A 72,089-nucleotide genomic window follows, 5' to 3' on the forward strand; every position below is an offset into this window, starting at 1 on the left:
ATCGTGTGTCAGGCAGCTGTGTGCCGGCTGGCCCGTTCGCTACACTAACGCGCACGTACATAGCGAACAGATAGACAGCTAGCTATAGAACCCGAGTTGTAAGGGTTGTGTTTATTAAAAGTATTGCCTCCAACTACATTGTGTGAGCCTCTGTATAAAACACACTACATATATTTGCATGTGAAATGTGGTGCTATTGGTTTGCTATACGGTGTATGCGCTGGGGTAAAGTGCGGATAATCTCTTCCAAGAGGTGACGGTGGCTAGAAGATGTTAACTACCTCGCCTGGTACACAGGAGGTCGTGGGTTCGATCCCGACCCTGACGCCTGCTGCTGTATATTTGGAGTTTGCGTCTCTCTCTCTCATCATCATCACGGTGGCTAGGAGATGTTAACTACCTCGCCTGGTACATAGGTGGTCGTGGGTTCGATCCCGACCCTGACGCCTGCTGCTGTATATTTGGAGTCTGCGTCTCTCTCTTTCCCCGTGGCCGCGTGGATTTTTCTCCGGGTCCTCCGGTTTTTTCTCCCTCCGCATCTGCTGCTATAAATTCCCCACGTGGTGGTGGTGGTCATGATGATGGTAAGCCCACTTTGTTGAGCTGCAATAATTTGTGATCTAGCCTGTGTAGCTTCTGAAGAACAGCTACACAGCTTAGTAGGGCCTTACAACTGGTAAAACATACATTTAAAAATCTTAGTTTTACATCCGGGCAACGTGCAAGAGTTGGGTGAAACTTCTCTCCACAGGGCCTCTCCGGAGCTCCCCTCTTCCTTCTGACAGCAGTGGCGTGGGCCCAGCAATTGCGGGGCTGCGCCCTTACCGGTCACCCAATGAGCATGGGGACCACCACCATGTATGGGGCTTTGTTTGGATGATGTAACATTCATTGCTTACGTCAGACACCACATGAGATCATCTCTACCGTTTAGTTTGAAATCAAACCATATACGGGCAGATTACTTAATATCCTCTCGAGGAGAGGGGGGTAGAGAGAGAGAGGGGGGTAAGGAGAGCAGAGCGTGAAATGTTTTGTGAAATATTTCATTTAAAAGTGGGGGGGGGGGAGGTTACATAAAGCAAAGCATAAAAAAAACTAAATGATGAATGAAGCAAAGTGCCGACTACACCGAGCATCTTCTTGTTTCCTCTGATCGTACGGAGAGCGAGGAGGGGGTGGGGATAAAGAGAGAGGGGGGAAGATGCGAGAGAGAGATGGGAGAGAGAGGGAGGGAGAGATGGGACAGCCAGAGAGAGTGGCGAGAACGAGACGGAGGGGGAGAACAAGATGGGGAGAGAGATGAGTGAGGGATAAATAATGATTGGAGACTGATATATGGGAGAGAGAGGGAGGGGAGAGAGATGGGAGAGCGAGAGAGAGGAGATGAAGGGGAGAGGTGGGAGAGATATAGAGATGGTGGAGAGATGAGAGAGGAGAGTGGTGGGAGGGATCGTGATGGCAGACTAATAGATGATTATACTGGTAGGAACCTCCTGGTTACACCAGCCCACAGGGGATTATTGTGTCCGTCCGTCGTGAATCCAAAAATTGGAGGGGTGAGGCTGGGTGGAGAGGGGAGGGTGGGGAGGGGCTGGGTGGGGAGGGTGGGGAGGGGAGGGAAGGGTGGGGAGGGGCTGGGTGGAGTGGGTGGGGCTGGGTGGGGTGGGAGGGGTGGGGCTGGGTGGGGAGGGGCTGGTCACCCCGTGGTGCCCTTATAAAACTCAACGTTTAACCTACTCACGCCGGCTTGTGCCCGCCCTCACAGTCGGGCATATTGCGGAATACACCACGCCGCCGTTGACCCTGCCCATTGACCGAGCAACCCAACGTTCCTACCAGCTCCCTCCGCAGGAATGTGTTAGAGCTGACGATACTGATTATACAGATGACGATGAAGAAGATACAGATTATTAAATATGCTTATGCTACTACTGATTATACAGATGCTGATTATGATAATACGGATGATGCTACTGATGATCACACAGATGATACTTATAATGATGATACCGATGATTACACAGATGAAGATAGCGATGATTACACCGGCGATACTGACGATAATGATGGCACACGTGATGCTATTGTGAAGATGTACATAAACTAAACTAAGCTATTTTTTATTTTGCCAGGCAAGGCTCCACTGAGCTTTGTAATTCTTTTTCAGAAGCAACTTGGCCACATATGATAGCTCAACGAATTGGGGGCTCATCATCATCATAACGTGGAAATCTATAGCAGCCAAATATTATCAACAAGCGTTGATTCTACATGTGGATACAATAACCGGAGGAACTTGAGAACAATCCAAGCGACCATGGAGAGAGAGAGACGCAATCTCCAAATATAAGCGCGCAACTTTATCTATGATGAGAGAACGAGGCGATTCGGTGTTGATTCGCAGAACCGACAAGGCCCCCACCGACACGACTTTGCCATTTGTTTTGCGATGTTTTGCTACAACGACAATTTCCTATTATCCCCGTACACGCTATCACATAATACATAATGAAATACAATATAAATACTCTTATATAAGCGCACAACTTTATCTATCTGTGATGAACGCTGCACTTCCCGTCGTTTTCCTGCGGGGGGCGCTGCAAACCAACGCGCCCCGTGCATGAACGACGGAGGCGCAGGGACAGACGTTCGATTGGAATCGATCTGCAGACGGCGGTCTTCTCGCACGGCCAGATCTATGTCGCCTTATCTCGATCCCGCAATCCCAAACATGTGAAAGTCCGCATCGAACCGAACCCCCAGCAAGGTCATCTACTTAACGACGAGAGGAAATTCACACGAAATGTCCTTTTCAATTAAGTTTTCCCGATGTCAAATTAAATAAGCTTTTAATGAAGAAATTAAATTATCTAATTCAAAACATTCATTTTAAAAACTTCAAAACGGAGCATCGGGTGCTTGCGTGAATGCGTTGTTCGTGTGCAATCTTTTCTGTAACTTTCCTCGCCAAAGGCCTAAATGGTTGCGAGGGGCGCCGCAGGCGGCCCCGAACAAGCCCGAGTCTCCAAACACGCAGCAGCAGTAGCAGCAGCAGGAGCAGCAGTAGCAGCAGCAGCAGTAGCAGCAGGAGCAGCAGTAGCAGCAGCAGCAGTAGCAACAGTAGCAGCAGCAGCAGTAGCAGCAGTAGCAGCAGCAGTAGCAGCAGGAGCAGCAGTAGCAGTAGCAGCAGCAGCAGTAGCAGCAGCAGGAGCAGCAGTAGCAGCAGCAGCAGCAGGAGCAGCAGCAGCAGTAGCAGCAGCAGTAGCAGCAGGAGCAGCAGCAGCAGCAGGAGCAGCAGTAGCAGCAACAGTAGCAGCAGGAGCAGCAGCAGCAGCAGGAGCAGCAGTAGCAGCAGCAGTAGCAGCAGTAGAAACAGCAGTAGCAGCAGTAGCAGCAGCAGCAGGAGCAGCAGTAGCAGCAGTAGCAGCAGCAGTAGCAGCAGTAGCAGCAGCAGGAGCAGCAACAGCAGCAGCAGTAGCAGCAACAGTAGCAGCAGGAGCAACAGCTGGAGGAGCAGCAGTATCAGCAGCAGCAGGAGCAGCAGTAGTAGCAGCAGCAGGAGCAGCAGGAGCAGCAGCATCAGGAGTAGTAGCAGCAACAGCAGTAGCAGTAGTAGCAGCAGCAGCAGCAGCAGGAGCAGCAGTAGCAGCAGCAGCAGCAGCAGGAGCAGCAGTAGCAGCAGCAGAAGTAACAGCAGTAGCAGCAGCAGTAGCAGCAGCAGGAGCAGCAGCAGTAGCAGTAGCAGCAACAGTAGCAGCAGGAGCAGCAGCAGCAGCTGGAGCAGCAGTAGCAGCAGCAGTAGCAGCAGTAGCAGCAGCAGGAGCAGCAGCAGCAGCAGCAGCAGCAGGAGCAGCAGCAGTAGCAGCAGGAGCAGCAGCAGCAGTAGTAGCAGCAGCAGGAGCAGCAGTAGCAGCAGCAGCAGGAGCAGCAACAGCAGCAGCGGTAGCAGCAGCAGTAGCAGCAGCAGTAGCAGCAGCAGTAGCAGCAGCAGCAGGCGTCAGGGTCGGGGTAGAACCCACGACCTCCTGTATACCAGGCGAGGTAGTTAACATCTCCTAGCCACCGTGATGATAATGAGAGAGAGAGAGACGCAGACTCCAAATATACAGCTGCAGGCGTCAGGGTCGAGATCGAACCCACGACCTCCTGTATACCAGGCGAGGTAGTTAACATATCCTAGCCATCGTGATGATGATGATGAGAGAGAGACGCAGACTCCAAATATACAGCAGCAGGCGTCAGGGTCGGGATCGAACCCACGACCACCTATGTACCAGGCGAGGTAGTTAACATCTCCTAGCCACCGTGATGATAATGAGAGAGAGAGAGACGCATACTCCAAATATATAGCAGCAGGCGTCAGGGTCGAGATCGAACCCACGACCTCCTGTATACCAGGCGAGGTAGTTAACATCTCCTAGCCATCGTGATGATCATGACGAGAGAGAGACGCGAGGTAGTTAACATCTAGATTTGAAGTTTTGGTGACTGCAAGGATCCATACTCTTTGTTTTTGTCCGGTAAAGTCACGTAGATGAAAACAAAATAAAATAAAAATAAAACAACTAAATTAAAACTTTCGTCGTACAGTCACAATACTCACACTCACCCTCCCATACCCTGGAATCACAAAGAAAAAAGATGTTTATCTATCGGCTTAACTCAGCTAATCCCCTGCCCAACCGCCCGCGACGCCACACGGCCTGCCGCATGCCCCCCCCCCCCGACCCCTTGGCCCCTCCCCCTCCTAGCACCCTATATAAACACGTGGCTCTAAAAATCTCTCTTCATACGCTACAGTAATTTTGCTGGAGCAGTCACACCTGATGACGGATGCTTGTGTTGCTTCCGAAACGTCGTTATTGAATTTAGTTGTTTTATTTTTTTTGTTTTCACCTACGTGACTTTACTGAAAACACCAAAGAGTATGTGGTTAACATCCCCTAGACCAGGGGTCGGCAACCTGCGGCTCCGGAGCCGCATGCGGCTCTTTTGAACCTTGACCGCGGCTCCGGGGCGGATGCTAGCGAGGGGAGGAGGCGCACTGTGACACCTGCTCTGGCGTTGCCGCTGCTGACAGGTCGCCGCTCCGCTCCACACTGCCCGCCCGGTGACAGGCAATAACGTTGCCGTTGCTTTGTCACATGTTTGGAAGAAGTAAAAACCTTCCTGGGCAGCAAAGAGCTCACCTTTGCTGAGCTGGAACAGCCAGAGTGGCTGGAAAAATTACATTTTATGGTAGACATGACAGCACATCTAAACACGCTAAATACAACCCTTCAGGGGAAAGGAGGCACAGCCCTGCACATGCTGGAGGAGGTTTTGGCATTCGAGCGCAAGTTGACAGTGTTTGTCAAAGATTTACAGAGAGGTACACTGTCTCACTTTCCCTCTTTGAGAGAGTTCAAACAAAGTCATGATACGATAAATTTGGAATATTTCAAGTCTGCAATCACCACAATGCAAAGTTCGTTTGGGAAACGATTCTGTGAGTTCAGAGAGGAAAAAACGACATTATCCTTCCCTGTCACTCCCCTGGCGATCGATCCATCCCTATTGAATATGACTGCATTTGCAGGTGTAAGTCAACCTGATCTTGAGATGGAACTGGCCGATATAGCCGACAAAGATATATGGGTGTCCAAGTTCAAATGCTTGACCGCTACTCTTGAGGATGTTGCCCGTCAGAAGGCCATTCTGGCTCAGAATCATAAATGGAGTAATATTGAAAACCTTCCCAAACAGGACAAACTTGTATTCGAAACATGGAATGCCATCCCCAACACTTATATAAACATGAAAAAGTATGCATTTGGAGTCCTGTCGATCTTCGGCTCCACATATGTATGTGAGCAGGTCTTCTCCAACATGAACTATATTAAAAACAAACATCGATCACGCCTCACAGATGACAGCTTGCAAGCCTGTGTGAAAATGAAGGTGACGTCTTACAGCCCTGATGTGCAGACACTGTGCACTGAGGTTCAGGAGCAAAAATCCCATTAACCAGGTAATTTAGCTATTAATTTGCAAAAATATATTTTACATTGTTAAGTGAAAAAGTCCTTTTTTTATTCAGATTGACAGCTGACTGCACGATCCTGTATATAGCAATAAGGTAAGAAACAATATATGCAGTGTTATATTTGTTTTAAATGTTGCAATGGTTTTGCGGCTCCCAGTTTATTTTTTCCTTCGGAAACGGGTCCAAGTGGCTCTTTATGTCTTAAAGGTTGCAGACCCCTGCCCTAGACACTGTGATGATGATGAGAGAGAGACATGCAGACTCTAAACACACAGCAGGCGTCAGGATCGGTATCGAACCCACGACCTCATGCATACCAGGCGAGGTAGTCAACATCTCCTAGCCTACCGCGGCGCGCCCACAATATCTCCGATTAGCATGATTGACTACGTAGAGTGCGAAAGAAGTTCAACATACATACAAACATACAAACATACAGACGATGATACGGACGACGACGATGATGATTGATGAAGACGATGAGCATGATGATGATTGATCAAGACGATGATGATGATGATGATTGATGAAGACGATGATGATGATGATGAAGACGATGATGATGATGATGATTGATGAAGACGATGATGATGATGATGAAGACGATGATGATGGTGATGATGAAGACGATGCTGATGATGAAGACGATGTTGATGATGATGAAGACGATGATGATGAAGACGATGATAATGAAGACGATGATGATAATGAAGACGATGATGATGATGAAGATGATGATGATGAAGACGATGATGAGGAAGATGATGATTGATGAAGACGATGATGATGATGAAGACGATGATGATGATGATGAAGACGATGATGATGATGAAGACGATGATGATGAAGATGATGATTGATGAAGACGATGATGATGATGATTGATGATGAAGACGATGATGATGATGAAGACGATAATGAAGACGATGATGATTGATGAAAACGATAATGAAGACGATGAGCATGAGGATGTTGAAGACGATGATGATGATGATGATGAAGACGATGATGATGAAGAGGATGAGGAGGATGATGATTGATGATGATGATTGATGATGATGATTGATGAAGACGATGATGGTGATTGATGAAGACGATGAGGATGATGAAGACGATGATGATGAAGAGGATGAGGAGGATGATGATTGATGAAGACGATGATGGTGATTGATGAAGACGACGATGTTCCATGATGAAGTCAATGACCTCCACCACAACTCAACCTCGCGACGAACTCAACGAGGTTGGGGCGCCGTCATCGCCCGAACCAACTTTGTTGTTTGTTTTAATGAAAGACGTCACCACAGCCGATGATGATCAAGAGAGAGAGAGAGAGTAAGGAGAGGGAGACAAAGGTCCCCTGTATAGCCTTTAACAGACTGTCGGGGGCAAGTGCTGTTAGCGGGCAGCACCTAGGAAGGCCGGTACAGCGCACGAAGGGGTGGCCAGCATCCACGCCCGGCCGCCTTTGTCTCTCCCCAGTGGCGATGTTTACTACACACTGTAACAGGTACTTATTTGAGGCTGAGTCGACCTAGGGGAGACCCAGGACCTGTTCAGTAAATCGTCACTGATGTTGGCCGTGAGCGAAAATCGAACTCGGGTCGCCGGGTTCGTAGCGCAGCGTAGCGCTAACCGCTGCACCACCGCTCCCAATACACACACGCAGACATACACCTAGACACACACCTAGACACACACCTAGACACACATACAGACACACACCCAGACACACACACAGACACACACCTAGACACACACCTACACACACACACACCTAGACACACACAGACACACACCTAGACACACACCTAGACACACACAGACACACACCTAGACACACACACACAGACACACACCTAGACACACACACAGACACACACCTAAACACACACCTAGACACACACCTAGACACACACCTAGACACACACCTAGACACACACACAGACACACACCTAGACAAACACACAGACACACACCTAGACACACACCTAGACACACACCTAGACACACACACAGACACACACCTAGACACACACAGACACACACCTACACACACCTAGACACACATCTAGACACACACCTAGACACACACACAGACACACACCTAGACACACACAAACACACACCTACACACCCCTAGACACACACACATACACACACCTAGATACAGACACACACCTAGACACACACCTAGACACACACCTAGACACACACACCTAGACACACACACCTAGACACACACCTAGACACACACCTAGACACACACCTAGACACACACACCTAGACACACACACAGACACACACCTAGACACACACACAGACACACACACAGACACACACCTAGACACACACACAGACACACACCTAGACACACACACAGACACACACCTAGACACACACACAGACACACACCTAGACACACACACAGACACACACCTAGACACACACCTAAACACACACCTAGACACACACCTAGACACACACCTAGAATCACACCTAGACACACACACCTAGACACACACCTAGACACACACAGAGACACACACACAGACACACACCTAGACATACACCTAGACACACACCTAGACACACACACACAGACACATACCTAGACACACACACAGACACACACCTAGACACACACCTAGACACACACACAGACACACACCTAGACACACATCTAGACACACCCCTAGACACACACAGACACACACCCAGAAACACACCTAGACACACACACCTAGACACACACACAGACACACACCTAGACACACACCTAGACACACACCTAGACACACACCTAGACACACACACAGACACACACCTAGACACACACCTAGACACACACCTAGACACACACCTAGACACACACACAGACACACACCTAGACACACACAGAGAAACACCTAGACGCACACCTAGACACACACCTAGACACACACCTAGACACACATCTAGACACACCCCTAGACACACACAGACACACACCCAGAAACACACCTAGACACACACACCTAGACACACACACAGACACACACCTAGACACACACCTAGACACACACCTAGACACACACCTAGACACACACACAGACACACACCTAGACACACACCTAGACACACACCTAGACACACACCTAGACACACACACAGACACACACCTAGACACACACAGAGAAACACCTAGACGCACACCTAGACACACACCTAGACACACACCTAGACACACCTAAACACACACAGACACACACCTAGACACACACACAGACACACACCTAGACACACATCTAGACACACCCCTAGACACACACAGACACACACCCAGAAACACACCTAGACACACACACCTAGACACACACACAGACACACACCTAGACACACACCTAGACACACACCTAGACACACACCTAGACACACACCTAGACACACACACAGACACACACCTAGACACACACCTAGACACACACCTACACACACACACAGACACACACCTAGACACACACAGAGAAACACCTAGACGCACACCTAGACACACACCTAGACACACACCTAGACACACCTAAACACACACACAGACACACACCTAGACACACACACAAACACACACACCTAGAGACACGCATACACACACACCTAGACACACACACAGACACACACCTAGACACACACCCAGACACACACCTAGACACACACACAGACACACACCTAGACACACACAGGGAAACACCTAGACGCACACCTAGACACACACCTAGACACACACCTAGACACACCTAAACACACACACAGACACGCACCTAGACACACACACAGACACACACCTAGACACACACCTAGACACACACCTAGACACACACACAGACACACACACAGACACACACACAGACACACACAGAGACACACACACCTAGACACACACAGACACACACCTCAAAGAGATCTTCGCGTGACCTTGATCTGTATTCGCCAGATCCGGTGTCAAAGGCGGTCGTGTGGAAACAGACGGAGAAAGTCGCCACCACCTCCACCAGCGCCGGTATCTCTCTTTTTCTCTCTCTCTCTGCGTCTCTGTCCCTCTCTGTATCTCTGTCTGTCTCTCTCTCTCTTTCTCTCCCTCTGTATTTCTCTGTCTCTGTCTCTGCCTCTCTCTCTGTATCTGCCTCTCTTTTTCTATCCGTCTCCCTCTGCCTCTCTTCTCGCTGATGATTTACTCCGCCGATCTTGGACTTGAGACTCCGCCACCCCCCCCCCGCTGGGTGCCCGTCGCCGAACTCTGCCGCAGCCTCCTCGGAGCGCCGTCGCCTCTGTGACGTCTCTGTGACGTCTCTGTGACGTGTCTGTGACGTGTCTGTGATGCCTCGTGCCAAGTCCGCCTGGCGTGCAGTCAACTGGGGCGTACGTCCCAGCAGCCTCCTCGTCATCTTCCTCCTCCCTCCTCCGTTCGTCCTCCTCCTTCTCTTTTTTTTGAGGTGAAAAGCCTCGGATTTATTTAGCGCGAACGGGTGCAATTGTTTTGTATAGAATAGACAATACAAATCTCGCGTTCGCAAATGGTGGGAGAGCTCATCAATACGGAGAGAGGATGATCGAAAACCCCACGACCGGATTTAAAGGAGGTTGGTCCTATACATGAGTCACGGGCATTAACATTAAACTCACGCGAGAAAAGAAATCCATTCCTGCTCTGATAGGTGAGTAACAATCCTTCAGCAAACGTAATTGGGTTGTGAATAGCAGAGACAAATGTCTTATTGTGACACGTATACATTTGTCCAGAAAACGAATGGCTATCCAAAATATAGGGCAAAGTGTCCCTGGAATGCTCTATTTACGAACAAACCTATTCATGTTATTCTCCTCCTTCTCATCTCCATCGTCAACAAACAACATCCGCAGAGAGACACACTGGGAAGTTCCGAAAAGAGGCTTTGTATGTTGTATGTATGTTGTATGTATGTTACCATCTCGCCACGGTGGCTAGGAGATGTTCGCTCCCTTGTCTGCTGTACAGGGAGTTCATGGGTTCGATCCCGACCCTCACTACGCCTGCTGTATATTTGGAGTTTGCGTCTCTCTCTCATCATCATCACGGTGGCTAGGAGGTGTTAACTATCTCGCCCGGTATACAGGAGGTCGTGGGTTCGATCCTGACCCTCACTACGCCTGGTCTATATTTGGAGTCTGCGCGTCTCTCTCTCTCTCTCCCCGTGGTCGCGTGGATTTTTCACTGCGTCTTCCGGTTTCTCTCTCCATGTTTAGAATAAAAGTCACGCGTTTATTTGGCTGATATACATTTTCACATGATAAGCCACTTCGTTGGGCCATCATTTGTGGCCAGGTCACTTCTGAAAAAGAGTCGTATAGCTCAGTGGGGCCCTTACCTGAGTAGCGACGTACAATGGGTCACTACGGTGCGTAGCGCTGGTTGCTGACAGAGAGGGGAATTGTGGGTGTCGCAGCCGATCTGCTAGCAGAGCATGCATGCAATGCCATAATATGGCTTACTAGGGTGCGTAGCGCTGGTTGCTGGCAGAGAGAGGGCATCTGAGGACGTAGCAGCAGCCTGGCCTGCTGACAGGGCACGTGATAGGCCGGGGTAAGGGATTTAGGGCAAAGGTGACAGAGGGGAACCTTCTAGTAGGTTCCAAAAGGAGGCGTGGGTGAGGGCGGAGCCAAGCCATGTTGGGGGCATAAAAGGGAAGTCCCGAGGCTGGATCGAGGCTGTCGTTTGGAATGGACCTGTCGTGCTACCTCTACGTCTTCGTCTCCTCGTTTGTAGTTATCCTGTGTGTGAACAGAAGTGTTTAAATGTAGAATAAACAACGTATGTGCCTCCTACTATTAGTGTCTCCAAAGTGACTCACTACACCTGGTAAATTAAATTATACATTAGTTTTTTTATAGTTTAACAAACAACATCCGCGAAGACAAATATTGGGAAGTTCCTATAGGAGGATGTGTATGTTGTGCGTAAGTTGTTCACATCTCCCACGGTGGCGAGATGTGAACAACTTACGTACAACTCCCTCGCCTGGTATACAGGAGGTCATGGTGGGTTCGGTCCCGACCCTGACGCCTGCTGTATATTTGGAGTTTACGTGTTTCTCTCTCCCCGTGGTCGCGTGGATTGTGTCAGCTGAGTGGGGCCTTACACCGGGTAAAATATATTAACAAAAATAGCCATTTAGTTAATCCGAATCTTTAATTTTCCTGCAGGAGGAATCCGATGAGCTATAAAACTTTTTTGTCGCAGATGTCTAGAAAGAGCACGGGCTAAGAACGTTACAACAACAAGAAACACAGCACACGAACACGATAGGAGTGAAAAGTACAAGACAGGTAAACAAATCACCCAGACACAGACAAACACAACACTAAACCATCTCCATCCTTACCAGGCAAAGCCCACTGAGGTATTCACTTATTTTTCAGAAGCGACCTGGCCACCAAAAATAATAGCTCAACAAAGTTACCCATCAATTGAACATTTATAGCAGCACAATGATCAAAATAATCTCCATACATGTTTCCAAATGTGGAGGGGAAAAAAACCAGAGGAGCCGGAGAAAAAACCCACGGGACCATAGGGAGAGAGAGAGACACACAAACTCAAAATATACAGCAGGCGTCAGGGTTGTGATCGAACCCACGACCACCTGTATACCAGGCGTGGTAGTTAACATCTCCTAGCCACCGTGATGATGATGAGAGAGAGAGAGACGCAGACTCCAAATATACAGCAGCAGGCGTCAGGGTAGGGATCAAACCCCCGACCTCCTGTATACCAGGCGAGGGAGATAACATCTCACCATCACCATGGAGGAATGAATGAGTGAGTCAAATGAGACAGAGTGCGTGTGTGCGATTGAGTGAGATTCCAGATTGCTCAGCAAACGTCCAGCAGTGTGAAAAATTGGCGCCACATTCATGACAAATGAGCTCAACATGCAACAGCCTTCCGCGACCAATGTTATCCACAATCGAGGTTTTTTTTTAGATCGCGTAATCATAAATGTGTCGTCAAACGCGCCATTAAATCATTACCGGTGAAAATGTTGTGGTGGGTTTACTGCCCAACATACAACCGGTTAGTTTTGAACAAGTATCTACACTATACACTACACTATACACTACTATACACTACACTATACACTAAACCAGTTGTTCTTCTTAACCTGGGGTTCACGCTGCACCCCCAGGGGGTGCGAGATGCCCTTTCTGGGGGGTAACGAGACATGGGCAGATTTTTTTTAAGAAGGTAAATCATCGAAAAAACAAATGAAGCATGAGGCATGCTAAGTTACAACTTACCTTGTTTAATCATGTGACCTTGTTTGCCAATATCAAAATATTAAAAATAACGATAGCTTTTACTCTTTTTGGCAATAAAACAGGAGTTGTGTTAAGATATTCAAACACCAAATAGATATATTGTGCAAGGAATCAAGTCTGCATTAACCACATAGTACTTGTGGTGAACATGCAAACAAACATGCTCCAATAGTAATAACATATACGCATACTCTTTGGTTCTTTCGGTAAAGTCACGTAGGTATAAAATAAATTAAATCACGACGTTTCGGGCGCAACACAAGCATCCGTCATCAGGTGGTGATTTAATTTATTTTATACCTACGTGACTTTACCGAAAGAACCAAAGAGTATGGATCCCTGCAGTCACGAAAACTTTTAATCTAGATTAATATAAACGCATTGTCTTTGCAACTGATTGGCCACCAGAGATAATGGCCCAGCCTCACTACCAGTGTCAGACCAGATAACAATTGTGGACGTCGCACCCACACCTGCGAACGGTTTTCTCTTAACACACACTACAGCTAACGCTAGCGGCTGCTCAAACACGCGCACGCCCCTGCGGGCGGTTATATCCAAATCCACGTCCGCACAAAGACTAGCGGTACAGCGGCGGTGCGAACACGCGCGCTCCTGCGGGTGATCAAATTCTAACACGCGCACACACCACAGTTAACGCTACAGCAGCTGCACGAACGCGCGCGCACCTGCAGGCAATTATCTCAACAAGCTCACGTGCTGCGGCTCTGCCCTCACTCTCGCTGCGCGTCCGCCCACGCAGCCGCTCCACACCCAAATCACTCACACCACACCGAGGCTTTGTGCTAACGTTTATTCACGGCGCAATCCCTGCACTGCCCGGAGGAAATATTCTGCGAGCAGAGCCTAGCCTGCTGCTACCCAAGTCCCCAAACACGCCCTATCACGTTCCTCGCAGCCGTACTCACAGCGTCGCACGGCCGCTGTGAGAGTCGGAGGGAGGATGACGAAAGAACCTCGTCTATCACTGCCTCGCAGCAGCACTCGCAGGCATCACACGGATGCTGCGAGCGGCTCGAGGAGGCAGGACTGCAGGGGGGGTCGTGGCGACCAAGCTCTTGAAGAGAACTCGCCTAAACCGTTGTTGGCTCCCCTTTGTATGGCCCTTGATAAAAAAAAAACATCCGGGGTTATGTTATTCTGCCCTTACATGGAGCGTTATGTTGTTTTTCGCCCAATTGTTTCTGCGCCCGTACTCATGAATCCCTGACTCAGCTCAGCTGGTTTAATCTGGGAAGGCGTCTGGCTGGCGAATACACACCTGGCTAGTGTGGACTTGGTCGGTGGCGCTGAGATCCCCCCCCGCCCTCATCGTCTGCCCTGCTCGCTTAATATTTCACCACAGCCCTCACCCCGATGTCGTGCGTGAACCTTTGTGCGACCATACAATTTTAAGCCAATTTAGGGGCGCCGCAATGTGACCTGTCCTGGGACTTCCCACCGAGGGGCCCTTCGGGTGAAAACCCGCTGTGCCAGGCGATCCACCGCCAGGACACTACGTGTGTGTGTGCTGCGTGTGCTCGGGGGGGGGGGTAGGGGGGAATCGTGGCTCCGCAGTCGTGACACCACACAATGCCAAAAAGGTGAACAGTACAAAGACAATGCCACACGCTCTCCAGTGTTGCTGCTTGTTCGAAGTGGAGAGACCAAGTGCTACGAAAGCACTTTGCAAATGGCAACATCACCCCTTGCACTTTCCTGTTTTTCGCCAGCCAGCCCAGGCCTCTCGGCATACTGGAGCTGGCTTTTCATTGTTGCTGGGGGCGTCGAATTGAATCCAGGCCCGTTTTTCCCTTGTGGCGGTTGCGGCAAGAACGTCAATGCGAATTCTATCCAATGCAACGGTTGTAAAGCTTGGTACCACAAACGCTGCACTACTTTAGCCCGCATCCCCAGTTCAAATTCCGGCTGATTCTGCAAATGTTGTACATCAGCCACCCCAACAACTCCACCTTGCACAACCACACTAGCACCACCACCTCATTCATCGCAACCACCGCTTCAACCAAAACAAAACGTCCACAACAACAAATCTCTTGAACTAAGCACCTTTCTACAACAAAACTCCATTAATAAAGCCGTTATCCAAGAAACGAAATTAAAATCCACTTCTCGACCGCCCAACTTTCAATTTCACTTTCCTCCATCAACACCGACCAACAGCTGGTGGCGGTTTAGCTTTTCTCATCCATAACAGCATTCAATTTGAAGAAATTAAGATCCCAATGCCTCCTTCTGATATCACCACAGAAGTCTTAAGCGTCCGTATCAAATCCCATCTAGGCCCACTCGCTATAATCAACGTCTACATCCCTGCGACCAGTTCTTGCCCTCGCAACTATCAGTTCAATATAAATAAACTTTTACCAAACAACGACTCAATTTTTATTAGAGATTTTAACACCCACAACAAACTTTGGCACTCTTCCCTTTCAGATGCACGTGGCAACCTCATTGCCGATATCTTGAACGGCTGCCCCTATGAGGTACTCAATGAAAAGATGCAAACCAGAGTTCCGTCCCCCGGCCCTTCATCCTCACCAGATATCTCAATAGTGTCAGGAAACCTCTTTTCATCCATCGATTGCCAAGTCTTTACGGCCCTTGGATTCGACCACCTACCAATTGTGTTGACCCTCAATGCCGCCAAGCATTCACAAACTCCTAAAAACCGCTTGTATTACAACTTTAAAATAGCCAACTGGCCACTTTTTACTTCAGAATCAGAAGCATTATTCGCCGACAACATGAACCATATCCACACATCCACACATAACTCTGAAAATGTTTTCAGAAACATCATCGCAACTACCACCAAGCACACCATCCCGGCGGGAAGCTATAAACAACACCTTCTCTGCCTCCCAAGAGAAGCCTCAACGCTAATAAACCTACGAAATACTCTGAGGACTAAAAATCCTACATCACCACAAATCCCAGCCTTAAATATTGAAATCACAAAGCTAATCAATCAAGCTAAAACAGAACGCTGGCACGAATTTGTTGTATCTTTTGACCATCACCAAAATTCATCAAAACTTAGGAAGACCATCAAAGCCTTAGACGGACACTCCAAACCGCCACCCAATTGTGCAATCAATTTCAACAACAAATCCCTCATAAACAACAGTAACATCGCCAACCACTGCAACACACTTTTCTTATCAGTCGTCCTACACTCTTCCAATAAATCCGCACATCAAATAATCCGTCAAATTAAGGAACTACCTCTAAACGGCGCCCCACAATTTACCCTTGAAGAGGTGAAATTAGCTATCAATTTGCCCGAATGGCATAGCTATGCCCCATCTCAAACACCTCGGCCCCCTTGGCATCAAGTTTCTCGCCTCCACCATTAACGCCTCACTACAGTGCAACCTCATTCCGGCCATCTGGAAATCATCGACAATCATTCCATTCCCAAAATCCGGCAAAGAGTTAAATCAAGCAACGTCCTACAGGCCGATGTCCCTACTTTGCCCATCAATCAATATTTTAGAGGCTCTCATCCTTCCAATCATCACCACCAATTTACCTCCATCACCTCACCAACATGGCTTTCACCCTGCACACTCAACAATAACAGTTCTTCTCAACCTAACCACCCAAATTGCAAACGGTTTAAATGAGAAAAAGCCCCCATCTCGCACTATCGTCACCTCCCTTGACCTTACAAAGGCTTTCGACACCATTAAGCACCTCTTGCTCATCAACATCATCCAGGGTTCCACACTACCATCAGGCCTTGTTTGCTGGCTTACAAATTGCCTAAGGGGCCGCCAATCACGCACTCTCTTTCGTTATATTCAATCCTCCTCACGAAAGATTCATGCAGGAGTACCCCAATGTTCCATAATATCCCCAGTGCTGTTCAACGCCTACCTCAACGATCTACCAACTCCCCCAAAAGGAGCATAAGTAGTCAGCTATGCCGATGACATCACAGTTTACACTTCTAATCAATATATACCCAAAATGGAAAACTCCATCAACTCCTATCTAAAACGGCTCAGCACTTTCCTAGCCAATAGATCGCTTCAACTCTCAACATCCAAATCAACAGTCACCCTTTTCACACCTGATCCTCATTAAGCCAACTTACATCCCAACGTAATACTAAACAACCAACGCCTCCCACTAGCAAAAACCCCAAAAATTATAGGTGTAACCTTTGACACCATATTTAGCTTCGCTCAACAGGGCAGAAACGTCCATGCAAAAGTTAACAAACGAAATAACATCTTATGAGCTTTATCCAGCCCATCTTGTGGTCAACAAAAGGAGACTTTACTCCGAACCTACAAAGCCATTGGACGTTCCATCATCAATTATGCCAGTCCCATTTGGTGCTTAAATATCTCCTCTACAGGTTACCAAAAGCTCCAAACCTCCCAAAACCAAGCACTTCACCTAGCTACAGGATGCCACCTCATGGCGCCCATTGACCATCTCCACCAAAAAACCAAAGTTCTTCCGATTTAAAAACACAGCAAGCTTCTTACCAATCATAATCTGGCTTCATGCCACTCGACAACGCATCCTTGCACAAAGCTACTCAAAGCCCCTGCACCTGCTAGGAAATTGAAATCCACCTTGCTTTCTTTCAGCTCTGCCAACGTGCAATCTACTTTAAATGCTCTTCCACCAAGTATCACCACCAAATCAACTTTGAACCACTTTCACACCGCTGCCACCATGCACTGCCTGAACGCCTACAAGCCAAATGTCGTGCTAGGGGGTTGGCCCCCACCCATAGCAGACGACGAAAAATCCCTGACCCGGGCAAACTCGCACAAAACTGGTTCCACTCCGTGCAGGTTACTGCTTCATGCTAGCCGATTAACAAAATCGAATCGACCCAAAGGTCCCAAACTGCTGCCCTTTGTGCCAAGCAACACCAGAAGACGTCTCACATTTTCTCAGTTGCCCAAAACGCGGACCAAAAATTAAATCGATTGATCTCTGGCTAAACCCTTCCAAAGTGGCGACACAATGCCACCTATAACACAGAATGTGTGAGGAAAACAACAACAACAATGCCACACGTATCCGAGCATTTATAGCTCGGGGGAGCAGTTATATCATGGGATAGCTTTTGGCTTTCATCAAACGCATGTGTGTTTATTAAGATATATATTAAAACATTGTCACGATTGAGAATCAAAGGGGTGCCAACAACAAGGCTGCTGTAAAGGTGAGGACCACGGATCGCATGGATCCCAACTGACCCTCCCTGTCAATCGCCCTCCCGTCTCCCGCCCTTTTCAACGTGTCCCTGCCTCGAACTGAAATCCTTTCAGGCACCAATCACAGGGAGCTTTGTTTATTACTCCCTAATGTATCCGTGTCTGCCTGCACGCGGTGTCCAGCACGTCAGGTGAGTACCGTCGGTTGTGAGTATCGTCGGTGGTGAGTATCGTCGGTGGTGAGTATCGTCGGTGGTGATAATCGTTGGTGGTGATGATCATAATAATATTGACATGTGTAGAGGATGTTCGGGACATCTCCACACACAACCACGGGTTAAAGGTCAGGGGTCACGTGGGCACTGCCGTGCACGACAGCAATCTGATGTCTGAGTGGAGGACACTGATCGGATTGGTGCGGGGAAGGATTGCAAAAGAGCGAGAAATCCAGAGGTGATTGGCGGGAAAGGGGGGAGACGGAGTTGGCTTTTGGGATGACGAGTGAAGTGGGGTGTGAGTTGGTGTCCAAATAAGGACCCTTCTTCGACCAGCTCGAGTCTCCTCTTCACATTGATTTCGCGGCTTCTGATCAAGGATCTCAAAGCGATGCACAGGACACAGCAGCAGCAGACACTCAGCATAAAAATAATTGTTTCAATACATTTTAAGAATCCCATTTACGAACTGAATTAACAGTTTAACAAGCGGAAGCATGTGTAAATACGTTTTAACATGCATTTTTTTTTAATGACTCAGAGCGATTCCTCTGATGTCTCGTGGAAGAGCGTTCCATAGCCTGGGGGCTACGCAGAGAAACATCTCGGTCACGCACAGAGCGAAGACGCCTCGACCTGGGAATGCAGAAAGATCAGCACCCCCCACATCTTATTGACCTTGAGGGGGACGTATGGGTGCGGCTTGTCAATGATGTAGGCTGGGGCATCAAGATGGTCCACCGCTTTGTTGAGTTAACAAGAGGATTTTAAACTGGATTCTACGTGAGTCTGGAAGGCAATACAGGTGTTGAGTAGTTGTTGAGTAGTAGACGGAGGTACTCGGAGACGGAGGTGAGTTAGGGGCTTCCGCCAGGGTTTATTAACACATATCACTATCCCTGGTTCCCTCTTTACCCCTTCTACTATCCCCGTTCCTCCAGTGACCCCGCTTACGTCACGGGGTCTCCCTTAAATACCCTAGGAGGGGTGACGTCACGTGCACTGCCCAGCACGTGCGACCCTACGTCCCGTGATGTCACCGCACCGGACAGCGCACACGACGCCACCACTCTCCTCTACTCCTCTACACAGGGAGAGCCAACATGGGCGTAATACGATGTGAAGGTGTTCTGGTTGCAAACAACAACCGCCATTCGCCAATAATTGGCGGTGCCAGGCTAAGTGCACGCCGGCACGCCGGCAGGAGGTCACGGGGCAGACCCAGCAGGTGCCACGTATCGACTGAGATGACTGAGATGAGTGGCCGGTGCACCACCTGTGCCCCCGACTGTGCCAACTCGCTGTGTTTCGGCCGCCCGGCGCTCCGCTCGTTGTTGTGAGCGTCGCTCCTCTGGCCCTCCGCTGTTGCTGAAAAGTGACTGCCTCCAACTGCCCGCCCCTTCAGCAGGTTTCAACCTCTACGCGTGTCACGGGATAGGGAGGGCTGGGAGGGAACATCCGGGAGTGGCCTTTCTGCCAAACCCCTGTTGGCCTAAGAACCGTTCGAGACAATGTTCCTCACTCAACCAGGTGGGATATAAGTCATCATCAGCAGCCACGATCAAACCAATGCTGGATGAAGGCCTCCCCAACACAGTAAATGTGGAACGTTGGGTCACCAACGTTGGGCCGACCGATTCAACTACGGTTTGGTTCTTTCGGTAAAGTCATGTAGGTATAAAGTAAATTAAATCACGACGTTTCGATTGCAACACAATCAATCATCATCAGGTGGGAAAACCACTGCAAGAACATTGTTTGCTGAAGTGGGAGAGAGAGTTGCTCCTCCCCCTTTCTTACCTATGTAGGAGTGATTGTCACTCACCATTCAACACACCCTGCAGTTCCACTTACTGTCAATAGAGTGCAGAGGCGTTACCTCGCCAGGGCAAATGCTATGGGCCAGAGAGGGGCCAACGGCGGATCCCGGTACACGGATCCTAGGACACATTCCTTAGGTCCCCGGGTGGGGGGGGACCGGGGGGATGATGTCATCTTCCAGGATGACCCAGAATGTTCCAGAAGGAAGGCGTGGCCAGGGCGGAGCCGGCCACGAACGGGTATATAAGCCAGAGCTCTCAGAGCTCAGTTATCTACACGCCGAAGACAGAAAACCTGGCTGGAGAATAGGACCCTGGACCCCACGCTCTGCAGCCCTTCTAAGGGCTGGAGCTCAGAGAGGCCAGTGGTCAGGACCCACGGACCAGGAGGTCAGGGTCAGTTAGCCTCCCCTAGATCCCAGCCGGAGGACGAAAGGGAACGGGTCATCAGAATTAGGTCCCATATAGTTCGGAGGCCATATCGCCGAAGTATCGGGTGAAGGGACCCTTCATGCTAGGGACCCTGTAGTGAAAGACGATAAACAACGTGTGCCTCATAAAGAAGTGTATTCGTCATAATTGCAACACTACACCTATATAGCCTCTTACCATGGCAACTCTCTCTCCCACTTCAGCAAAAAATGTTCTTGCAGTGGTGTTCCCACCTGATGATGATTGATTGTGTTGCAATCGAAACGTCGTGATTTAATTTATTTTATACCTACGTGACTTTACTAAAAGAACCAAAGAGTATGGATTCCTGCAGTCACGAAAACTTCAAATCAAGATTCCAACTACGGTTATTCATCTGAAGGCGGTATATAGAAATTGTCTTCTGAAAACAGACGCTGGTCTTCTGAAATCGGAAGTTGGTCTGAAAACAGAAATTCATCTTATGAAAACGGAGATAGATCTTTTGAAAACGTAAATTTATCTTCTGAAAACGGACGCTTGGCTTCCGGAAAACGGAAGTTGGCCTTCTGAAAACAGGAAGACAATCTTCTGGAAACAGGAAGAACATCTTCTGAAATCTGGAAGAACATCTTCTGGAAATAGGAAGAACATCTTCTGGAAACGGAAGATCATCTTCTGGAAATAGGAAGAACATCTTCTGAAAAAGGAAGAACATCTTCTGGAAACAGGAAGAACATCTTCTGAAAAAGGAAGAACATCTTCTGGAAACAGGAAGAACATCTTCTGGAAACAGGAAGAACATCTTCTGGAAACAGGAAGAACATCTTCTGAAAAAGGAAGAACATCTTCTGGAAACAGGAAGAACATCTTCTGGAAACAGGAAGAACATCTTCTGAAAAAGGAAGAACATCTTCTGGAAACAGGAAGAACATCTTCTGGAAAAGGAAGATCATCTTCTGGAAATAGGAAGAACATCTTCTGAAAAAGGAAGATCATCTTCTGGAAATAGGAAGAACATCTTCTGAAAAAGGAAGAACATCTTCTGGAAACAGGAAGAACATCTTCTGGAAAAGGAAGATCATCTTCTGGAAATAGGAAGAACATCTTCTGAAAAAGGAAGAACATCTTCTGGAAAAGGAAGAACATCTTCTGGAAATAGGAAGAACATCTTCTGGAAAAGGAAGAACATCTTCTGGAAACAGAAGATCATCTTCTGGAAAAGGAAGATCATCTTCTGGAAATAGGAAGAACATCTTCTGGAAACGGAAGATCATCTTCTGGAAATAGGAAGAACATCTTCTGGAAAAGGAAGAACACCTTCTGGAAACGGAAGATCATCTTCTGGAAATAGGAAGAACATCTTCTGGAAAAGGAAGAACATCTTCTGGAAATAGGAAGAACATCTTCTGGAAATAGGAAGAACATCTTCTGGAAACGGAAGATCATCTTCTGGAAATAGGAAGAACATCTTCTGGAAAAGGAAGAACATCTTCTGGAAATAGGAAGAACATCTTCTGGAAATAGGAAGAACATCTTCTGGAAATAGGAAGAACATCTTCTGGAAACGGAAGATCATCTTCTGGAAAAGGAAGAACATCTTCTGGAAAAGGAAGAACATCTTCTGGAAAAGGAAGAACATCTTCTGGAAATAGGAAGAACATCTTCTGGAAACAGGAAGAACATCTTCTGGAAATAGGAAGAACATCTTCTGGAAAAGGAAGATCATCTTCTGGAAATAGGAAGAACATCTTCTGGAAAAGGAAGATCATCTTCTGGAAATAGGAAGAACATCTTCTGGAAACGGAAGATCATCTTCTGGAAAAGGAAGAACATCTTCTGGAAAAGGAAGAACATCTTCTGGAAATAGGAAGAACATCTTCTGGAAAAGGAAGAACATCTTCTGGAAAAGGAAGAACATCTTCTGGAAATAGGAAGAACATCTTCTGGAAAAGGAAGAACATCTTCTGGAAATAGGAAGAACATCTTCTGGAAACGGAAGATCATCTTCTGGAAAAGGAAGAACATCTTCTGGAAATAGGAAGAACATCTTCTGGAAAAGGAAGATCATCTTCTGGAAAAGGAAGAACATCTTCTGGAAATAGGAAGAACATCTTCTGAAAACAGAAGATCTCCTTCTGGATTCGGCAGCGAAACATCTTTCAGCTCGAAGTGAAACCCGCCAATGAAAACGAGGGCGCCCCGTCACGTGACGGCGCTCGGAGCCAATCGGGGATCGCGGCGATTCTGGGGCGACAGTTGGCGGTGATCCGGCGGGAAAAGTGGCGCAAACGGCCGGAGCGGAGTCGCTTGAGGGCTTCGTCATCGTCGTCGTCGTCGCCGGTGGCGGCGGCTTCCTTGCGAGACGCCACTCGCTACATTCTTAACAAGACGACGGTAGTAACGGCTTTCGTCTTTCACATTCACCTGCAAAACCACCCCATCGTGCTTTCTTTGAACCGCGCGAGATGGATATCGAGGTCGTGCTGTATCACGCTACAACCATACTGTACCACAACTATTATACTGTATCACACTACAACCATACTGTACCACAACTATTATACTGTATCACACTACAACCACACTGTATCGCACAACTATTATACTGTATCACACTACAACCACACTGTACCACAACTATTATACTGTATCACACTACAACCGCACTGTACCACAACTATTATACTGTATCACACTACAACCACACTGTATCGCACAACTATTATACTGTATCACACTACAACCATACTGTACCACAACTATTATACTGTATCACACTACAACCACACTGTACCACAACTATTATACTGTATCACACTACAACCATACTGTACCACAACTATTATACTGTATCGCACTACAACCACACTGTACCACAACTATTATACTGTATCACACTACAACCACACTGTACCACAACTATTATACTGTATCACACTACAACCACACTGTACCACAACTATTATACTGTATCACACTACAACCACACTGTACCACAACTATTATACTGTATCACACTACAACCACACTGTATCGCACAACTATTATACTGTATCACACTACAACCATACTGTACCACAACTATTATACTGTATCACACTACAACCACACTGTACCACAACTATTATACTGTATCACACTACAACCATACTGTACCACAACTATTATACTGTATCACACTACAACCACACTACCACAACTATTATACTGTATCACACTACAACCACACTGTACCACAACTAATATACTGTATCACACTACAACCACACTGTACCACAACTATTATACTGTATCACACTACAACCACACTATCGCACAACTATTATACTGTATCACAACGACTATACTGTATCACGCTACGTTCATACTGTACAACAACGATATTACTGTACCACACTGTACGATCATACTGTATCACAACGATTATACTGTCACATTACGTTTATAACGTATCAAACTATACGCTTATACTGTTGCGCATTGTACGCTTATATTGTATTACACTACGCTTATACTGTATCACTCTATGCTTATGCTGTATCGCTCACTGGGGAGACAAAGGCGACCGTGCGGGCGTGGGGGGTGGGTGGCCACCCACCCCCCTCGTGTGTAATAGGTGCTACTCGCTAACAGCACTTACCCCAACAGTCTGTTAAGGTTATTGGGGATCTTTGTCTTTGATGGTGTTTCTGGGTATTACACTGTACGCGTATACTGTATTGCTTCCTGGGGAGACAAAGGTGCCCGGGCGTGGTGCCGGTCACCCACCCCCTCATGTGCCACAGTGGCCGGCCTTCATAGGTGCTACTCGCGAACAGCACTTGCCCCAACAGTCTGTTGAAACTATTTCTGTGGGATCTTTGTCTTTGGTGTAGTTTCTGGCGGTTCCTGCCAAGCCCACCAGCTGCAGGATGATGGCTTCAGACGAGGGCAGTGCGCGACTGTGCTGCCGTCCCCGGACCAGGTCGGGCTCCGCCGTCTCGCCAGCCCCGGTCGCCCCGCTCGCCGCTCCCCACGCGGCCACGATGTCGACGGCGCGGCTCCGTGACGAGGCCGGCGAGCCGACGGGTAGAAGGCATCGCCGGCCCGACGCTGCTCTGTCACGCAAACGCCACGACAACGATGATTTCCACGCCGCCTCCGTCTCACGACGGCCGCCTGACGTCGCCATCGTCATCGGCAACGCTCGCAAGAGACGAGCGCTTGCCGGCGATGACGAGTCTGCTGACGGCTCTGGTTGGCCGCCGTCTCCGGCCGCGGCGAGAGGCGCCGCCTGCGGTGTTGACGATGACGACTCCGACGGCGAGTGTTCTCTGCTCTCTCACTTGTTGGCCAAAGGTGGCAAAACCGGCGTGGGCAAATTAAACGGCAAAAGACGCAAGGACGGTGCCATCGAAGACGTCCTTTGCTTCCTCCCTGTCGCTAAAAGCGATGCTCGCAGAGACAGAGACGGTGCGAGCGGCGGCGTTGTAAGAGAGTGCGCCCGGCGTTCCCGCCAATCAGCAGAGCGGCACAGCCCCGACACTGCAGGGACAGTCGCTTCTGGCACAGGCGGTGGTGGTGGTGCCGTTGCCGCCGCCGCTCCTGCCGCTATCCCCGCTGGGCACATCGGCGCTCGGAAATTGGACGGTGTTGATGCGCGACGTATTCGCCACAGTCGCAAGGGACTGCTAGCAAACGGCCGGCGGAGTGCCGACGACATCTGTAAGAACAGCAGCGGCGGCAGCAGCACCAACAGCATCGCCAAAATCGACAGCAGCAGTAACAGTAACAGCACCAACATCGACAGCAGCAGGAACAGCACCAACATCGACAGCAGCAGGAACAGCACCAACATCGACAGCAGCAGGAACCGCACCAACATGGACAGCAGCAGGAACAGCACCAACATGGACAGCAGCAGGAATAGCACCAATATCGACAGCAGCAGCACCAACATCGACAGCAGCAGCACCAACATCGACAGCAGCCGCACCAACATCGACAGCAGCAGCACCAACATCGACAGCAGCAGCACCAACATCGACAGCAGCCGCACCAACATCGACAGCAGTGATGATCGCGGCTCTATCGCCGACGTGCCACCGCCGCTGTGGTCCGGTGAGTGGCCGAGCGCGGCCCGTGTGGGTGCCGTCGCCGCGGAGGCAGAAGGGGACGGCGATCCCGTCCCGGGTGGCTCTCTCGGCATTTGCCATGGCGTGAGCGGCGACGGCGACGATGGCGGAGCCGACGACGACGATGGTGTCGGCGGTGTTGGGTTGATGGACGCCGCGTTTGTGGAGACCTCCGGGCGCATTTCCGACTCCAGCCCCTCCGCCGTCCCGGAAACGCCGGAGCCGGCGCGCAAGCGGCGGCGCGGTGGACTCCTCCTGCACCGCCGCCGGCGCTGTCGCCGCGTGAGTGTCACGCGTAGCCCCAACTTCGTGCCAGTCACGCCGAGGTGCGTCTGTGTGTACGTGTTTCTGTACGTCTGTGTGTGGGTGTGTGTACGTCTGGATGTATGTCTCTGTATGTAGTACTTGTAAGCAGCAGTACTTGTCGGCCGAGCGCGAGAAACGTCTTGCCGCACTCGTCACACATGCACGGCCTATCGCCCGTGTGCTAGAGTTTTTGGAGATGGGCACCGCCCTCAATGTGACATCAGAGCAAGAGATCACTGTTGGTCACAGCATTGGAGGTGGCATGCTCATTGATGGCCTTTAGCTTCTCGCTGCACTCGGGCAGCAGCTTAAGGTTTTCCAGGTCGTTGAGCGAACGCTGGAGGGCTGCTCCGTGCTTTCCGATCAGGTCGTTGCATGTGCTCATATCCTCGAGCTTAGAGGACAGCGAGCGGGGCGTGGTCTGCAGTTCCCTCGTTGTCGGCCTGTGCGCCTGATTTCTCATCGCCCCAGTCATATACTTGCAGCACGCTTGTAGAGCCAGCCCTCCTTCACCACCGTCACCTGCCGTGGCTCTCTCGGTCTGCTCAAGCACTCCGCCACAGACTCTCCGTGCACTTCACACGAGCATGAGCGACGCGTCACTCCTCACCACCACGACCACGGCGGTCCGCAGGGCCCTGGGTGCTGCTCCCTGTGACTTCGGGAGACAAAGGCGGCCGGGCCAGGTGCTACCCACACACCTCCTCCTGTGCCATGCCGGCCCCCATATATACTGCTCGGAAACAGCACTTGCCCCAAAATCACGTTAAGGCTAAATGGGGGTCTTCGTCTGAGTGTGGTTGTGTGTCAGTCGACCCGTGGCACCTTGATCGTGTGCATAGCCTGGCACAAGCGTCGTGGTGACGTCATCGCCACTCAGCGGCAAATTGCGGTTGTTGTCACCATTTGTGTGTTTGTGTGTGGGTGTTTGTGAGTGAGTTGAATATCTGTGCTTTTTTTTAACGTCCCGGGAGGCCTGCCTACGACTCGCCCTGGGTGTCACCAGGCCGTCTCGTGTGGGCAGCTCACAAACCTACGTTGAACTTCTTTCGCACTGTACACAGCCGACTGCGATAATCAGAGGTGCGGGGAAAGGACAACAAACTAAACACACACAAAAACTGTTCTAAAGAAAATAGTTTTCAATCTGCCCCAGTGGCTTCCTCATATTCATTCATAAACCGTAAAGGATAATAAATACACAATATGAAAAGCTTGAAGTCTAGGACTTTAGACGAGGCAATGGCGAACTAGGCCTTGTAAAAAAAAATTACTCTAAACAAAGATAAACCCTAGATTTGAATAAATATCCTTGTATTTGTATTATAATAAATATAGACACGTACATTTTTATTCGAAAGTGCATAAATGTACCCAATTTAACAGAAACTAAAAACAATACAAAAAGCTGAGGGCTGTAGTCAAGGTGCTGATGGACTAGGCCTTTATCACATTTAAACTCGATAAACACAGTGAATACATCTTAAATTAGAATAAATCTACGTGTATTTGTATCTTGTTGCATTATGAACCTGGTGACCCGAGTACGATGTATTGTGCATAAATTTACACAAATTAACAAACTCTTTAAAATAATATACAAAAAGCCGTGGGCTTGAGGCAAGGCGCTAACGGACTAGGCCTTAATCACATTCAAACTCATTAACATTAAATAAACGTAGTTAATAAACCTTAACATTAGAATAAATAAACATTCATTTGTGTTGTAATGAATACAGACACGTACATTTATATTGACACTCACGAGAGAGATGACGGAAAGTGATGATTACGAACAAATGGAGAAAGAACACACGATTAAACCCGAGTAAAACGATTAAACCCCCTTGCACCCGCCAATCTCAATATAAACACACACAGCTCACTCGCAGACACACAACTCACTCACACGCAGCTCACATGCAGCTCATTCTCACCCATTCTCACGTACAGCTCATACACATGCAGCACAATTCACATGCCGCCGCACACGCTGCCGCCATCTTGGGGGGGGATCCAACAGGTGAGGTGTGAGGTGAGCCGAAAAACAGGGCGTGGGTGAGTGACAACGATTGTGAGTCTCGGTGCCGGCGAGTATCACTGTTGGTCAGTGTCGGTGTGCGTGTTGGTGAGCGTCACTGTTGGTGAGCGTCAGTGTGGGTGAACGTGTTGGTGAGTGTCACTTTTGGTGCGTGTCACTGTTGGTGAGCGTCAGTGTGGGTTAGCATTTTGGTAAGTGTCAATGTTGGTGAGTGTCAGTGTGGGTGAGCGTGTTGGTGAGTGTTACATTGGTGAGTGTCAGTGTTGGTGAGTGTCGGTGAGCGTGTTGGCGAGTGTTGGCGAGCGTGTTGGTCAGTGTTGTCTCCGTGGTTACTACCCACAGCCCCATCCTTGTCAGCAGAAAGAGGCGGCAGCCACTGCCAGAGCTCAGCGCAGAGCCACCGGCGTGCTCACAGGTGAGTATGTCTCAGTGTGTGTGTGTCAGTGACCTGGTCAAGGCCTATTATACCATCAGTAGGCCTGGGCTCTGGGTAGTTCTTCGTGCTTTCAGAATCCCTGACCCTCTGCTCACGATCATTAAGGACCTTCATAATGGTGTGCGGGCCCAGGTAAAACTATGTTGCCGGGAGTCGGAGCCATTCCCTGTACACCTTGGGGTGCGACAGGGATGTCCTCTGGCTCCCACATTATTTAACATCTATTTCGACCACGTAGTTCGTGAAGCCTTTAATAGCTGTACCGGAGGAATTCCCATCTGGTACAGATACAATGGGAGGCTGATCGATGCCCGGGTGCGGTCAAGGGATGGCTCCCTATTGCTCAACCACGTTATGTATGCCGACAATCTGGTAATTGCTGCTCACTCGGTGGAGGAGTTGGAGGCGCTGCTGCTGAACCTGGAGCTTGCCACTAAGTGGTTGGGGCATTACCATCAGCCCCACCAAAACTAAGCACCTGCCTGGGTATTTTGTACCATCGGACACTCCACCCCCAAAACTCCCAATTGATGAAAGGGCAGTTGTGAAGAGAGTGGAGAGTTCCCATACTTGGGCAGTGTGCTCATGACAGGATCCGGTTTAACAGCAGAGGCCTCACTCCGAATCAGTCGAGCGACATTATCTTTTCATCAGTTGCGTAACGCTGTGTGGAAGCTACCTGGCCTGTCGCTCCGCACGAAGCTTCAGGTCTTCTCGTCCACGGTCATACCCTCCCTTCTCTACGCTTGCGCAACGTGAACCCCCCGAATGGAACATCTACGCCGGTTAAAAACATTTAGGATGGCCTGCCTACGATCCATCCTGGGTTTAACCAGACTGGATGGTGTGAGGAGCTCACAAATCCTTCAAAGGTCTGGACAAAGTCCCATCAGTGAGCTCCGGCAGGCAAGGCTGCGTTGGCTGGGCCATGTAGCCCGCATGCCCATCCACCGCATGCCTAAACAGCTTTTTTTTGCCGGATTGAGGGGGCGAAACGGGCACGGCACGGGCTAGAGAGGAGATGGAGTGATGTGGTACAGGAGGATGTGGAGCTGAGTGGACTTGCCAAATGACTGGTACCAGCGGTGTCAAGATCGGCTTCTGTGGAGGAGGCTCGTGAAGGACGCTGCTGAGAAGTTGGAGGCAGTTGCCCTCCAACAACAACGGAGGGCGGAGGAGCGTCGCTCACTACGACGAGCGGAGCACCGGGTGGATAAAGCACAGCAAGTTGGCACAGTAGGGGGCATAGGTGGTGCATCAGCCAGTCATCTCAGTAGACCCGTGGCACCTGGGTCTGCCCCGTGACCTCCTGCCAGCGGGCGTTCAACACTTCACGTGGCCTCAAGGTGCACATAGCCTGGCACAAGCGTCCATACTTCTGTCCATCCGCGTATACCCAACAAAGATGAGGGGTAGTGTAGCGGTCAGTGCTACTCCCTGCTACGAACCCGGCGGCCCGAGTTCGATTCCCGCTGTCGGCCATCACCAGTGGCGATTATTATAGCTGTTGGTGAGCGTCTGTGTGGCGGAGCGTGTTGGTGGTGAGTGTCACTATTGGTGAGCGTCAGTGGTGGTGCGTGTGCATGTTTGCGAGTGTTATAATTACCACTGGTGATGGGAGCCCCAGAACTTGTTATCTGAACTAGTTCTGGGGCTCCCCTAGGTAGACTCTGCTTCAAATGAGTTCCTGTGTGGCATTGTTGTTCTGACCGCCCCCCACCCAACCCATCCCACCCCACTCACCCCACCACACCCACTCCACCTCATCCACCCCACGTCAACCACCCCACCCCACGTCAACCACCCCACACCCACCCCTGCTACGGGTATGCGCGTGGCCACAGGCTCCCATGAGCCACCACAACCCCCCCACGACCCAGGCGAGAAGACGGCTCGGGCTGCGATGTTCTCCCAGTCGCGACGTCTGCCCGAGAGGACTCGCCGGTGAGACCCCCCCCCCCCCAACTCATCCACCCGTTCTGCCTAGCACTGGAAGCAGTAGTAATCCTACTGGCATCAGCACTAGCAGCAGCAATGATCCTACTGGCAATCAGCACTGGCAGCAGTAGTGATTCTACTGGCATCAGTACTCGCAGCAGCGGTAGTGATCTTACTGGCATCAATACTTGCAGCAGTAGTAATCTTATTGGCATCAGCACTGGTAATAGCAGTGGTAGTAATCTTACTGGCATCAATACTTGCAGCAGTAGCGGTAGTAATCTTACTGGCATCAGCACTGGTAGCAGTAGCGGTAGTAATCTTATTGGCATCAGCACTGGTAGCAGCAGCAGTGATCCTACTGGCAATCAGCACTGGCAGCAGCAGCGGTAGTGATCTTACTAGCATCAATACTTGCAGCAGTAGTAATCTTATTGGCATCAGCACTGGTAGTAGCAGTGGTAGTAATCTTACTGGCATCAATACTTGCAGCAGTAGTAATCTTATTGGCATCAGCACTGATAGTAGCAGTGGTAGTAATCTTACTGGCATCAATACTTGCAGCAGTAGCAGTAGTACTTTACTTGCATCAGCACTGGTAGCAGCAGCAGTGATCCTACTGGCAATCAGCACTGGCAGCAGCAGCGGTAGTTATCTTACTAGCATCAATACTTGCAACAGTAGTAATCTTACTGGCATCAGCAGTGGTAGCAGCAGTGGTAGTAATCTTACTGGCATCAATGCGAACTGCAGCGGTAGTAATCTTACTGGCATCAATACTTGCATCAGCAGTAGTAATCCTACTGGCAGCAGTGCTGGCAGCAGCAGTGGTAGTAATCTTACTGGCATCAATACTTGCATCAGCAGTAGTAATCTTACTGGCAGCAGCGCTGGCAGCAGCAGTGGTAGTAATCTTATTGGCATCAGCATTGGCAGCAGCGGTAAAATAGCTTCAGAGCTCATCGGATTACTCCAGTCTAACTACAGATTCTGACAGAGCCCACCGGAGATGTTGACTCCCTCGCCTGGTATACAGGAGGTCACGGATTCGATCCCGACCCTGATGCCTGCTGCTTTATATTTGGAGTCTGCTTCTCTCCATCTCCCAGTGGTCGCGTGGATTTTTATCCGGGTCCCCTCCGGTTTTCCCTTCACATTTTTTAAAATCAACATCACGCGTTTTTGGCCGCTGTGAATTTCCACGCTATAAGCCACTTGAATGGGCTTTCTCATTTATTGCCAGGTCGCTTCTGAACAAGAGCTACATAGCTCAGTGGGCCTTCTCTGGTGAAATTTAAATAGTTTAAAATAGTTTTAAATCGCAACAGCATTAGCAGTACAAAGCAGCAGAACTAGCTTCAGCAGTAGAAGCGGTGCTAGCAACGGTATGAGCACCACTATCACCAGCAGCACCACTACAACCACCTCCAAATACCATCATCATCACAGCCACCACCATTGCCACTACAATTACTACCACTGACACCACAACCGCCATCAGCACCACCAATACCAACACCCGCCGTTCGCCACTAAGTGTCGGTGACTGTCACCACGGTGCCTGTGCTAGGCCCAGGCGCACTTTGAGGCCACGTGAAGTGTCAAATACCTGCTAGGTTGGCTGAGATGACCAGTAGATGCACACCAGCTGTACCCCCTAGTGTGCCAACTTGCTGTATTTTAGCCACCCGGCGCTCTGCTTGTTGTTGTGAGCATTGACCCTCTGCCCTCCGTTGTTGCTGGAGGGCGACTGCCTCAAACTGCCCAGTAGCAGCGTCCTTCACGAGCCTCCTCCACACCACCACTACCACCACCACTACCACCACCACTACCACCATCACTACCACCATCACTGCCACCACTACCACCACCACAGCCACCACCGCTACCACCACTGCCATCACCACTGTTACCACCACCACTGCACGCCCACGCGTTATGAGGCTCCGTCCCTGGCGGTGCCGTCTCACCTGAGATCTTGCACTGGTGCAGGTGGCGTGAGCCGGGCTTCGCCGCCGGCGTCGTCGTCCTCACCGCCGTCACCGCGGTGCCGCCGGCCCCGCCACTCCTTCAGCGACGCTGCACCAGGTCCCAGCAGCACCGGTGAGAGGCCGCGACCGGCCGACTGAGACCATTGGCACGGTGAACGTCCGGTCAAACCATTGTAATACCGCCAGCGAAACACTTGAGGGAGTACCGCTGAACTAAAATGATAAACTAAAACTAGTTTGTGTTACCAGGTGTAAGGGCCCTTGAGCTGTGTAGCTCCTTCTCAGAAGTGACCCTGCGTATATCACAAATGATGGCTCAACGAAGAGGCTTAATCATCATGTGGCAATGTATAGCATCCAAATACAGTGGGACCTCGGTATACGACCGCTTTGGAATAAGTCGAATTTGGTATACGTCGTGTTTTCTCGAGAAAAAAATGTCTTGGGATACGACGACGTCTTGCTTGGGATACGACGCGTTTGCTAGAACTTGTGTGGGTCGGGATGAGTCACCGCATACAATACCCGCGTTCACGACTGAAACAAAGCGAGAGGGGTGGGGTGGCGTGGGGGAGAGGGGCGGGGGGCGTGGGGGAGAGGGGCGGGGGGAGAGGGGCCGGGGGGGCGTTGGGGGGCGGGGCGGGGGGTGCGGCGGGCTGTCCCCATGGAGGGTGGAGCCCCGGGTCGAGACGCGCGCGACGTGGGGGGTTGAGGCACGCCACGTGACCAGCGCAGCTGGCAGCAGCGCGGTCACGTGGCTTCTGTATGCATTTTAGTAATTAGTGTCTAAATTGTTTTATACAACCCCATTAATGTATAATATGCCACTTAAAATATCATTTATTTACCTCTGAAACGGATTATTTCCTTTCCCTTTATTTCTTATGGGAAAAATTCGTTTGGTATGCGTCATTTTTGGTATAAGTCCTACCTTCTGGAACGAATTAACGACGTATACCGAGGTACCACTTTACAAACTTTTTATTTTACCAGTTGTAAGGCTCCACTGAGCTGACGACTATGACGACAATGATGACGACAATGATGACGACAATGATGACGATGATGATGATGACGACTACTACGATAATGATGATGACGTTGATGGCGATGGCCGTGGTTTTGGTAAGAACAATGGGTGACGGTGGGCTCTGCATTGGTCCCGCGCTTGCAGGGGAATGGGTTCGGATCCCACCCAACTTCATAGTGATCAACAGCGACGACGACGATGAGGTCGAGGGGGACGCCGTCTTTGCGCAGCAGCAGGTGCAGATGGACGAGGACGAGGCGCTGGCTCGAGCGCTGCAGGTGAGCGCAGCGGAGGGCAGCGTTGGGGTAGCCGTACGCACACGCATGCATGCACACACACGCACGTATGCACGTACACGTATGCACGCACACGTACGCACGCACACGTACGCACACGCATGTATACACACACATACGTACGCATACACACACGTACGCACGCACACACACGTGTCAGGGTCTGGATCAAACAAACGACCTCCTGCATGTCAGGCGAGGTAGTCAACATCTCCTGGCCACAAACCGTTGCCCGCAGAGTAACGCCACCGAAGCCCGCTGGTCAACGTCGTTCAGAGACGTTTACCACGACGCCACGCTCCCGAAGCCGTAGATATGCTCGCTCGCTCGCCAGGCTCGTCGTACGCAAGAGAGAGGGGGAGTTGTCCGTACTCCCTCGGGCGTCCAGCAAGTAACCGCCGCCGCCTTCCGTAGATCCAGTTTGACGAGGAGGAAGCGGAGAGGCTGGCGGGGCCTGGAGGTCGCGGCGGTGGCGGCGGTGGCGGTGGTGGCGGTGACACGGAAGAGTTTTGGCACCGCCCCCCGACTCGCTCCTCGAATCACCAAGAAGAGGTGAGGGTCACCATGTACAGGAGTCGATCATCGATAATTATCCAGGGACGAAGGGGACACTGAATTTTCAAAAACGCCAGATAATGGCTCAATCATTGTTCTATGGTTCTTCCGTTAAAGTCACATAGATCGCAACACAAGCTTGTGTGTTGCGATCGAAACATCGTGATATTTTTATTATTTTTTATTCACTTTATTTTTATTACTTTATTGTTTTTGATTTTTTTTTTCTACATGACTTTACTGAGAAAACCATATAATATAAATTCCTGCAGGCACGAAAGTTTTAAGTCTAAATTAAATCATTATTTAGAATAGCTTATGTTTCCACATTCTTGCATGGCATGTTTGTAGGTGTTGGTAATCTCGAAGACTCTGCATCATGGGGTGATGTACGTAGCGCGCCTCTGCTCTTGTTTCAACAACCATGTGTTTGGCGATCGCACAGCCTTCAGAGGGGTTTTGCCGGTTACGCCGGATCGGCCCGGGAAGCAGCCGGAATAATCGCGCAGTGCCGGATGATCTGTGATTGACTGTATGTGCGTGTTGAACTTCTTTCGCACCGTGCGTAGCCGGCCGTGCTAATCTAATCGAAGGTGCCAGGAGGAAGGACAACAAACTAAACACAACAACAGGAAGCATTTCTAAAGAAATTAGTTTTCAATTTTGTATAGTGGTTTAGTGGAGTGTATAATAGTGCACTGTCTAGTGTAGTGTAGTGTATAGCAGTGTAGTGTATAGTCGTGTAGTGTATTACGGAGTGTATAGTATTGTAGTGTACGTCCGTTGAACTTATTTTGCACTGTACTTAGACAATCGTGCTAATCTGTGGATCTCTGTGGGTCTGGGTGTCTGGGTCTCTGTATGTGCGTGTTGAACTTCTTTCGCACCGTACGTAGCCGGCCGTGCTGATCGGAGGTGCGATTGCGGTGCCACCGGATTACATTTTGATTGAAAAGATTGTAGACCAAACTAAAACATGTCACATCAAAAAAAATTACAGAACACATTTAAAGTGATGCACATAGGAGTATAGTGCTTCCATTGCAGTCTTGGTTGTAAAGTGGCTTTTGGGTTTACAGTGCAATTAATCTTGCGAGTAGTTGTTAGATGTTTTTGGGCAAATCCAGACTGATCGAACCTACGACCTCCTCCATACCAGGTGAGGTAGTTCAACATCTGCCTGGCCACCGCGCTCACCCCAATCTCAACGTCTCCCCTCTGCCGCCCTCCCCAGATGCCGCGCAACCAGCGCAGGAGGAGGAACCCGTCGCAGCACCAGCACAGGGACACGTACCCGGGTGAGTTCTCCCTCCCCAGGGTGTCCCCATGGTGCCCCCGTGCGTCTCCCGCAGGTGTCTGCTGTCTCTGCTGACCTACAGTGTGCCCCATGTGTCTCTGTTCTCCCGTCGTGTCTCCGCATCCTCCCTTCGTGTCTCCGTGTTGCACGCACGCACGATCAACTTCCCACACGCCGTGCGTAACTGACCGTGCTCACCGGAGGCGTTGTCCCCCACCCCCCCATGCCCTCTTCAGGGTGGACGTGCTGCAGCATCCCCCCCAATTTTCTGCGCGCCATCGCCATGACCTCGATGCACACGCAGCAGCAGAGCCCCAGCAACAACGGCGATGACTACGAGGTGAAGACCGTGCACGCGTGTGTGTTGGCACAGTAGGGGGCACGGGTGGTACATCGGCCAGTTATCTCAGTCGGTCGACCCATAGCACTTGAGTCTGTCCCGTGACCTCCTGCCAGCAGGCATTCAACGCTTCACGTGGCCTTAACGTGCACATAGCTTGGCACAAGCGTCGTGGTGACGTCACTGCCACTTAGTGGTGAAGGGCGGTTGTTGTTGATATTTGCGGGGAGCGGTAGTGTAGCGGTTAGCACGCTGAGCTACGAACCTGGCGACCCGGGTTCGATTTTTGCGCACGGCCAACACCAGTGACGACTATCTTAATCGGTCCAGGGCCTCCCCTAGGTGGACTCATCCTCAAATGAGTACCTGGTGCAATGTGTGAGCATCACCCCTAGGAAGACAAAGGCGGCCGGGCGTGGTGTTGGCCACCCACCCCCTCGTGTGCCTTGCCGGCCTTCATAGGTGCTCGCTAACAGCACTTGCCCCAACAGTCTGTTGCGGCTAGACGGGGAAACTTTGTCTTTGTTGTGTATATCTGGGTGTGTATGGTGGACAGTGTCCGGCAAAAACAACCCCCTACCTCCTCGGTGGTGTCAGATGGTGACGCTATGGTGGGTGCGAGCAATTCCATGGGAGGAATGGCCAATTCCATTTGGCTTACCCCCTCATGGTGCCACCACAGTGTCCAATGAGGGCTCTGGACAGGTGCAAGGGGCTGTTAACCCCTCCACCTTCAATCTAACTACCACCAAAACACGTGTTAAAAATCTAACTAAGCTTGTGCCAGAGGGCCCGGGACAAACCCATTTGGCAGAGCCAGGAGACTGAATCCTTACTCTCGGAGTTCCTCCAGAAACAGCAAAAAGCCATTGCGGGTGGCCACGTGGAATGTTTGAACGCTCACTGTGGAGGAGAGGCTGCCAATCCTCTGTCGGAAGCTGGACCATTACCGCCTGGATCTCTGCGGTATTCAGGAGGTCTGGTGGACTGGCTCTGACTCCTGCCACCATGAGGGGTGGACTGTCCTCTACTAGGGGCAGGAGACTACCAAACAACAAGAAATGAAGGGGGTGTGGGAGCATGGCGGTGAAGTGTGGGAAGCTTAAGCCCCAGGCTACTGTGGGCTCGCCTTCCCATCCAGAGGCGAGGAGTGGTGGTCGTGGTTACTTTTGCATCCACCGAAGATGAACATCAGTGGAGTGATGCAGGCAAGGCTGATAAGTCAGATGCCTTCTATGACGTGTCACAGGTGCTAGCTAAAGTGGCATGTCAGGGTTGCGCTCTGGCTCCCACATTGCGAGGCTAATCGATGCCCAGGTGCGGTCAAGGGATGGCTCCCTATTGATCAACCATATGTATGCTGATGATCTGGTGATTGCTGCTCACTCAGAGGAGGAGTTGGAGGCGTTGCTGCTGAACCTGGAGCTTGCCACTAACAGGTGGGGCCTTACCATCAGCCCCACCAAACTAAGCACCTGCCTGGGTATTTTGTGCAATCAGACACTCAACCCCCACAACTCCCAATTGGTGATGGGGCAGCTGTGGAGAGAGTGGAGAGTTTTCCATACCTGGGCAGTGTCCTCATGACCAGCTCCAGTTTGTCAGCAAAGGTCTCACTACGAATCAGTCAAGCGGCATGATCTTTTCATCGGCTGTGTAAGCGTTCCAGACGACCGCAGAAGCGCTTCTGAAAGCGCCGCGGGACAATGCGGTGACCACCGTATTTGTTCAACGGCCAGCCAAAAGCCGCTTCTGCCGCTATGAAGATGACTGGAGGTCGCGCGATGATGGTTTATGTTAGTTTGCTGCTGCCCTGGTGATGTGAGTGCGTCATCGCACGTGTGTGCTTGTGTATGATGCCATCACCGCTGGAGGCAACCGGAGGTAGGCTGATGATGCTCATGTCAATGCTGATGGTTCTGATGGTGCTGAAACTGGTGTGCAAGTGATGATGATGGCACTGATGTGCTAGTAATGATGATCATGATGATGATGGTGCTGGTTGTAATGGTGATGGCTCTGCTGGTGGTGCCGGTAATATTGGGTGGTGCTGCTGATAATAGCGCTCCTGGTTGTGATGATGATGATGATACTGATGGTGATGATGATGGTGCTGCTAACTCCGCTACCATGGTGGTTGATGCTGGCACTACCTACAGTGTTGCTGTTTATTGTTGTTGTTGCTATCTGTAGCTATTCTACCTGTTTACCCAGAAAGCCTCACCAAGTCTCAACGCTTGTTCTGCGAAGGATCCTGCTACAACTTAAGCTATAGAAACGTGAAGTCGATGTAGTAGAATAACCATCGCACTAACGGTAGGGTGACCATCGTAGTAACGGTAGGGTGACCATCGTACTAACGGTAGGGTGACCATTGTACTAACGGTAGCGTGACTCTACTCACTTGTAAACAGGTTCAAAATTAAATTGTTAGCGAGTGAAAATTTCCTGCTGTTTGGGGGATGAATAGAGAATGTATGAGAACGAGTGATGGTGACGATGTGAGTCCAGTACTCGTGAGCTCGTGGATGGTGACGATCGTGATAATGGTGATGGTGACGATGGTGATGACGATGATGAGAACGGTTACGATAGTAAGTCCTGTACACAAGAGTTCAGGGATAGTGATGACGATGGTGACGATGACGACGATGTTCAGGAGCTGCTGCGGCTGGATGAGCAGCTTGGCGTCCGAGCGCATCACCTCAGCGCCGCAGACATACACCGGCTGCCCACCCAGGTCTTCTCGGCCGACCTGCGCAAGCCAAACTCCCAGTACGTTTTACCGTCATCGTCCAACATTCACACCTTCGCAACTCCGATTAGCACGGTTGGGTAGGTACGCTGTGTGAAATAACTCTTTGGTTCTTTTGGTAAAGTCACGTAGAAAGAAACGAAAATAAATTAAGTAATAGAATACGACGTTTCGATTGCAACAAAAGCAATCGTCATCAGGTAAAAAACAAACCAGTAAAATTAGAAATACAATGCAATACAACACATAGAGTTGGCTAACACAACAGTCAACACCCTACCTGGTTGATTACATTCTTCCAAAGATTGTTAAATTTGAGAGACAAAACACAGACACGGAGACACACAGACATAGAGAGACACAGAGACACACACAGAGACACAACGCTTCTGTGTCGAGGCCTTAAATAGAGAGGGGAGGGGTGGGGCAGAGAGAGAGGTGGGGGTGCTGGAGCAGAGAAATGAGCATGTCAATGAGAGAGCTGTGTGGAAATCCATCTTGCGGCGGCCCGGGGGAGAGAAAGACCTGTGGAAATCCACTCCGACGGGGGGGGGGGGGGGGGAGAAAGAGCAAATGGACCTATGCAAGCCTGGTAGAAATAGGAAGTATATTTCTAGATTTGAAGCTTTCGTGACTGCAAGGAATCATCTTCTTAGGTTTTTTCGGTAAAGTCACGTAGAAAGTAAAATAAAATAAAAACAGAAATCACGACGTTTCGGAGGCAACACAAGTCTCCGTCATCAGGTGGGACCGTCACAGCCAGATTAGCTGTATCAAGTGATTAGCTGTATCACTTGATACAGCTAATCTGGCTGTGACGGTCCCACCTGATGACGGAGACTTGTGTTGCCTCCGAAACGTCGTGATTTCTGTTTTTATTTTATTTTACTTTCTACGTGACTTTACCGAAAAAAACCTAAGAAGAGGAAGTATATTCATCTTCTTGGTTCGTTCGGTAAAGTCACGTAGGTAAAAAATTAAAATGAATTAATTAAAAAAACAAATTTATTTTAATTTTTTACCTACGTGACTTTACCGAAAAAACCTAAGAACATGAATCCTTGCAGTCACGAAAGCTTCAAATCCAGAAGAAATAAAATAGGAAGTGTTAGGTCTTCCAGTTTTTCCCCTCCACGCGGTTTAGAGCATTCGGGCTGCTGCTATTATTTTCCACGTGATGGTGATGCTGATAATCCCACTTCATTGAGCTATCGTTTGTAATGATCAGGGTCGCTTCTGATAAAGAGCTACTACATGGCTTAGTGGGGCCCTTACACCTGGTTTTTAGTTTTAAATGATGAGACACCTAAAATTATCGCTTGAAATAAGGAGGAAGAAGAAAAAACCTGTTCCATAAAGTAAGCGGCTCATTGAAGTAATTCACTGAAGTTGTATCGACACCTTTTGTGGTATAGCTCAGTGGGCCTTACCTGGGAAAAATACAATTAATTTCACCACCATCCCCTCCCCCCCACCACTCTGCAGGTGCAGCATCTGCACGGAGGCATACGAGGAGGGGGAGGTGATGCGGACCTTGCCCTGCTTGCACGCCTTCCACGCTGCCTGCATCGACAGGTGGCTACAGGTGAGCGTGGTGGGTGGTGGTGATGGTGGTGGTGGTGGGTGCTGAGCCAATCAGATGGGATTGCCCGAGAGGGGGAGGTTAATGTATGCATATGAATTACAATGGATACCCATTACCGGTTCGGTTAATCATGGTAATCAGCGGACATTATGCATGCACTCCGTGCCTTGACACCCTTCCGTTTTGTGGATGCACGAAATCACAAGACCTGTTGTTGTCCGCTCACAGTTAATCACCATAGGCGTATGGTCGCGAGGGCCTACGTGTTAAAGCAAATATCCTCTTGCCTTATTATTTTCTTTCTTTCAAATCGGACCGTTGCTATAATTGAATGGCGCGCATCATTGTGAGCGTTGCAAGTAAATAATAATACTGATGGTGGTGATGACGACGTGTGTTACTGTGACCGGCAAAATGTGCGCATGTAATGGTTTTGAGGTTCGGTAGCATGCTCTCTTGCGCTCGCATTCCGCAAACCGCTTCCCTTTTATAATAGAAGTTTGTTTTGGTGTTAGATCGCGTAAATATAAATGTGTCATTAAAACCGCCACCACCCGACAGTCCATTTAGCAAGTTTTGTCACGTAAACAGAACATGCCAATACGTTAAGAGTACAGCACACCGTGCTGTGTATTGGAAAGCAAATCCACAGCATTTACAATCTGAGTGATGTTTTTGCCAGTAATTACAACTATTTTTTGGGTCTTTCGGTAAAGTCACGTAGATGGGTTCAATGAAAATAACAAAAATAATTGAAAAAAACTACGACGTTTCGATCACAATGCAAGCGTTCATCATCAGGCTGAATAAAGAGAGGAAAGCTGCTGAGGCAGGCTGTTTTAAAGGTTTCAAATGGGTGTAGTCCAAGGGTCAGAAACGAAGTGGGCGGGGCTATTTATGTTAATGTAAGAAATTAGCATGTTAATGTAAGATCGCAGAGCCGCAGCCACGTCGGCACACGAGGTGGCTGGGAAATTTAACCTGCTTATGTAGAATCAGAGAGCCGCAAATAGCAACTAACATCGAAAGGTGGCAGGATGGAAACATCACAGCCAGTTATGACTTAAACTGGTTAATAATGTCCTAGATTTGAAGCTTTCGTGACTGCAAGGATTCATATTCTTAGGTTTTTTCGGTAAAGTCATGTAGGCAAAAAATTTAAATTAATAAAAGTAAAATAAAACAAAATAAAAATAAAAAAATCACGACGTTTCGGAAGCAACACAAGCCTCCGTCTTCAGGTGGAACCAGCACAGCCACGACAGCTGTATCAAGTAAATGAGAGATCACAAGAAATACCACCCCGTATATATAATGGTTGAGGGGGGAAGGGCCAGGAACGGCACACTTTTTATTAATTAAACCTTACCATATTAATAAAAAGTGTGCCGTTCCTGGCCCTTCCCCCCTCAACCATTATATATACGGGGTGGTATTTCTTGTGATCTCTCATTTACTTGATAGAGCTGTCGTGGCTGTGACGATTCCACCTGAAGACGGAGGCTTGTGTTGCTTCCGAAACGTCGTGATTTTTTATTTTGTTTTATTTACTTTTATTAATTACAAATTTTTACCTACGTGACTTTACCGAAAAAACCTAAGAATAATAACGTCCTTCCACTGATTGCTCAGTTTGTACCCATCTTCTTGGTTCTTTCGGTAAAGTCACGTAGAATGGAAACAATAAAAATAATAAAATGAAACATAATAAAATTATTCTCATGACGTTTCGGCCACAACGCAAGCAGCCGTCATCAGGTGAAGACCAGGTCTGTCGGGGAGACAGCGTCTGAATGAAACAGCACCATGCTTGGAGCGTATATTTAAGCTGGGTTGGAAGGGGGGGGAAGGGCGCCTTCACTAAATAATTTCTATATCAAGAGGAATTTAGCATATTTATAGGCATATTTATGGGAAATGCAGGTGTGTGATTAGTACTACTTATGCCCGTGCATTATGCAGGACTAGCAGCATCAAAGGGAGGGGATAGGGGTAGCACTAATAAAGGGAAGGAGTGTTAATAGTATATAGCTGCCGCAACTAGAAACCACCACGTAATTTAGCATATTTATGGGAAATGCAGGTATGTGATTAGTACTACTTATGCCCGTGCATTATGCAGGACTAGCAGCATCAAAGGGAGGGGATAGGGGTAGCACTAATAAAGGGAATGTATGTAGCTACAGCAACCAAAACCAACCACGTAAACAACTAAAGTATAAACTACATAGTATCATCAGTATACTATATATACTGCTGTATATTCACTATGCAATTACGATACTATATTGTACATTGTATTAAGCATATACATTTTATACTATTTATTATTATACACTACTATTGACCATCGTGTGAAAGACACTAAGAGCGAGCAACGAAATATGGCGCCCTCCCCCCCCCCTTCCAACCCAGCTTAAATATACGCTCCAAGCATGGTGCTGTTTCATTCAGACGCTGTCTCCCCGACAGACCTGGTCTTCACCTGATGACGGCTGCTTGCGTTGTGGCCGAAACGTCGTGAGAATTATTTTATTATGTTTTATTTTATTATTTTAATTGTTTCCATTCTACGTGACTTTACCGAAAGAACCAAGAAGATGAATTCCTGCAGTCACGAAAGCTTTAAATCGAAATGTACCCATCTTGTCGGTTGAAATTGTGTCTGTCTATAAATATGGATGGCTTCATGAACGAATCTTTGTTGATAGCCAGTGGGTTTGCAAAGTACCTTCGTCTTGGAGAAATCAATTACGTGTTCCAGTTCACTGGCGAGGTGATGATGGCCGGAAATACATTGAGCTCTATGGTGTAGAGTTTTGATGAGGGAATTAATCAAATTCACCATGGAGGTGGAAAAGGCTGGCAAGTTACCATTCTTGGATGTTTTAATCTAAAAGAGACCAGATGGCTCAATGGGACACTCTACAGGATAGCCACCCATATGGATGCCTACCTAACTCTAGTTATGAAGTAATAAAAAACAATGTACATGTATATATACGTGTAAAATTGTCATTGTCTATGTTGCATAAAGTCTATTATGTACCGTACAAATATAATATTTGAACACTGAAATGAAGCGTTGCTACTTTGTTTTTATCACGTACACATGGTGATGGTGCCGATAGCCGAACTCTGTTACAGCCTTTGGAGTGGCTTTGCCGGTTTCTCTGGATTGGCCCTGGGAACCGCCAGATAATGTTGGAAGCAGCCAGATAATCGAATATCTAATGTATATTGTCCCTGGGCAGAGAGTGGGCTTAAAACTCCGTCATGAGTTCTCTACTCCTCCCACCTCGTCCAGCACTCTCCCCTTGTCTCGCACTGCTACATTCATTCTCTCTCTCTCTCTCCTCTCTCACAGCAAAGCGCCATATGCCCGGTGTGTCGCACAAACATCATGTTGGACTGACGGACACGAAGAGGAAGAGGAGGTGGAGGACTTTGGGGGGCTGAGAAGTTTTTTCAAGAGCCAAAGAGTCGTGTTTAACGTGCAGTCGGCACGCTTTTCACGACCAATATTATCCACGACAGAGGTTGGTTTCTTTTGGTGGGGGTGGGGGGGAGTTAGGAACGTCACCAGCTTGTCGGGTTGTAAACGACCGACCGGTTGGTGCTGAACGAGTAACGAATTGGCCACGCGCTGTGTTACGTGACAAACCCCCTCGCCGATTGGCCACGTGTTAAGGGGTGGTGGTGGCAGCGGTTACCGATGCGACATTGATATCGGCGCCATCTGTCACCGAAAATGAAACCATTATTTCGGAGCACAGTTTTGCTCCCACCCTCAAGTCTCCCCGCCACCCCCCCCCCTCCCAAATTCCCGGATATATTGTACGCCACGGTGCAACGATCTGCCGCGGCGTTCGTTTTCTGGCGACTTTACGTTTCGCATCGTTTATTTGTCTTTAACGTTCCCATTGCAGACCAACCCCCTCGCGTACCACTCCGGTACAAACGAGGAGCTCCACTCACTCAACGTTCATTCATTGGCTCAATGCGAGGCCGCTGACAAGTTGCATAACCGTTGCAATAATGCCATGCGTGCGCACGTGCTTGCGTGTGTGTGAGACGCGGGTGCGTGTGTGTGAGACGCGGGTGCTCGTGTGTGTGACGCGGGTTCTCGTGTGTGAGACGCGTGTGTGAGACGCATCTGTGTGTGTGTGACGCAGGTGCGCGCGTGTGTGACGCAGGTGCGCGCGTGTGTGACGCAGGTGCGCGCGTGTGTGACGCAGGTGCGCGCGCGTGACGCAGGTGCGCGCGTGTGAGACGCTGGTGCTCATGTGTGAGACGCGTCTGCGTGTGTGAGACGCTGGTGCGTGTATGTGTCTTTGTTGTCACGCGGGTGCTCGTGTGTTTGTGACCCGTTTGTGTGTGTGAGGCGCAGGTGCATACGTGTGACAGTTTGGTTCGTTTTTGTCATGAATAAAACAAAATTTTGTTTTTTTTATGCTTGCCTCAGAGAACACTCTTTTTCCAGTCTGTTCAACTCCTCTACTTACGAACGTTCGACGAACGAACTTTCAGAGATACAAACAAACCTGTCCTTATGTCTAGTTGCAGCTGTTCGGACCAAGAGTCGTAAGTTAAACTGCCGCGTAATAGATGGCAGTGGTGGAACCCACATCTGCAGAATGTGAAGAACCAGTGACATCTATATCTGCGTAATGTGAAGAACCAGTGGCATCTACATCTGCAGAATGTGAAGAAGCAGTGGCATCTACATCTGCAGAACGTGAAGAACCAGTGGCATCTACATCTGCAGAATGTGAAGAACCAGTGGCATCTACATCTGCAGAACATGAAGAACTGACGGCATCTACAGGAGATTATCCAAATTTTAAAGCCATTCCCCATGTTTTAGTGAACACGCCATACAACGCGTTCGGAATCGACGGGAGTAAAGTTGGACTTGCGAACAAATCGACTCATGAACAAACTTCTAGAACCCAACTCATTCGTAAGTAGTGGAGTCCCTATCGTCTTAGCCGACCACTTTCAGGTTACTTAAGTCGCTGGAGACTTTGAACGAAAACAAAAAAGACCCGGACTCATTCATCGGCGGCAATTTGTGGCCTTAGAAGTTGTACATGATAATAATGTAAGCCTAGGGCAATGGCTATTACTCATAGCATCACTGGGCCGTGTGCATCGCTGCTAATGCAGCAGCATCGCCAAATAACTTGTACGGTATAGTAATGCACATACCGTGGTCTGGCTGTTGCTTAGAAATGTGAAACTAATTTATTTAGAACTGCTTGTAGTTGTGTTTAGTTTGTCCCCCCGCACCTCCAATTAGCGCAGTTGGCTACGTACGGTGCGAAAGAAGTTAAACATACTAACTACTATACACTACATTATACACACTTCACGACTATACACTACACAATACACTGCAACACAATACACTGCTACACTACTACACACCACTACTATATATTATACGAATATACACCATACTATACATAACACTGCTACACTATGCACTGGTGCCACAGCAATGGAGCAACTCTGCCGGCGACGCCATCCCCTCGCACCCCTCCACACGAACGCACGAACACCCCCACTAAACACACGCACGCACCCACGTAGGGTCTCGATGGGGGGGGATGCCTGGCACCACGGGTTTTCATCCAAGGGGCCCCTAGCAGGGATGCCCCCCGGTTTCCCGTTGCCAGGAGACTAAAATCAACTTAAAAAGTCGTAGGGGCGCATAGAGCTTTACAGGCTGGTCGCGATGAAGCATCCACAACACGGGAGGTCGGGCCTCGAAGGCAAACACTCTACGGACGGTGCAAACAGTGGGGTGGGGGAAAAAGTCCCTGGGCGCCCTAGCAGAAGCGATTTAAGAGAGAGACCGGAAATTACCAGTGAATCGGAGATGAGGAACACAGATATGGGGACAATGGGAAGAGGGGGGGGGATGACGTGATGCCCCCCGTAACGGCAGGTAAAGCGCTCAGATTGGCCGCGCAGGATGACATCATGTCACCCGGAGATTAACGGGCTCTGAGGATTAGAGGGGAGTGAGAGAGAGAATTTATATCCAAGTTCTCCTACGACCGTCAAGAATCCCAGCCGCTCTCAGCGTCCGCGTGACACCTGCCGGGTGTAGCTGCGAACCGTCGGCCAGGCGGAGTCTTCGCTGTCCAGCGTCCTCCCCAACTCCCACCGTGTCCGTGCGGCGCCGTGAGTGTGTCTGCGAGGTGAGTGATCGTTGAGTTGGTCGATTCAGCCCAGTTCGCTCGTTAGACCTCGCCCTAGATAGTCGCACATCACGAAGGGTGGCAAGTAAGAGGCCTGGCGCTACCCGGAGGGTGTTCGCTGGGGGCCATAAACAGGGGTTCACTTCGCGCCGGGAATAAAACCTTCGCACAGGTTGATGGTTGACGCGCTGTGCGTGTGTGTGTGAAGAGTGGTGGAACCGGCGTACTGCGGTGTGGGTGAATAAATCGGTGTGTGTGGGTGATATAAATCGGTGTGTGTGTAATAACAGCTATCGTGGGTTCACGTGGGGGAGTGGCTTGCCGGTCCCTGCTTGTAGCCAATAAGGGTCAAGATAGGGAGTGTGGGGCCGGCGTGATCACGGCATGTCATCAGGAGTGATTGGCCCAGCCATTTGGGGCCCCAGCCAATGGGGATCCGGGTAAGAGGCGTGATCCCGGGATTGACAGGGAACCATCGAGAACGGTCGAGATTGCCCATGGAGGATTGGCTGGGAGGACCACGTGACGAAGGGATTAAGAGAGAGAGAGAGGAAGGATCGGGAGAGAGACTGGGAACTGAACGGGGCGAGAGCCACGCGCGAACGGGGCTCCGGGTGCCACGTGCGCGGTGGGAGCTGGTGGGAGTCCGCCGCCACTACGTTGTCTGCCAGCAACGGAGCGTGTGGGAGCAAGTGTACCGTGAAGTGGAAATAAAGAGGACCGATTCCGAATCCGTCTCCGGAGAATTATTACATTGGTGTCAGAAGTACTTCTGCGACTGTTTGGACGATCGTCATGATGTCCAAGCACCCCAGAAAAAAGAACCTGCCTGTGCCTCTATCGGAGGAGGAGGTCGAGACGGATGAAGATGAGCTGTTGGGAGCTACAGCCCCTATGCCGCCTGCTGAAAATGTACTTCTCGTCGTCTCTCAGCGTCGACCGACGGAAGATGCGACCGCTGCAGGAACAAAAGGCGAGTGGCGGCTGATGGCGGAGCAGATCGAGTCTTTACGCGCCATTCTGCTTAGTCTGGTGACCGCGGTGGCATCCTCACCAGCCGCGGGCCGCCAGATTGCCGATCAACTGGACGCCGCGGGAAGGAGTCCGGTGAAAGAACCTGCGTCCGCCATTCCTTCTGCTACGCGGGAGGACGCCGTCATTCTGGGTGGAGCAGCGGCGCTGGAGCCGTCGGCCGCCATTTTGGGCGCGCCTACCGCCACGCGGCCACCGGCCGCCATTTTGTCTGATACGGGTGGAGAGCGGGAACGCCAGTCGGAGACGCCCGCGGCGCGCGCTTGCCACCGCGGACATCGCCTTCCACAAATCAAAGAATTCATCGCCGGAGGTGATTGGAGTGCTTTCACATGGCGCTTTGAATCGGCTTTTAGATCCGTCAATTGGACGGAGGATGAAGCACTGGGAGCGCTACCTACACTGCTCGACGATGTTTCTCTGGGGGTCTTCCGTTCCATTCCGGCGGCCAAGAAGAAGACACTGCGGGACGCGTTCGTGGAGATGGCGGAATTCTATGACCCACCGACGTCAGCCACCAGAAAATTTATGTTACGTCGCCGAGCATCGGAGGAATCGCCGTTGGCCTATCGTGGGGCATTGATGGCGCTGGCCATGGCTGCCTACCCCGACGCGACGGCCGACCATTTGGATCCTCTCATCCTCTCCCGTATGCTGGAGTTGGCTCAGGAACTCAAGATTTCGCTGCCAGTGTGCGGCCACGAACCACTTACATCGCGATGGGTGGCGCGCTGCCTGGACGCAAAATTTAATATCAGGCGTTGGGACCAGATGGCGGCGTGGACGGGGAAACCGGAGATCGACGGGCCACCTTTGGGGTGGTCTCCACGACTAGTGGTCCACTGCTCCGACGACTCGGGCGATGACGACATGCTGGCTGCTGCTGTTTCGCACGAGAGTCCGGGACGGCGGCTGCGCGACCAGCGTGGCAACTACATGGGCCGTCCGCGTGCAAGGGCCGGGTCGTCCGACCGCCGGCCGACGTCGGCGGCTTGCTTCAAGTGCGGCAGACGGGGCCATTTCGCCCGTGACTGCCGCTGTCGGCCTCTACTGTCGCCTCCTTCGACGAGGGGACCTCCTTCTCCTCCACCTGCCGCGGAGCCGCAACAACCTCGGGCGAGTCGGCACACATCGGACACCCGGCAGGTCCTGTCACATCACCCATCCATTCGCACTCATTCTCACACTCCTCAGGAAAAATGTACTTCCCCCGCTACAGTTACGCGCTCTGCTACGCAGTGGAAAAAATTGGCTCGCAGGGTGGTAGCTGCGGCTTCGGGCTCGTCGACGGTACGCGGTACCATCGACGGCGTTGATGTGCGCATCTTGGTGGACACGGGTGCGTCGGCCACCATCATTTCTGATGTTATTTTCCATCTGTTGTCCATCCCTGCGTCGCAGATATGTAGGGTTAATGATGCGTGTGTCGCCGCGAATGGGGGAAGCATGGGTATCTGTGGCCAGGTGGATGTGAGCATCGCTATCGGAAATATTACCGCCGCAGGACCTGTGTTAATCTCTCGCTCGCTAGCTGTTCCATGCTTACTCGGTACTGATTTCCTGCGTCGGATGCCGCTGAAAATACGAGTCGACCAGGACTGTTTAGAAATGCCGGGGGGTCGTCGTATGGCGTTCCTGCCTTCCTTGTTGGCCAGCGCGCCTACAGGTAACGCAGTCACTGCCGTTGTTGCTGCTACGGTAGAAGTACCGCCGGGAGCACAAATGTTGATACCGTTGCGTTACCGTAAACCCCTTCGAATGGGGAAGGGTGCAGAAGGCGTGCTGCTATCCCCATCTAATTCGGCATCTAAATCATTTTCTTTAGCGGCGGCGCAAACGATCGTGCGACCGGGTCAAGCACCTTTTATACAGGTGTTAAATGGGGGACCTGACCGCGTTATTGTTCCAGAGGGGTCGGTGTTGGCTCACGCCACTACCGACTTCGCCTCTTGCGACGCAGCGCCGCGCGCACGAATGCCCGCTGGTAGGCCCCCACACGATCGCTCTCAAGAACGTTGGATCGCAGATTTGTGCGGTGAAAATTCTTCCTTGTCGAACGGACAAAGGAACGCCCTGCGTTCATTATTGATACAGTACACTGATGTTTTCAGTAAAAATGATTTGGACCTCGGCCGCACGTCGCTTTTGTCGCACCATATTGACACCGGTGCGACGCCTCCCATCTCTATGCACCCTCATCGCATGAGCCCGGCGGAAAGGGATCACGTGCGCGGAGCGGTAAATGAATTGTTGGCGGCGGACATCATTTCGCCGTCCAACAGCCCTTGGGCCGCGCCCGTCGTTCTGGTAAAGAAGAAAGATGGCGGTACAAGATTTTGTGTTGATTTCCGCCGGTTAAACAAAATTTCGGTGGCGGATGCATACCCCTTACCGAGGATGGATGATTCGTTGGACGCTTTATCGGGTGCTAAGTTTTTTTCTACCCTTGACTTGTCCTCGGGGTTCTGGCAGCTTCCCCTCGACGATGAGTCGAAGGCAAAAACGGCATTCCGCACGCCGCAAGGTCTCTTTGAATTTAATCGGTTGCCTATGGGCTTGAATGCGGCACCGGCGACGTTTCAGCGGCTCATGGAATTGGTGCTGACTGGACTGCAGTTAATTGTTTTCAGCCGCACGTTCGAAGAACACCTCCAACGTCTAGAGGCGGTTTTTCAAAGAATGCGTACGGCTGACCTTAAATTTAAACCTAAAAAATGCCACCTTCTGCAACACTCTGTCCGCTACTTGGGTCATATCGTCAGTTCGGACGGCGTATCCACTGACCCTCTGAAAACGAAATGTGTACGAGAGTGGCTCACACCCACTTCGGTGGGAGATGTTCGGCGGTTTATTGGGTTCGCTTCCTATTATCGCCGCTTCGTTCAAAATTTTGCGACGTTGGCAAAGCCATTACATGTTCTGACTGGCAAAAATCAAAGGTTTCGATGGGGAGTGGAAGAGGAAAAATCTTTTATGGCACTTCGGAACCACCTCGCCACGGCGCCAACACTGGATTACCCAGATTTCTCACAGCCGTTCATCCTCGATACGGACGCTAGTGATATCGGCATTGGGGCCGTTTTGTCGCAACGTAAGGACGGGGTAGAGCGAGTAGTGGCGTACGGCAGCCGGGTTTTGTCCCCTGCGGAAACACGCTATTGTGTGACAAGACGGGAACTTTTGGCAATTGTTCACTTTGTCCGTTTGTACCGGCCATACCTGTATGGACGGAAATTCCTAGTTCGCTCAGATCATGCGGCTTTACAATACTCCTTGAAATTAGATCAACCGTCAGGCCAATTGGCCAGGTGGCTGGAATCGTTACAAGAATTTTCCTTTGATATTACATACAGAAAGGGGGCCCGTCATGCGAACGCTGACGCGCTCTCAAGGCTGCCGCCCCTTCCTCCGTGCACTTGCCTGACGGGCACGCACCGCTGTGCGGCACCGGCCGCTTCGCCTTGTCCGGTTATGGGGGCGATAGCGGATGAGGATGCAGGGGCGGAAGCGAAGGAGGACGACCAGCAAGGGTCGGTGGACACGGATGATATCTTACGGTTACCGCACGCGGTTTGGTTACGTGAGCAGGAGGCTGATGCCTCGCTGTCTCCACTACGGAAATTGATAGGGAAACAAAAATCTCCATTGGCGGGTTGGAAATGGCAGATGTTCCGAGGCAAGTCGGGATTGTTAATGTGTACTGACGGGTTGTCTGATCGACCACGCTTGGTGGTGCCTACTTCACTTCGCTACGACCTGCTTCGTGCTTTGCACGCTGATAAATTGATGTACCTCGGCGTCCAAAAGACTTTGGCCGCACTGCAGAAGGATTTCTTTTGGGCCGGTATGACAACAGACGTCAATGACTTTATTCGCTCATGCCAGGACTGTGCAAAGAGGAAGCCGCCTCGGAACCCCTATGTACCACCGTTACGTTCCATTGAGGTGTCCCGCATTAACGAATTGGTCGCTCTCGATATTCTGGGCCCGTTTCCCCCGTCGGCGAGGGGCAATAAATACCTTCTCGTCGGGGTGGAATATTTTTCTCGATGGCCGATGGCCTGGCCCCTACCCGACCAGACGGCAGCATCCATTACCGACGCTTTCTTGAACGGGTATGTCATGGACAAGGGGGCACCTGAAAGGCTGCTCACAGATCAGGGGCGGAATTTCTCTTCCAAATTGCTTAAGGAAGTTTGTGACGCGTTGGGTACGAAGAAAATTCGCACTTCTCCTTACCACCCACAAACAGATGGTATGGTGGAACGATTCAACCGCACCCTCTCGGCTATGCTTTGTCACACGGTCAGTGAAAAGCAAACCGATTGGGACCTGCACATACCAGGCGTCTTAGCGGCTTACCGCATGGTTCCACACACATCCACGGGATACTCACCATTCTTTTTGATGTATGGCCGTGAAAATGTTCCACCCATCGACGTGCAATTGGGTGAGCCTAGCAAACGACCGTCCCGTTCCTTGCCTGACCACGTGCGTGACTCGCTTGAACGAGTGACGGAGGCACGAGAGGCTGCCCGGTGTGCGACAGCCCGTGCTCAGGCAAGGAACGAACGTTATGCGCGTCGATCGCATACTCACATGTCTTGGTCAGTGGGGGACCGGGCGTGGCTCCACTGCCCCCAGGTACCGGCGGGCACATCCCCCAAACTGCACAGGCCGTGGCGGGGGCCTGTAACACTAATAGATGTTCGGAACTTGCAGAGTATCCGTGTTCAGTATGAAAATCGGCGGTGGTATGTCCACTCCTCACGGCTTAAACCCTATGTTGACGCGCGTGTCGGCCCTTCATCCCCATTAGTTGACCTGCCGGGTTCCGTCGAGCCGACCACGCCGCTTGCCACACCCATTGATCCCAAGGGGGACTGTGTTGTGCCTCCTACAGATGAACAGGTTCTGAGGGCTGAGGTGGCCCCAGCCGCCCCCCCTCCAAGGAGACCTGACCTGGGCGTGACCAAGCATCCACAACATACTTCTTCTTCAAGCCTACCATCTCCTGTCCATCCGGAAGCAAGGGGATCAGGCGCTGGGAGCGGAGGGGGTCCCGCGTCACGTACGCGGTCGAAATCTCTCCCGTTTCGTTAACGTTTGATCGTTCGTTTATTTCCCTGTTGTTACTGCGCTGCAGGGGCGCCCTAATGTATGTCGTGATTTTGTTGTATGGGTGACTTTTTAAATGTTGTAGGCGCAGGGACGCCGGTTCACCCTCATATCGTTAAACGCACCTTGGTGCCCTAATAATATGTTTCGGAATTGGTTTATCACCCTTTCCCAGCCGAGACGGCTATTTTTTTTCACCGGGGGGGGGGGGGGGGTGATGTAATAACAGCTATCGTGGGTTCACGTGGGGGAGTGGCTTGCCGGTCCCTGCTTGTAGCCAATAAGGGTCAAGATAGGGAGTGTGGGGCCGGCGTGATCACGGCATGTCATCAGGAGTGATTGGCCCAGCCATTTGGGGCCCCAGCCAATGGGGATCCGGGTAAGAGGCGTGGTCCCGGGATTGACAGGGAACCATCGAGAACGGTCGAGATTGCCCATGGAGGATTGGCTGGGAGGACCACGTGACGAAGGGATTAAGAGAGAGAGAGAGGAAGGATCGGGAGAGAGACTGGGAACTGAACGGGGCGAGAGCCACGCGCGAACGGGGCTCCGGGTGCCACGTGCGCGGTGGGAGCTGGTGGGAGTCCGCCGCCACTACGTTGTCTGCCAGCAACGGAGCGTGTGGGAGCAAGTGTACCGTGAAGTGGAAATAAAGAGGACCGATTCCGAATCCGTCTCCGGAGAATTATTACATTGGTGTCAGAAGTACTTCTGCGACTGTTTGGACAATCGTCAAGATGTCCAAGCACCCCAGAAAAAAGAACCTGCCTGTGCCTCTATCGGAGGAGGAGGTCGAGACGGATGAAGATGAGCTGTTGGGAGCTACAGCCCCTATGCCGCCTGCTGAAAATGTACTTCTCGACGTCTCTCAGCGTCGACCGACGGAAGATGCGACCGCTGCAGGAACAAAAGGCGAGTGGCGGCTGATGGCGGAGCAGATCGAGTCATTACGCGCCATTCTGCTTAGTCTGGTGACCGCGGTGGCATCCTCACCAGCCGCGGGCCGCCAGATTGCCGATCAACTGGACGCCGCGGGAAGGAGTCCGGTGAAAGAACCTGCGTCCGCCATTCCTTCTGCTACGCGGGAGGACGCCGTCATTCTGGGTGGAGCAGCGGCGCCGGAGCCGTCGGCCGCCATTTTGGGCGCGCCTACCGCCACGCGGCCACCGGCCGCCATTTTGTCTGATACGGGTGGAGAGCGGGAACGCCAGTCGGAGACGCCCGCGGCGCGCGCTTGCCACCGCGGACATCGCCTTCCACAAATCAAAGAATTCATCGCCGGAGGTGATTGGAGTGCTTTCACATGGCGCTTTGAATCGGCTTTTAGATCCGTCAATTGGACGGAGGATGAAGCACTGGGAGCGCTACCTACACTGCTCGACGATGTTTCTCTGGGGGTCTTCCGTTCCATTCCGGCGGCCAAGAAGAAGACACTGCGGGACGCGTTCGTGGAGATGGCGGAATTCTATGACCCACCGACGTCAGCCACCAGAAAATTTATGTTACGTCGCCGAGCATCGGAGGAATCGCCGTTGGCCTATCGTGGGGCATTGATGGCGCTGGCCATGGCTGCCTACCCCGACGCGACGGCCGACCATTTGGATCCTCTCATCCTCTCCCGTATGCTGGAGTTGGCTCAGGAACTCAAGATTTCGCTGCCAGTGTGCGGCCACGAACCACTTACATCGCGATGGGTGGCGCGCTGCCTGGACGCAAAATTTAATATCAGGCGTTGGGACCAGATGGCGGCGTGGACGGGGAAACCGGAGATCGACGGGCCACCTTTGGGGTGGTCTCCACGACTAGTGGTCCACTGCTCCGACGACTCGGGCGACGACGACATGCTGGCTGCTGCTGTTTCGCACGAGAGTCCGGGACGGCGGCTGCGCGACCAGCGTGGCAACTACATGGGCCGTCCGCGTGCAAGGGCCGGGTCGTCCGACCGCCGGCCGACGTCGGCGGCTTGCTTCAAGTGCGGCAGACGGGGCCATTTCGCCCGTGACTGCCGCTGTCGGCCTCTACTGTCGCCTCCTTCGACGAGGGGACCTCCTTCTCCTCCACCTGCCGCGGAGCCGCAACAACCTCGGGCGAGTCGGCACACATCGGACACCCGGCAGGTCCTGTCACATCACCCATCCATTCGCACTCATTCTCACACTCCTCAGGAAAAATGTACTTCCCCCGCTACAGTTACGCGCTCTGCTACGCAGTGGAAAAAATTGGCTCGCAGGGTGGTAGCTGCGGCTTCGGGCTCGTCGACGGTACGCGGTACCATCGACGGCGTTGATGTGCGCATCTTGGTGGACACGGGTGCGTCGGCCACCATCATTTCTGATGTTATTTTCCATCTGTTGTCCATCCCTGCGTCGCAGATATGTAGGGTTAATGATGCGTGTGTCGCCGCGAATGGGGGAAGCATGGGTATCTGTGGCCAGGTGGATGTGAGCATCGCTATCGGAAATATTACCGCCGCAGGACCTGTGTTAATCTCTCGCTCGCTAGCTGTTCCATGCTTACTCGGTACTGATTTCCTGCGTCGGATGCCGCTGAAAATACGAGTCGACCAGGACTGTTTAGAAATGCCGGGGGGTCGTCGTATGGCGTTCCTGCCTTCCTTGTTGGCCAGCGCGCCTACAGGTAACGCAGTCACTGCCGTTGTTGCTGCTACGGTAGAAGTACCGCCGGGAGCACAAATGTTGATACCGTTGCGTTACCGTAAACCCCTTCGAATGGGGAAGGGTGCAGAAGGCGTGCTGCTATCCCCATCTAATTCGGCATCTAAATCATTTTCTTTAGCGGCGGCGCAAACGATCGTGCGACCGGGTCAAGCACCTTTTATACAGGTGTAATAAACGACTGGACCACGATGTCTGGCTCAGTGTCCTTTATTATTCGGTTCGTGCTGTACACCCACACGGCTGTCTTTACTCTGTAGCTTCTCCACGGTGCTGACTCCAATGTCGGCCTGATCCACAACAGCAGCTCCGCTGCTGTTTCTCTCACACAGCCCCCCTTGGCTGTACTCGCTGCTGCTCTTCTCCCTCCGCAGCTCTCACAGCTTCTTGCTCTCTCTCTCTCTCCGCAGCTCCTCCTGGCAGCCACACCGCTGCCTCTAACAAGCAGCCCCCTCTCTCTCTCTCTCCGCAGCTCCTCCTGGCAGCCACACCGCTGCCTCTAACACGCAGCCCTCCTGGCTGTCTCCTCCCCAGCTGCACACCACTCCGCAGCTTCCTCTTATCTTCGGGGTTGGCTCCCGATGGCCGTCGGCGCCCCCCCCTCTCCACACTTGCCCGCGTGGCCTCACTCTTTTCCGCTCACACCCCGACTGCCTTCCCCTTCCGGTTTACCCGCTTAAGGCCCCGAACCTTCCCCCCACGTCACATGACTCCACCCCCCGTGACGTCACCTCCGGAAGGTCGCTTACGCCCGCATTACACCACCCTCCCCCGTAGAAAAATCCCAGCCGACCTCGGCTGACCAATAGCAAATCGTAATGCGGCGAACCGAGCTTCCCCCCCTAAAGGACACTAAGCATATAATGTAACAGCAAGAACAACAACAACACAATTAACATCAACGAACGTACAAAAGCATGCAATAAATACAACTGTAAGAAAAAAATAACAAGACAGCAACAATCAACGAAACGTAAGCGATTTGGAACGTGTGCGGGTCGCCGGCCCGTCCCGGACGGTCGGCGGCCCACTCGCAGAACGGGAACGCGATGAAAGTCGAGGAATGACGGGGTAATCCCCCTGTCGCAGCTGGAAGTCCACCGACGTCCCGTGTCCCTAAAGAGTTAGTCTTGGGCTTGTCCTGTGACCGTGCCCGCAGCTGGGTCGGAAGAGCTGCAGGGCTCGAAGGTCCCGCAGACCTGGCAGGCGTCCTCCGAGCAGGGCCCCTCGTCCCCCGCAATGTCACGGCCGGCCTGTCTGGAACAGGTACGACAGGCGCTCTAGCGAGATCAATGGACGCAGGCAGGGGAGAGTCAGCAGCAACAGACCCCGGCAAGGCAACATTGGGGGATGACGCATCATGTAAGGGAGCAACATATGGTTTCAAGCGCGACGTATGCACAACCCAGCGACGAGACCCAATCTGGACGCGTGCTGACTGTGGGTTGGGAACCGCAATGAGGCGTACGGGACCATGCCAGGGTTTGTGCAATTTCGGCGAGGTCCCCGGACGTACCTGTGGACAATGAAGCCAGGCTAGGTCCCCAACCTTCCAAGGGCACTCCCCCTCAGACCGTCGCGCATATCGCTCGTTCCGGGCCTGGGCTTTGGCCGTAGCCACGCGGGCATTCTCCCGCGCCTCCGTGACTCGGCGAACCGTGTCCTGAATGTATTCAGGAAGTGGTTTACGAGGCCCCTTCACCCCAGTTCCCAATTGCACATCCACCGGCGGCACGTTTTCCCGACCATACATAAGGTAAAACGGCGAATATCCTGTAGCCGCATGAGGCGTCATCCTGTACGCCGAAAGCACCCCGGGGATGTGCAGATCCCAATCTGATTGTTGTTCACTCACGGTATGGCAAAGCATGGCAGACAATGTCCTGTTCAGCCGTTCAACCATACCATCCGTCTGCGGATGGTATGGGGATGTCCGTACTTTCTTAGTCCCAAGGCCCGCGCACACTTCCGCCAATAATTTAGAAGAGAAATTCCTGCCCTGGTCCGTGAGGAGTCTCTCAGGCGCCCCCTTATCCATAATATACCCAAACAAAAAGGCGTCGGTAATGGCCGCGGCCGACTGATCGGGCAACGGCCAGGCCATCGGCCAACGGGAGAGGTACTCAACCCCTACCAGCAAATATTTATTACCCCTCGCCGATGGTGGAAAAGGTCCCAATATGTCCAGCGCCACCAATTCATTGACTCGAGACACCTGAATCGACTGGAGAGGCGGCACGTAAGGATGTTTCGGCGGCTTACGTTGTGCACACGCAGGGCACGCGCGCACGTGCCCTACGACATCTGTCGCCATGCCGTGCCAAAAATAATGACGTTGCAACGTCAACAAGGTCTTCTGCACCCCTAAATGTAAGAGAGTGTCACAATGGAGGGTTCTAATCAACTCGAACCGCAAGGACGTTGGTACCACCAGGCGCCAACGTTCCTGGAACCCCTCCCGCCACATAAGCAGACCATCTCGGAGAGCGGTTTGCGGCCCCACAGCCGTACTCGGACTCCCATTGTCCTTAGCAGACCGCTTCCGCAAGGACACCAATGACTCATCCATCATCTGTTCCCGGATCCAGACAGACCGCGGCAGATTCAAAACCCCGTCAGCCGGTCCCGGTTCCATCGGAGTGTCCGACTTCTCGACGGCCAACGTGAGCGGCTGAGGGGGGTTTGGAATCGGCGAACACCTATGCGTCCCCGACTCACATTTACAAGGGGCGCGCCGCGGTAATCTGGAAAGTGCGTCAGCGTTCGCATGGCGCACTCCCTTCCGATGTTGAATTTGGAAGGAAAATTCCTGTAGCGTGTCCAACCAACGTGCCAACTGTCCGGATGGCTGGTCAATTTTAAGGGCATATTGCAAGGCCGCATGATCCGTACGCACAATAAAAGAACGACCATAAAGGTATGGTCGAAATTGCCGTAGGAAAAAAACAACCGCCAATAGTTCTCTGCGAGTGACACAGTAGCGGGTTTCCGCAGGAGACAAGACTCGGCTACCATACGCCACGACACGCTCTACACCCCCTTTAGACTGTGATAACACCGCCCCAATACCTGTGTCACTCGCGTCCGTATCAAGAATGAATGGGTGATCGAAATCGGGATAATCCAATGTTGGGGCCGTGGCCAGTAGATCACGCAGACTCCAAAAGGCCGCCTCCTCCGGCTGTCCCCAAACAAACTTCCGTCCTTTACCCGTAAGGAGATGCAAAGGCCTCGCAATCGTCGCAAAACCCGGCACGAATCTTCGGTAATACGAGGCAAATCCCAAAAACCGCCGAACATCCCCCACGGTGGCCGGAGTCGGCCAATCCCGGACGCACGCCGTCTTTTCCGGATCCGTGGACACTCCCTCAGCGCTCACAATGTGCCCCAAATAGCGGACGGACCGTTGCAGTAGGTGACATTTCTTTGGTTTGAATTTCAATTTGGCAGAACGCATCCTCGTGAACACTGTCTCCAGCCGCGTCAAATGTTCATCAAATGTGCGGCTGAAGACAATGATATCGTCCAAATATATAAGACATGTCTCCCACTGCAACCCCGTCAAAACGAGCTCCATCAATCTTTGAAATGTAGCAGGGGCCGCATTCAATCCCATCGGGAGACAGTTGAATTGAAATAACCCCTGCGGCGTACGGAATGCGGTTTTCTCCCGTGAGGACTCGTCAAGGGGAAGCTGCCAAAATCCCGAAGAGAGGTCCAGTGTGGAAAAGAACTTAGCCCCCGACAATGCGTCGAGGGAGTCATCCATACGCGGCAGGGGGTACGCATCTGCCACCGATATCTTATTCAATTTGCGGAAATCAACACAAAATCGCAATTTGCCATCCTTCTTCTTAACCAAGACGACTGGAGCGCCCCATGGGCTGTTAGATGGCGATATAATGTCCGCAGCCAACATGTCTTCCACTGCCCCCCGTACGTGTTCTCGCTCCGCAGGACTCATCCGATGCGAATTTAATCGAATAGGGGCAGCATCGCCCGTCTCAATGTGATGGTAAAGCAAGGAAGTGCGGCCCAAATCCAAATCATCGGAGCTGAACACATCGGAATATGTCAACAACAATTTACGCAGCGCACCACGTTGCTCCATGGACAGGGAAGAATTTTCGTCACATAAATGAGCAACCCAACGATCATCCGAACTCCTTGGCTCGGAAACCCCAGCAACAACTCCCCGGCTATGTGGACAATCATGGGTCGCAAACGCCGTAGTGGCATGTGCCACAACCGTACCGGCCGGGACACGGACGTTTTCTCCCCCCGCATTAAGCACCTGTAAAAACGGTAATTGATCCGGCCGGACGATGGTCTGTGCCCCCACTAACGCCAACCCGGTTGTTATCGTGGCGGACGGTGACAACAAGACCCCTACTGCTCCTAGCCGATCAGGCAGGGGCTTCCGATACCGCAAGGGTATAAGCATCTGTGTACCAGGTGGGATGTCCACAGATGCGACGGACAGCGCCTGCACTTGTACGGCCGAAGCAGGTCGCCCCCAGGGCGACGGCAGAAACGAGATTTGACGGCCCCCCGGCAGTTCAATACAATTCTCATTGATTTTGATCAAAATGGGCATCTTAGCCAAAAAATCGGTGCCTAACAAACAAGGAACCGCCAAAGATCTCGATATCAACACAACACCCGAGGCCGACACATCCCCAATAGATATCTTAGCATCCACCTGACCCACGATACCCATGCTACCCCCGTTCGCAGCGACGCACGACCCATAAACCGGACGCACAGCCCCCGACGGAATGCCCAACAGATGGAAAATGACATCCGATATAATAGTCGCAGACGCCCCCGAGTCAACCAAAATGCGCACGTCCACACCTTGTATGGACCCCGGTACAGTGGACGAACCCGTAGCGGCCGCGACAACTCTCCGTGCCAATTTGCGCCACTGCGTAACTGAATGAAAAGGCCCCGTCGATGGCCTTTCTTTAACAACAACAATAGGATCGCGCAACACAGGTGGTGGGTGAGGTGGAAAGCCTTGCCGAGTGTCTGGTGCGTGCCGACATGCCTGTTTCGGAGGATCTTTAGCCGACTTGACCGGTGCCGAGGCCTCCTGCTGCGGCGGAGCCGGGAAGCGGGCCCAGCAGTCTCTGGCGTAGTGGCCCTTACGCCCGCAGCGGAAACATTCGGCCTCGTTGCGCCGAAGCGCAGGCCTCGCCTCCTGACGGCCCCGTTCTGGTAGCACCGCGCGCGGTCTCGGCCCACCGCGTCCCGTCCATGGAGCGGAGGCGGCCGTCAGTTGTTGAGGGCCCCGGTCATCCGGAACATAGACGGCCTGCGCAGGGTTCCACCCCAGCGCCTCCCCTTCTTTGACGGGCCCCCCTGTCCACGCCGTCACTTGTTTCCAGCGACGGAGGTTGAATTGCGCATTGAGACACTTAGCAGCCATCCGGGAAGTTAGCTTCTCATGCCCACACACAGGCATGGGGATCCCTAGATCCCGAGACAGCTCCAACATTTTCCCTAATATGAGAGGTTCAAGCAGGTCCTGTGGCGTCTCAGGATAAGCTGCCATGGCCAGCTCCAGCACCGCACCCCTGAACGCCACGGGCGACTCCTCTGGTGCTCGTTGTCGTTGAGCGAATCGCCGATGCGCATCATCTGGTGGCTCATAAGCATCGGCCATTTCTTGAAAAACACCACGTAAAGTTGCCTTCTTATCGGTCGCTATGGAACGGAAGAATCGGACAGATTCGTCGTCCAGGAGAGTCGGCAACACCTCCAAAGCCTCCGCATCGGTCCATCTTGCTGTGCGTACCGCCGCCAAGAAGCGGCAGGCGAACGCGCTCCAGTCCCCACCGACGGAAAATTCTTTAACCGTTGTAAGGTGGCGACTCCGACTCCTCTTCCCGCCGTCTTCCAATGGTGGTGGTTGTGATGGCAAATTCAAAATGGCGTCGGCCCGCGGCGTGGCCAAGATGGCGGTTTGGCGCCACGGAGCGCGCAAAATGGCGGCCTCTTGCCGCGTGGGCAATGGCGGCGGCAGGACAGGCAACGTGGCGGCCCGCGGAGCACCACTTGCATCATCCATCGTCCCTGGCGCGACGAGATGGCATAGATGCGCCAGGACGTCCTTAAGTGCCTCCAGTTGTACCGCCATCGCTTGCCATCGTTGATCCGCGTCTGATGATGTCGACGGACCCGCCACCGCGCCAACATCCTCCACTCCCGTTCCCGTGGTCGCCTCAGCCGGGCTCTCCTCCACCACCCCAACAGGATCCGTGGTTGGGGGGAGTTCGTCGTCGTCGGACGAAGAAGCCGATGCAGGCGCCGGATTAACTTTCTTCCTCACTTGTTTCGACATGCCGTTGCACTTCCGACACCAGTGTAATAAACGACTGGACCACGATGTCTGGCTCAGTGTCCTTTATTATTCGGTTCGTGCTGTACACCCACACGGCTGTCTTTACTCTGTAGCTTCTCCACGGTGCTGACTCCAATGTCGGCCTGATCCACAACAGCAGCTCCGCTGCTGTTTCTCTCACACAGCCCCCCTTGGCTGTACTCGCTGCTGCTCTTCTCCCTCCGCAGCTCTCACAGCTTCTTGCTCTCTCTCTCTCTCTCCGCAGCTCCTCCTGGCAGCCACACCGCTGCCTCTAACAAGCAGCCCCCTCTCTCTCTCTCTCCGCAGCTCCTCCTGGCAGCCACACCGCTGCCTCTAACACGCAGCCCTCCTGGCTGTCTCCTCCCCAGCTGCACACCACTCCGCAGCTTCCTCTTATCTTCGGGGTTGGCTCCCGATGGCCGTCGGCGCCCCCCCCTCTCCACACTTGCCCGCGTGGCCTCACTCTTTTCCGCTCACACCCCGACTGCCTTCCCCTTCCGGTTTACCCGCTTAAGGCCCCGAACCTTCCCCCCACGTCACATGACTCCACCCCCCGTGACGTCACCTCCGGAAGGTCGCTTACGCCCGCATTACACAGGTGTTAAATGGGGGACCTGACCGCGTTATTGTTCCAGAGGGGTCGGTGTTGGCTCACGCCACTACCGACTTCGCCTCTTGCGACGCAGCGCCGCGCGCACGAATGCCCGCTGGTAGGCCCCCACACGATCGCTCTCAAGAACGTTGGATCGCAGATTTGTGCGGTGAAAATTCTTCCTTGTCGAACGGACAAAGGAACGCCCTGCGTTCATTATTGATACAGTACACTGATGTTTTCAGTAAAAATGATTTGGACCTCGGCCGCACGTCGCTTTTGTCGCACCATATTGACACCGGTGCGACGCCTCCCATCTCTATGCACCCTCATCGCATGAGCCCGGCGGAAAGGGATCACGTGCGCGGAGCGGTAAATGAATTGTTGGCGGCGGACATCATTTCGCCGTCCAACAGCCCTTGGGCCGCGCCCGTCGTTCTGGTAAAGAAGAAAGATGGCGGTACAAGATTTTGTGTTGATTTCCGCCGGTTAAACAAAATTTCGGTGGCGGATGCATACCCCTTACCGAGGATGGATGATTCGTTGGACGCTTTATCGGGTGCTAAGTTTTTTTCTACCCTTGACTTGTCCTCGGGGTTCTGGCAGCTTCCCCTCGACGATGAGTCGAAGGCAAAAACGGCATTCCGCACGCCGCAAGGTCTCTTTGAATTTAATCGGTTGCCTATGGGCTTGAATGCGGCACCGGCGACGTTTCAGCGGCTCATGGAATTGGTGCTGACTGGACTGCAGTTAATTGTTTTCAGCCGCACGTTCGAAGAACACCTCCAACGTCTAGAGGCGGTTTTTCAAAGAATGCGTACGGCTGACCTTAAATTTAAACCTAAAAAATGCCACCTTCTGCAACACTCTGTCCGCTACTTGGGTCATATCGTCAGTTCGGACGGCGTATCCACTGACCCTCTGAAAACGAAATGTGTACGAGAGTGGCTCACACCCACTTCGGTGGGAGATGTTCGGCGGTTTATTGGGTTCGCTTCCTATTATCGCCGCTTCGTTCAAAATTTTGCGACGTTGGCAAAGCCATTACATGTTCTGACTGGCAAAAATCAAAGGTTTCGATGGGGAGTGGAAGAGGAAAAATCTTTTATGGCACTTCGGAACCACCTCGCCACGGCGCCAACACTGGATTACCCAGATTTCTCACAGCCGTTCATCCTCGATACGGACGCTAGTGATATCGGCATTGGGGCCGTTTTGTCGCAACGTAAGGACGGGGTAGAGCGAGTAGTGGCGTACGGCAGCCGGGTTTTGTCCCCTGCGGAAACACGCTATTGTGTGACAAGACGGGAACTTTTGGCAATTGTTCACTTTGTCCGTTTGTACCGGCCGTACCTGTATGGACGGAAATTCCTAGTTCGCTCAGATCATGCGGCTTTACAATACTCCTTGAAATTATATCAACCGTCAGGCCAATTGGCCAGGTGGCTGGAATCGTTACAAGAATTTTCCTTTGATATTACATACAGAAAGGGGGCCCGTCATGCGAACGCTGACGCGCTCTCAAGGCTGCCGCCCCTTCCTCCGTGCACTTGCCTGACGGGCACGCACCGCTGTGCGGCACCGGCCGCTTCGCCTTGTCCGGTTATGGGGGCGATAGCGGATGAGGATGCAGGGGCGGAAGCGAAGGAGGACGACCAGCAAGGGTCGGTGGACACGGATGATATCTTACGGTTACCGCACGCGGTTTGGTTACGTGAGCAGGAGGCTGATGCCTCGCTGTCTCCACTACGGAAATTGATAGGGAAACAAAAATCTCCATTGGCGGGTTGGAAATGGCAGATGTTCCGAGGCAAGTCGGGATTGTTAATGTGTACTGACGGGTTGTCTGATCGACCACGCTTGGTGGTGCCTACTTCACTTCGCTACGACCTGCTTCGTGCTTTGCACGCTGATAAATTGATGTACCTCGGCGTCCAAAAGACTTTGGCCGCACTGCAGAAGGATTTCTTTTGGGCCGGTATGACAACAGACGTCAATGACTTTATTCGCTCATGCCAGGACTGTGCAAAGAGGAAGCCGCCTCGGAACCCCTATGTACCACCGTTACGTTCCATTGAGGTGTCCCGCATTAACGAATTGGTCGCTCTCGATATTCTGGGCCCGTTTCCCCCGTCGGCGAGGGGCAATAAATACCTTCTCGTCGGGGTGGAATATTTTTCTCGATGGCCGATGGCCTGGCCCCTACCCGACCAGACGGCAGCATCCATTACCGACGCTTTCTTGAACGGGTATGTCATGGACAAGGGGGCACCTGAAAGGCTGCTCACAGATCAGGGGCGGAATTTCTCTTCCAAATTGCTTAAGGAAGTTTGTGACGCGTTGGGTACGAAGAAAATTCGCACTTCTCCTTACCACCCACAAACAGATGGTATGGTGGAACGATTCAACCGCACCCTCTCGGCTATGCTTTGTCACACGGTCAGTGAAAAGCAAACCGATTGGGACCTGCACATACCAGGCGTCTTAGCGGCTTACCGCATGGTTCCACACACATCCACGGGATACTCACCATTCTTTTTGATGTATGGCCGTGAAAATGTTCCACCCATCGACGTGCAATTGGGTGAGCCTAGCAAACGACCGTCCCGTTCCTTGCCTGACCACGTGCGTGACTCGCTTGAACGAGTGACGGAGGCACGAGAGGCTGCCCGGTGTGCGACAGCCCGTGCTCAGGCAAGGAACGAACGTTATGCGCGTCGATCGCATACTCACATGTCTTGGTCAGTGGGGGACCGGGCGTGGCTCCACTGCCCCCAGGTACCGGCGGGCACATCCCCCAAACTGCACAGGCCGTGGCGGGGGCCTGTAACACTAATAGATGTTCGGAACTTGCAGAGTATCCGTGTTCAGTATGAAAATCGGCGGTGGTATGTCCACTCCTCACGGCTTAAACCCTATGTTGACGCGCGTGTCGGCCCTTCATCCCCATTAGTTGACCTGCCGGGTTCCGTCGAGCCGACCACGCCGCTTGCCACACCCATTGATCCCAAGGGGGACTGTGTTGTGCCTCCTACAGATGAACAGGTTCTGAGGGCTGAGGTGGCCCCAGCCGCCCCCCCTCCAAGGAGACCTGACCTGGGCGTGACCAAGCATCCACAACCTACTTCTTCTTCAAGCCTACCATCTCCTGTCCATCCGGAAGCAAGGGGATCAGGCGCTGGGAGCGGAGGGGGTCCCGCGTCACGTACACGGTCGAAATCTCTCCCGTTTCGTTAACGTTTGATCGTTCGTTTATTTCCCTGTTGTTACTGCGCTGCAGGGGCGCCCTAATGTATGTCGTGATTTTGTTGTATGGGTGACTTTTTAAATGTTGTAGGCGCAGGGACGCCGGTTCACCCTCATATCGTTAAACGCACCTTGGTGCCCTAATAATATGTTTCGGAATTGGTTTATCACCCTTTCCCAGCCGAGACGGCTATTTTTTTTCACCGGGGGGGGGGGTGATGTAATAACAGCTATCGTGGGTTCACGTGGGGGAGTGGCTTGCCGGTCCCTGCTTGTAGCCAATAAGGGTCAAGATAGGGAGTGTGGGGCCGGCGTGATCACGGCATATCATCAGGAGTGATTGGCCCAGCCATTTGGGGCCCCAGCCAATGGGGATCCGGGTAAGAGGCGTGGTCCCGGGATTGACAGGGAACCATCGAGAACGGTCGAGATTGCCCATGGAGGATTGGCTGGGAGGACCACGTGACGAAGGGATTAAGAGAGAGAGAGAGGAAGGATCGGGAGAGAGACTGGGAACTGAACGGGGCGAGAGCCACGCGCGAACGGGGCTCCGGGTGCCACGTGCGCGGTGGGAGCTGGTGGGAGTCCGCCGCCACTACGTTGTCTGCCAGCAACGGAGCGTGTGGGAGCAAGTGTACCGTGAAGTGGAAATAAAGAGGACCGATTCCGAATCCGTCTCCGGAGAATTATTACATTGGTGTCAGAAGTACTTCTGCGACTGTTTGGACAATCGTCAAGATGTCCAAGCACCCCAGAAAAAAGAACCTGCCTGTGCCTCTATCGGAGGAGGAGGTCGAGACGGATGAAGATGAGCTGTTGGGAGCTACAGCCCCTATGCCGCCTGCTGAAAATGTACTTCTCGACGTCTCTCAGCGTCGACCGACGGAAGATGCGACCGCTGCAGGAACAAAAGGCGAGTGGCGGCTGATGGCGGAGCAGATCGAGTCATTACGCGCCATTCTGCTTAGTCTGGTGACCGCGGTGGCATCCTCACCAGCCGCGGGCCGCCAGATTGCCGATCAACTGGACGCCGCGGGAAGGAGTCCGGTGAAAGAACCTGCGTCCGCCATTCCTTCTGCTACGCGGGAGGACGCCGTCATTCTGGGTGGAGCAGCGGCGCCGGAGCCGTCGGCCGCCATTTTGGGCGCGCCTACCGCCACGCGGCCACCGGCCGCCATTTTGTCTGATACGGGTGGAGAGCGGGAACGCCAGTCGGAGACGCCCGCGGCGCGCGCTTGCCACCGCGGACATCGCCTTCCACAAATCAAAGAATTCATCGCCGGAGGTGATTGGAGTGCTTTCACATGGCGCTTTGAATCGGCTTTTAGATCCGTCAATTGGACGGAGGATGAAGCACTGGGAGCGCTACCTACACTGCTCGACGATGTTTCTCTGGGGGTCTTCCGTTCCATTCCGGCGGCCAAGAAGAAGACACTGCGGGACGCGTTCGTGGAGATGGCGGAATTCTATGACCCACCGACGTCAGCCACCAGAAAATTTATGTTACGTCGCCGAGCATCGGAGGAATCGCCGTTGGCCTATCGTGGGGCATTGATGGCGCTGGCCATGGCTGCCTACCCCGACGCGACGGCCGACCATTTGGATCCTCTCATCCTCTCCCGTATGCTGGAGTTGGCTCAGGAACTCAAGATTTCGCTGCCAGTGTGCGGCCACGAACCACTTACATCGCGATGGGTGGCGCGCTGCCTGGACGCAAAATTTAATATCAGGCGTTGGGACCAGATGGCGGCGTGGACGGGGAAACCGGAGATCGACGGGCCACCTTTGGGGTGGTCTCCACGACTAGTGGTCCACTGCTCTGACGACTCGGGCGACGACGACATGCTGGCTGCTGCTGTTTCGCACGAGAGTCCGGGACGGCGGCTGCGCGACCAGCGTGGCAACTACATGGGCCGTCCGCGTGCAAGGGCCGGGTCGTCCGACCGCCGGCCGACGTCGGCGGCTTGCTTCAAGTGCGGCAGACGGGGCCATTTCGCCCGTGACTGCCGCTGTCGGCCTCTACTGTCGCCTCCTTCGACGAGGGGACCTCCTTCTCCTCCACCTGCCGCGGAGCCGCAACAACCTCGGGCGAGTCGGCACACATCGGACACCCGGCAGGTCCTGTCACATCACCCATCCATTCGCACTCATTCTCACACTCCTCAGGAAAAATGTACTTCCCCCGCTACAGTTACGCGCTCTGCTACGCAGTGGAAAAAATTGGCTCGCAGGGTGGTAGCTGCGGCTTCGGGCTCGTCGACGGTACGCGGTACCATCGACGGCGTTGATGTGCGCATCTTGGTGGACACGGGTGCGTCGGCCACCATCATTTCTGATGTTATTTTCCATCTGTTGTCCATCCCTGCGTCGCAGATATGTAGGGTTAATGATGCGTGTGTCGCCGCGAATGGGGGAAGCATGGGTATCTGTGGCCAGGTGGATGTGAGCATCGCTATCGGAAATATTACCGCCGCAGGACCTGTGTTAATCTCTCGCTCGCTAGCTGTTCCATGCTTACTCGGTACTGATTTCCTGCGTCGGATGCCGCTGAAAATACGAGTCGACCAGGACTGTTTAGAAATGCCGGGGGGTCGTCGTATGGCGTTCCTGCCTTCCTTGTTGGCCAGCGCGCCTACAGGTAATGCAGTCACTGCCGTTGTTGCTGCTACGGTAGAAGTACCGCCGGGAGCACAAATGTTGATACCGTTGCGTTACCGTAAACCCCTTCGAATGGGGAAGGGTGCAGAAGGCGTGCTGCTATCCCCATCTAATTCGGCATCTAAATCATTTTCTTTAGCGGCGGCGCAAACGATCGTGCGACCGGGTCAAGCACCTTTTATACAGGTGTTAAATGGGGGACCTGACCGCGTTATTGTTCCAGAGGGGTCGGTGTTGGCTCACGCCACTACCGACTTCGCCTCTTGCGACGCAGCGCCGCGCGCACGAATGCCCGCTGGTAGGCCCCCACACGATCGCTCTCAAGAACGTTGGATCGCAGATTTGTGCGGTGAAAATTCTTCCTTGTCGAACGGACAAAGGAACGCCCTGCGTTCATTATTGATACAGTACACTGATGTTTTCAGTAAAAATGATTTGGACCTCGGCCGCACGTCGCTTTTGTCGCACCATATTGACACCGGTGCGACGCCTCCCATCTCTATGCACCCTCATCGCATGAGCCCGGCGGAAAGGGATCACGTGCGCGGAGCGGTAAATGAATTGTTGGCGGCGGACATCATTTCGCCGTCCAACAGCCCTTGGGCCGCGCCCGTCGTTCTGGTAAAGAAGAAAGATGGCGGTACAAGATTTTGTGTTGATTTCCGCCGGTTAAACAAAATTTCGGTGGCGGATGCATACCCCTTACCGAGGATGGATGATTCGTTGGACGCTTTATCGGGTGCTAAGTTTTTTTCTACCCTTGACTTGTCCTCGGGGTTCTGGCAGCTTCCCCTCGACGATGAGTCGAAGGCAAAAACGGCATTCCGCACGCCGCAAGGTCTCTTTGAATTTAATCGGTTGCCTATGGGCTTGAATGCGGCACCGGCGACGTTTCAGCGGCTCATGGAATTGGTGCTGACTGGACTGCAGTTAATTGTTTTCAGCCGCACGTTCGAAGAACACCTCCAACGTCTAGAGGCGGTTTTTCAAAGAATGCGTACGGCTGACCTTAAATTTAAACCTAAAAAATGCCACCTTCTGCAACACTCTGTCCGCTACTTGGGTCATATCGTCAGTTCGGACGGCGTATCCACTGACCCTCTGAAAACGAAATGTGTACGAGAGTGGCTCACACCCACTTCGGTGGGAGATGTTCGGCGGTTTATTGGGTTCGCTTCCTATTATCGCCGCTTCGTTCAAAATTTTGCGACGTTGGCAAAGCCATTACATGTTCTGACTGGCAAAAATCAAAGGTTTCGATGGGGAGTGGAAGAGGAAAAATCTTTTATGGCACTTCGGAACCACCTCGCCACGGCGCCAACACTGGATTACCCAGATTTCTCACAGCCGTTCATCCTCGATACGGACGCTAGTGATATCGGCATTGGGGCCGTTTTGTCGCAACGTAAGGATGGGGTAGAGCGAGTAGTGGCGTACGGCAGCCGGGTTTTGTCCCCTGCGGAAACACGCTATTGTGTGACAAGACGGGAACTTTTGGCAATTGTTCACTTTGTCCGTTTGTACCGGCCGTACCTGTATGGACGGAAATTCCTAGTTCGCTCAGATCATGCGGCTTTACAATACTCCTTGAAATTAGATCAACCGTCAGGCCAATTGGCCAGGTGGCTGGAATCGTTACAAGAATTTTCCTTTGATATTACATACAGAAAGGGGGCCCGTCATGCGAACGCTGACGCGCTCTCAAGGCTGCCGCCCCTTCCTCCGTGCACTTGCCTGACGGGCACGCACCGCTGTGCGGCACCGGCCGCTTCGCCTTGTCCGGTTATGGGGGCGATAGCGGATGAGGATGCAGGGGCGGAAGCGAAGGAGGACGACCAGCAAGGGTCGGTGGACACGGATGATATCTTATGGTTACCGCACGCGGTTTGGTTACGTGAGCAGGAGGCTGATGCCTCGCTGTCTCCACTACGGAAATTGATAGGGAAACAAAAATCTCCATTGGCGGGTTGGAAATGGCAGATGTTCCGAGGCAAGTCGGGATTGTTAATGTGTACTGACGGGTTGTCTGATCGACCACGCTTGGTGGTGCCTACTTCACTTCGCTACGACCTGCTTCGTGCTTTGCACGCTGATAAATTGATGCACCTCGGCGTCCAAAAGACTTTGGCCGCACTGCAGAAGGATTTCTTTTGGGCCGGTATGACAACAGACGTCAATGACTTTATTCGCTCATGCCAGGACTGTGCAAAGAGGAAGCCGCCTCGGAACCCCTATGTACCACCGTTACGTTCCATTGAGGTGTCCCGCATTAACGAATTGGTCGCTCTCGATATTCTGGGCCCGTTTCCCCCGTCGGCGAGGGGCAATAAATACCTTCTCGTCGGGGTGGAATATTTTTCTCGATGGCCGATGGCCTGGCCCCTACCCGACCAGACGGCAGCATCCATTACCGACGCTTTCTTGAACGGGTATGTCATGGACAAGGGGGCACCTGAAAGGCTGCTCACAGATCAGGGGCGGAATTTCTCTTCCAAATTGCTTAAGGAAGTTTGTGACGCGTTGGGTACGAAGAAAATTCGCACTTCTCCTTACCACCCACAAACAGATGGTATGGTGGAACGATTCAACCGCACCCTCTCGGCTATGCTTTGTCACACGGTCAGTGAAAAGCAAACCGATTGGGACCTGCACATACCAGGCGTCTTAGCGGCTTACCGCATGGTTCCACACACATCCACGGGATACTCACCATTCTTTTTGATGTATGGCCGTGAAAATGTTCCACCCATCGACGTGCAATTGGGTGAGCCTAGCAAACGACCGTCCCGTTCCTTGCCTGACCACGTGCGTGACTCGCTTGAACGAGTGACGGAGGCACGAGAGGCTGCCCGGTGTGCGACAGCCCGTGCTCAGGCAAGGAACGAACGTTATGCGCGTCGATCGCATACTCACATGTCTTGGTCAGTGGGGGACCGGGCGTGGCTCCACTGCCCCCAGGTACCGGCGGGCACATCCCCCAAACTGCACAGGCCGTGGCGGGGGCCTGTAACACTAATAGATGTTCGGAACTTGCAGAGTATCCGTGTTCAGTATGAAAATCGGCGGTGGTATGTCCACTCCTCACGGCTTAAACCCTATGTTGACGCGCGTGTCGGCCCTTCATCCCCATTAGTTGACCTGCCGGGTTCCGTCGAGCCGACCACGCCGCTTGCCACACCCATTGATCCCAAGGGGGACTGTGTTGTGCCTCCTACAGATGAACAGGTTCTGAGGGCTGAGGTGGCCCCAGCCGCCCCCCCTCCAAGGAGACCTGACCTGGGCGTGACCAAGCATCCACAACCTACTTCTTCTTCAAGCCTACCATCTCCTGTCCATCCGGAAGCAAGGGGATCAGGCGCTGGGAGCGGAGGGGGTCCCGCGTCACGTACGCGGTCGAAATCTCTCCCGTTTCGTTAACGTTTGATCGTTCGTTTATTTCCCTGTTGTTACTGCGCTGCAGGGGCGCCCTAATGTATGTCGTGATTTTGT

The 72,089-nt window shown here is 51.9% G+C and overlaps 2 protein-coding genes across 2 annotated transcripts in view; one reads left to right on the plus strand and one right to left on the minus strand.

Moving 5' to 3' along the window:
• LOC144737066 (uncharacterized) overlaps positions 1 to 10,236 on the minus strand; it is a 19,770-nt gene extending 9,534 nt beyond the window's left edge. Inside the window, exon 1 of the mRNA XM_078619718.1 lies at positions 9,961 to 10,236. The gene's annotated coding sequence lies outside the window, so the exon portion shown is untranslated. The remainder of the gene's footprint in view (positions 1 to 9,960) is intronic.
• Positions 10,237 to 23,197: 12,961 nt separating this feature from the next.
• LOC144737022 (uncharacterized) lies at positions 23,198 to 45,156 on the plus strand. Its single transcript, XM_078619672.1, has 12 exons — positions 23,198 to 23,413; positions 24,895 to 26,459; positions 28,823 to 28,895; positions 30,761 to 30,860; positions 32,847 to 32,957; positions 34,020 to 34,153; positions 34,586 to 34,723; positions 35,961 to 36,024; positions 36,260 to 36,363; positions 39,023 to 39,138; positions 40,604 to 40,703; positions 44,071 to 45,156. Exons 2-12 carry the CDS (start codon positions 24,931 to 24,933, stop codon positions 44,116 to 44,118), a joined length of 2,517 nt encoding a protein of 838 aa, XP_078475798.1. The 5' UTR covers positions 23,198 to 23,413; positions 24,895 to 24,930; the 3' UTR covers positions 44,119 to 45,156.
• Positions 45,157 to 72,089: the final 26,933 nt, after the last annotated feature.

This window comes from Lampetra planeri, chromosome 64 (assembly GCF_965212315.1).
Source record: "Lampetra planeri chromosome 64, kcLamPlan1.2.h2, whole genome shotgun sequence".
Classification (NCBI taxonomy): Eukaryota; Metazoa; Chordata; class Hyperoartia; order Petromyzontiformes; family Petromyzontidae; genus Lampetra; species Lampetra planeri.

Excerpts from the sequence above, each read along its gene's own strand:
- LOC144737022 (XM_078619672.1), top strand. The coding sequence starts at position 24,931 with ATGATGGCTTCAGACGAGGGCAGTGCGCGACTGTGCTGCCGTCCCCGG. Across the intron at positions 34,724-35,960 it reads CCTCGAATCACCAAGAAGAG|ATGCCGCGCAACCAGCGCAG; the intron begins GTGAGGGTCACC and ends CGCCCTCCCCAG. Across the intron at positions 36,025-36,259 it reads GCACAGGGACACGTACCCGG|GGTGGACGTGCTGCAGCATC; the intron begins GTGAGTTCTCCC and ends TGCCCTCTTCAG.